At 38.5% G+C, this 72,089-nt stretch overlaps 1 protein-coding gene and 1 pseudogene across 2 annotated transcripts; both read right to left on the bottom strand.

Moving 5' to 3' along the window:
• Positions 1-23,039: 23,039 nt before the first annotated feature.
• LOC131538408 (zinc finger protein 436-like) lies at positions 23,040-25,435 on the bottom strand. 2 transcript variants are annotated; one of them, XM_058772280.1, is made up of 3 exons: positions 24,797-25,435; positions 24,114-24,415; positions 23,040-23,442 (listed from the first exon to the last, which is right to left on the bottom strand). In XM_058772280.1, the coding sequence occupies exons 1-3, from the start codon at positions 24,852-24,854 to the stop codon at positions 23,434-23,436; spliced, it is 369 nt and encodes a 122-aa protein (XP_058628263.1). In that variant the 5' UTR covers positions 24,855-25,435; the 3' UTR covers positions 23,040-23,433. The 2 variants fall into 2 exon arrangements, with proteins under 2 accessions (XP_058628263.1, XP_058628261.1); XM_058772278.1 differs by having other exon boundaries at positions 23,040-23,415.
• Positions 25,436-40,148: 14,713 nt separating this feature from the next.
• On the bottom strand, positions 40,149-66,243 carry LOC131539225 (NACHT, LRR and PYD domains-containing protein 3-like; annotated as a pseudogene).
• Between the last annotated feature and the right edge of the window lie 5,846 nt (positions 66,244-72,089).

The raw sequence follows: 72,089 nt of genomic DNA, 5'->3' as shown, positions 1-72,089 counted from the left end.
ATAAACACAACAACAAAAAAAGATATCCACACCATGTCTTTAAAGATCAGCCTCTGAATGAGATCAGTGAATCAGGCCACTAGATAATGATCATAGCATTATCAATAATCAATCAAAAGCATGTAACCACAATTTTCTCTGGGTTTTCTTGCTATAACAAATGTGGTTTACAAACACAGTTACAGCAGCCAGAAAAAGGCTAAGATTAAAATTTGATGGTCAAGAGCCCAACTAAAGTAAACCCTGACCGCCACAATGGTGAGGTCAAACTAAACGTTTTCAATAAAACAAATAAACTTCTGTTAATTCTCAAATAATTTTAATAGACATATGACAGAAATAAAGTCAAATTGTAATGTGTGAAGCTGGTAATGCTGTTTGTGGAGTTGTTTAATCAGATCTTGAGAGATTTAATGATGTCTTGTATTTCAGTTGAGTTCATTAAGGCTGTGGCTGAAGTCAGTTGTAGTTCTTGTTTCTCTTTCATTCAGTGATTCTGCTTGTTAACAGCAGGTGTTATCTATAAGGAGAGTAAATATTTAACTGAACTGTATTATTTTGCACTATCTATTAGTTTAATTTAGTTTTGTGGGTCACCATTGCAGTGGAGAGTAGAGCCTGTGCTTCAGTCAATGATGAGCCACAAACACTGATGTTCTGCTGCTTTATTTAAAGACAGTAACTGTAGAGTTGCTGATACAGTGATGATCTCTTTGTTAAGTGCTTTACCACATGCATGTGTGCTGTAGCTGATGATAAACTGCAACGATTTGAGTTAAAGTCATGTTTTTAGTAACTTTGCTATTACAAATTAAGTGTTTGCAGTTTTATATTAAAAAATGTTCCTTCTTAGTAGAATCAAATTAAATAAGTTTACCAAATGTTTACACCATCACAACAATTTTACAGCATGCAAGAGTTTGCTGTATTTTTTACAGTACAATTGTAATTATTGATTTACAGTACTCTTGTAAATTTACAGTCTTACTGGCAACCAAAATTGCCAGTAAGTTACTGTAAATTTTACAGCAATTTTTTACAGTGTAGTTTTGTACTGTGAGGTAAATTTGCAGACGGTCCCTAAAGCAGCCTATATGCAGTGAATATCAAACCTAAAACCTGTAATATCGCGCTTGGTTTTCTATGGGAGAAAAAAATGGTTTGGTGAAACTTGTTGGTTGTGGGCTCATCTGCTTAAATGTACATAATATACAGTAATATATTTTATTAATTAGATGCTGAATTTAATCATTTATTATCATGTTTAACGTGCAGTTTTGCGCGTTCCGTAACTTGTGTTCATATCCTCATCTGTTTGCATCATCAGTAAGATCTGAGTTTGGTCTTTTAATAGGCTTGTTTGAGATGAGCAAAATCTGCGCAGAACCGATCACCGGTGATCACCGCGAGATGCATGCCGTTTAGAAAAGTGTCTGAGTTTTTTTTATTTTAAATTTTTTATTAAACATATAACATTCACAGGGGATACAGTCAAAGCAATAAAATACATACACAACCAGAATACAAAACAGTAAATACCTCGATAATAGCAATAACAAAAAAGAAATAAAGAGAAAAACAAATAAATAATAGTTTCCATAAACATCTTTTAAAATAAATTAATTAATAAAACGTGTCCGAGTTACGTCCGCCTTGTTGTCACGTCATGCTGACGTGTGCCAAAAAACTCTCGCGACGGCGAGGCGGCTGTGTTGGATTGAGCAGTCGCGCGCAGTTGCTCTCCACCGACTGCGCTGATCAAAAGCACGATGGGAAACGACTGGACGACTCAGCTCAATGCTCATTGGTTCAGACAACTGTGATGCTGCGTTCTCTGCTAAAATGTTTTTTTTTTTTTTTTAATCTGATTTCATGTGATTGTGTATTTAAATTATGCTTGAATATTCCCAAACACTATGACAGTGCGATCTCTGTGTGAGATATGTGATTGTTGTCATATTTCTATAAAAATCTAAAATACATGTTTGTATTAAAGTAGAATGGATGATAAATACGCCTTTCGTATGGGATTAAATAGGAAGCACTTTGAGTGTCCTGTTCATCATATTTATATTCATATAAAAGCAACAGAACTGAAATTATATCACATTTATTAGCAGAACAGCACATGAGTGAGAATAACGCGATATCTGCCTTTGATCTCGTTGGTATCTGTTCCACTTGGAGAGGTCAGAACTGTCCATCTTGACTGCGCTTATTTCACTCCTCCCCTCACTGCAGCCGCCTACATTTAAGGCAAGGCACATCTCAAACAAGTCTAATAGCTGTTATTGTGTTAGTGCACTACTGAGCCGCGTAATGTGTTTTCTTTAACCGATTTCTGAGGGAAACAGCGTGAAACCTTGCGCGTTCGTTCATATTCTACATCTGCTTAACTGTCGATATAGTTCGCATAATCATCAGTAAAGTGTATTCTGAGATCTGAGGTCTTATATCACTGTATTAGTTCACTGAGGCTCGTTACGCGTCGTTGGGGAATCCTGGAGTGTGACGTATGAGGGGAACCCCAGTATTACAGCACAGCGTCACACAAGCCATGATACAAAGTTACAGAAACTAAACAACCGAAAGCAATATATGTCTTCCTCAAATGTAATGTTAGTTCTGTACTTCAGCGTTGGGTAAAAGAGCATTATAATCTCCTTTGTGGTAGAGAAAGCTGCTTATATGTAGGCTACGGGAAACAGCGAAGATGTTGAATTAAACATACACACAATCAGCGTTTCCACATGTTTATGCTGGCCCTGATAATCAAAACTTCTAGCGCTTGCTCCATTTCTGCAAATCAGTTTTTGTAAATGAATGACTTGATCCACATATGGCCTGCTTCATCAACAGCCGCTTGCGCCACCTGCTGGTGAGCGGCTGACATCAGCTGGAGATCATGAATCGGTGCTCTACTGCTATTCCTGCGGTTCCCGGATGTGCAACGCTGAATTTTCTGCCGAATTTTAACCACTAAATTTGTGGCAGCGAATTTGGAAAGTGAAATAAAATGACTGAAATTTGCCTGTCGAATATTATACGTCGTATTTTTAAACAGATTGAATATTTTGGAAGTGAATTCTGGAAGGTGAATATGAATTATTGAATTTTTAATTATGAAAATGTGTGTGAAATATTTTGGATTGAAATATTCACAGCTTAAATAAACAACTATGTTAAATTTCAGGACCTAAGAATGCAAGCCCTGGAAATACAAGGCATTAAAATGCAAGCACTGTTAATTGCAATGCATCTTTTTTTTCGATTTGTGGAATTCAGCATGCTTTATGTTTCAAAAACTATTGTCATTATTCTGCTTCCATAAATTTGCGTACGCACAAACGTTTTTTTTTATTTTTATAAAACCATGCATGCTCCAGAACCTGCGCAAAAATCCCTTCATAAATCCCAGTCAGGGGAAGATTGTGCGTATGTGCATCTCCACCCCGTCTCTTCCCCGAAATAACCATATATGGAACTTACAACGCCTAGTTTTACCATGCATAACCTCATCTGCATATTATTTCCATGCATATTCCCATCCACGCGACACCATGTTTAACACTGTCAGGGGTACAAGACATTAAGGAAACATGAGATACGGCTTATAAATGTCACTTGTGCCATACATTAATTTTTATAGCAAAAAAAAAAATCTAATATCTTTGTTGTTTCAAATTAAATATATCAAAATATCTATAAAATTAAAACTGTTAAACTAGTTATCAGATAAATATTTTAGAATAGAGCTGATCTCATTCTTTAACACTGGCCAAACAGTATTTCAATTGTTTAAACAATTCAACTTCTTTTAGCTATTTTTAGTGGAAACAGATATTTATTGCAGTGTAAATACAATTGTCTGACTCGGCGCTTCACTGACAAAGTATTTTAAAATGGAAATGTGACATCAACAATACCGTGCAGCTGCCTGCGGTTGTATTGATTCAACTGGACAATGGACCGTCCAACTACCGAATTTAGCAGTGTCCGCCATAATATCGAAGTGCGCATCATTGATCATTAGTCTCGCTACAAAAATATTTTGTCTAACATGAGATCTGCAGTTTAGTTTAAATATTCCTTATTGTGCACCTATAGCACTCTTCGCTGTCATTAAAACATAACATGCCACAGGAAAAGTGATCAAGCGCATACACTACAAATATGTGTAAATTCATCTAATTTTGCTTTAACTTCTGCTTATATGACTTTATGTAATTTCGGTGCTTATCTCCATTAATAAGAGTGGAATATTTAATGTAAATGTGTACATCAACATGAAAACAGAGTTTCAAATCGTTGTTTACTTTATTAATTTGATGAATCTATTAATTTTCCCGTCGTTTGTTTTCATATATCCCATTATTTTTATTATTTATATATATCTTTTGCGTAGGAAGTGGAGTACGCCTCTTTCAGGACAGGATTTTTGCGTATGCAACGGTTATAAATGAGGCCCCTGTTGAATAAACCGACTGGATATATGTTTTACATCTTCTAAAATATTTGCTTTTGATTTAGCATTTAAGTTTCAAAATGTCATAATCTATTTGCATTGCTTGATGTTTTCAAACTTGCAGAACTGTCCATGGTACTGAACCCATCAAATTATTAAAGAGACTTCAAACAGGGTATACATGACATTAAACCGGATGTCTATTGTGATTAATACATCAAGAGCTTTTTGTAGAGAGGTAGACTCATTCTGAAGTAACTTAAATTTGGGACCATTCATGACAATTTGTATCATATATATAACTGACATTTTATATATATTTTATATCTTTTGCTTTTTAAATTGTTAAAATTTCACGGAACATAAGCTTAAAAAAGGATTTTAACAAGACAAGGACCTTTAAATGGGCCTTCTCAAAAGACCTTCAAAACCTTTGCAACACACAATTATTTGTAAATGGATACTTGGGTAAAACAATACACATTCTTTCACATTTGTTTACTCATGTCAGAAGAGTATAACTTGCACAGTTTTAAGCAGGCCATGATAATGTGGGGACTATGTTGATTGATTTTGGCCACCAAATCATGGTAGCGCATGAACCCAAAGTTCTGAAACCAAACTGTATGCTTTGTTTAAACGTGAGCAAATGTGTTTGTACTAATGTGTCTTCCTTTAAAAAAATATGTACAAATTATGGTGTCATAATGGTGCTGACACTTTACACATTGGTTGATGTGGTTTTTTCTTTCAATTGTCAAAGTACATCCAACTGCAAATACACAAAATAAAAGATTCAAACTGAGCAATGTTGCAGAGAGTCCTTTTAGTGTTTAATAAGGAAAACATTACTCTTTACTTAAACATAGCATTGGAAATTTGCTGGCAAAGTTAAAAATTAGCTAAACATTTTACACATTGTCCCAGAAGAATTAGACTGTTTAATTCAGACTTTGTGAACCGTGTAATGTGTGAATGAAAAACACAATGTTGGGGAGATATAATTTCCCATATAAAGCAAATAATTGTCCGCTGAAGAATTGTAGTGTATTCTTCAGGTTTAAATAAACGTATTCCACCATGTTCTGTAACAGTCCACAGAGCATTTTAAAAACTGTTGAACTGAATAAATTGTCATTTAGGAAATTAATGCAACAGGTTGAGAGTAGTTGTTGACCATATGATGCAAATGATTGCAAAACAAAGAGTTGTAGTACGTTTATTAGGGTCAAATTAAGATTTTCCAACATATTCTGAAACAGTCCATTGAGCCTTTTGGAAGCTATTGAACTGGACGATAGAAGAATCAAATGCAACACACTGGCAGTGTCAATTGACCACAAAGAGCAAATAATAGTTCATCAAAAAGCTATAGTATGTTAATGTAAAATGAATATTATACAATGTGTACTGGGTAAGTCAGTGTCTTCCTTCAAAAGTTATTGATCTGGATTTGTAGTATGTTCTTCATGGTCAAATAAATATTTTGCAGTTTGTTTTGGTGCGGTGTGGCCCTCTTTTCAAAAGTTATTGAACTGGATGATGTGTCATTGAAGAATCCCATAGAATACAGTGATGATAGAAATTGAATATCTAGAGTAAATAATAGCACTTTAAAGACTTGTAGTATGTTCTTCATGGTCAAATAAATATTTTGCAATTTGCACTGTAGCACTGGGTTCTTCCTTTCAAAAGTTATTGAACTAAATGGTGTGTCATTGAAGAAACCAATACATCACATTATGAAGTAGTACAAACTGACCATATAAGGAAAATTGCTACACAATAAAGAGTTGTAGTATATTTAGGGTGAAGTTAAGATTTCCCAATGGGTCCAGGACCAGTCCATCAAGCCTTTTAAAAGCCATTGAACTTAATCATGTGTCATTGAAGAAACCGCAGTAATTAACACAGTAATGGACAAAAAATGTTTTAATTGAGGCAGAAATAGTTTATTAAATATATAAATCATAAATGTGTCATATATCAACATGCTCTGGAACGTTTTAATTAAAAGCAAGCCGCGCTTTTCAGCTCAAGAGAGTCTTTAGCAACTTGCAATAAAAGCATCATGTAATTTGTAGACGGTCCCTGTGGTGGTGGTGACGTCACATCATTCCATAGGCATAAACGTGTTTTTCAGCCTTTTAAAAACATCGACTTCTGCAGAAAAATGGATTGTAGGTACTGCTCATTATAGTCGGTAATGAAAATTAATTGTAAGTATACTTTTTAAATGCATATTAACAAAGCTATTGAACACGGAAGTCTGAATGTGCGAATATAAAACCAACTTTACCGCAGTTAAAATATTACTTCAAAATTTACCTGCTGAAGGTGAACAGATTATCCATCAGTGGCGGGCCAAGCATGAAGAAAACTGTATGGAGGATTTGCTCCAAGGTGTTCTCCACTGACGTCGCCCGGCAACTGAACTGGTGCGGGAGGGGAGACAAGAAAGGGATCCGAAAATCGAACATCGGAGCACTCCTGATAGGTAAGTTCAATAATGCTGTACAAATACAAGCAATAGAATTAATGGCGGAGCTGTAATTACAGCATTAGTCAAGTACAGCTAAAATCATTTATAACAGGTTTCAAATTGGTCAAACATAATCTGACGTGGCATCAGCCGTTATCAAAAATATTCAGAAATTATAATAACTTGTTCAAAACTTAAATGAGACTTAAAACATAAGTTAAACCCTTTAGAAACCCAGTTTCCCAACCAAAACGCACGCGAAACAACATATGGTAGGCCTAAGTTACTTGCTAGCTAACAAACAGGTGATAGTCATCATAATCAACCTACACAACTTAATTTGGATGGTATTATAAAACCGATCGCAGGCACAACACAATTAGTTTTAAAATATACACGTACCTTAAGCAAATCTTCCCTTGCAACTCACCTAGACGCGTCCTCTGCACATGGGTTAGGTTGAATCACACGGGAAGAGCTTTGACGCGCCTCAACTCACGTGCTTAGTTCATGTGCTCTTCTTCTAACCAGCTTTAGTTGTTGCTAATTAGATAACTTTGACTGATTTATTCAGAAGAACCAGATGACGAAAAAAATATCTGACGTTAATTTCAATGTAAGTGGAAGCAGTTTGGTTTATTCTAATTAAATTGTTGTATTTTTTTCTTTTAACATACAGCTTCAGCTATGAGGAATCCCGTCCTTCTGTCTCCAACCGAAGCAGACGCGGAAAAATTTATTAAAGATTTTCTACGCTTGGCCCCAGGGAGGATGTAACTTTTATGTATTTTGTATGTGTATATATGTTATGAATATATATTTAAAAAGTGTATTGTTATTTGCATATAATCAAATGTTTTCTTTGCCTGTTATTAAATGTATTTTTTTTAATAAAATGTGTACGTTCTATTATTAGTTGAGAGTGTGGTTTATTTATTGATTATCATATAACATGCATGAGAGAGGATTATAGATGTCCTGAGGGTATTTAATTAAAATAATGGGAGGGGAAGTTTTGATAAAAGACGTCTGTCCTACATCAATCAGACATCTTTCAGACGTAAGAACATCTGATTAACATCGTTTAAAGAGAGGATCACGGACGTTCTAAATTATTTACGTCTTAAATACATAGGCTAGGCGTCGTGCTAACAGCTGGCAGGGACGTCTCGGCGACGTATGCCAGATGAGCAAATGCCCTAAAATATACATCTGCCAGACACAAAAGACGACATCGCACAGACGTCTCCGCGACGTACGTGTGCTATCTGGGTTAACACCAAGGGGTCATTATGAAGTACATGGCGACAGTGATTTGAGTCTGTCACCAACTTCATCTGCCAGTAGCTCTAGTGGCAGTCAGCGCTTCTCATTTTTACGTACAGCATCCAGCATTGCAGGTTCCTCTGTTGCATCCCCTGTCCAGGCTACTGCTGCACCTCCAAGGGCTAGCATGTCCCGTTCGTTTCAGAGGTAACTATTTTCTCTCTAGCTATCTCTGTCTCTGTCTCTTATCTATCTGTCTATCTAGAACGATATACTTGCATACATACATACACACACACATATATATATATATATATATGAAGAGTTCAGATGCAAAAGCCTCTAAATGCCATCTGAAATTTTCTTCTAAAATGAGCATTTTTTATCAGGCTTCTATATTTATGTTCAGTTATTTCACTTTAATTGCGTAGAAAAGGACCTATACATTGCTATTAGAGAAAAATTACTGAACCTGCTATGTGCAGCCTAATAAAAATGCTAATTTTAGAAGAAAATTTCAGACTCTTCATATATACATATATATATATATATACACACACACACATGTGTGTGTGTGTGTATGTGTATGTGTATATATACAGCTGTAAAAGTTTAATAGCACCTTAACTTTCCAATTGAAAGGTCTATTTTCATTGCTGAATGTTTGACTGGAAAATTGAAGCCCAGCAGAACCGTAGTTGTCCGGTTTATGGAGTTTGAAGCAACAGTCCCTGGCATTACGGCTAAAGTTCAAAGTGCCCTAAACAGTGAAGAGCCGCTGATCCTTACAGATGCTCAGGGTAATCAGATAGTGGAGTCTGAAGGAACCAAAGGTATTTTATTACCATATTTTTATGCAGAATGCTTTAGTCATTAATACAGTTTTATGGGTTTAATTTATTTATTTTACACTTGGATGTTTATTCATGTTACCTACAGGGTCATTATACTGGAAGCAAAATGCTCGCAAAATACTTGCCGTTTCAGAGGAGGAATTTCAAAGATTTCAACAAGAGAGCAAACGAAAGAGGCCTAGGTACATGCAGCTTTTTTTTCCCTTCCTTCATACTACTTCTAATGATCAGAAATGGTTAAGCACTCAACACGCATCTCAATTTATGACGGAGACTGTAGTTGACAAGAGCATTCACCTCAATATCAGTTGTCATCTACTCACCCTCATGTTCCGTACTGTATGATCTTAGACAATCAAAGAATATTAACAACTGATAGCTTGTCAGTATTCACTTTCATTTTTTTGGAGTGAATGATTTCTGTCTGTCAGTCATTAACATTCTACCTAAAACAAGAATGAGATTTTTTATTTAACTTCAGTCAGAGAGATGATGGCAGCAGTGGCTTGCAGGATGTGTTTGAAAGAATTGAAGAAGTTGTGCTGGCTGCTCAAGGCCTGCAAGAAGTTACGTCAGTAATGAAAGAGCTCTCCGACGTTGCCTCCAGTAACAGGAGAACCACACTGGTGATGACAAACTCCCAAGCACAACAGCTACAGACAGCATTCAACTGTCATGTATGCAAAGGTTTGCACCCCAACTCAATATTTTTAACACAATCCGATGCTTTGCATAAAAGCGTTGAACTTTAACCATGTGTTAAACTTTTTAAAGGTGCACACAGTAGTTCTTTGTACTATTCAGTCTAATATAGCAGTTGTTTTAGACTTGCCAAAATGACTACCATATTATGTATTAAGCATCATGTAAAAACAATAGCTCAGCTACTGCAGAAAGCAGCTGTTTGCTATTTTTTTTTTCCCAAATTACTGTTATTTTTTTAGGAATTAACTTTATAATAAGAGTGGGGAAAAACTGGAACTTTTAACCAGACAAAATGAGTAAGACAAACTTTATTTATTGAATCTCTTATTTCACAGGACCCTTCCAGGAGCAGTCTGTTGCCGGAGCATTGTGGGATGCAAAGTATGTGTGCTGCAATGGCATGAAACTTCTAGCCAGTGTCTTAAATGTAGACAAGAGTGCACCAATGTTTATGAAGTCACAGGCCTTTCTGATGCATTATCTGTTCTGAAAGACATTATTTCTGTTGACTAAACTCTGAACAAATTTGTTAATGTTGTTTCTCTGCTTTTTCTGTTATTTATGGTTCATGTTGTGTATCTTTTTGTTGTTTCAATGAGATCCAGCAGAGCTAGTTTAAAGTACGAGAAGTCACCGTTCACAGTTTTGTTGTAACATATTTCTATATCTGGGTGTAGTTCAGCAAAGTGGTGTTCCACACATGCTCTTTGTCTCCCTGAAGAAAAGGGATCTCTTCCAAACACTGAATGTCTGGTCAGTGAAAAGCCTAGTTCTGCTTCGTAAAGTTCAGCTGCTTCATTGGCATGTGGCAACAGTTCCTCTGAGATTTTCTTTAGACATCCACCCTCTGCCAAAACATTGGGAATGCCTTTGCCTGGAGTAACAAAATTTCAAGTCAGATTGACAGTCCTTAATCATTGTTATTTTAATAAAAGTGTTCTTTCAGTATACCTGGAATCCGGTGTTCATTCCAAGCTTGTACAACTCTACTGATGCCAAGGTGGCATAGCTGGCATGTGAAGCTGGAGACACAGTATCTGACAAGATTGTCCTCCATGTCCAACAATTCCTGGTCCACTAGCTCTACAAGTGCTGTCTTGAGTGGATAATTAACCCTATTATTTATCTCTGGCCACATCCTTTCAACTGTGTGGTTCTGTGATTTGTGGAAACAGAAGAACATTGATTTAAGTAGTTATTTTAAACTGCTGATGTGAAAACATGTGAAAACATGTTTTTGAACCATATGATCAGCTTTTGTATTAGTTTAATATCTGTCACAATCACCAATATGTATAAGGTCTACGACATGGAGAACAGTTCTGAAGAACAGGGGTTATTTTAACAACTTGGGACAAACAAGGGACTACCACAAAACATTTATACAGCCTTTGTGCAGGCAATAATGCTTTGTATTAAGAATCAAGCCTATGTAAACATTTAAGCTGGTAAATTCAGTGAATTTGGTTTGTGGACTACATGTAAACATTGCTTTTTCAAAGTAGTACTATATATTATCCCTCTTATATTTTAAGAAATTATCATTCTGGTGTATGTAAACTTAGAATCACAACAGTGCCTCTTTGTTGTATGCACCAGCAGCTGTGATTTTCTTCAATATTGGTAAAAAAAAAAAGTATTTTCACAATTTGCCTATATTATGCAAATCGAGCTCATACTGTACCTTAGTTGATTGTGTTTGCATGTAGGGTTGTCTCTCTGGTCTGTTTCTTGAATGAATAAGGATAAGTAAAATTCCTTTCCATGGTCCACTCTAACTTGGTCCCACATCCCATGGTTAACAACTGCAGATCTGGGAATAATAATAATAATAATAATAATAATAATAACAAATACTACTAAAATGCAAATTCACGAAAATTTCTCACCTGTAAACGTCCTCATAAATTAAAAGGTTGTTCTTTATTGGCATAGATGAAAAAGAAACAATTTTGCTGCTAAATCCATCAATTGCCAGAACATGTGTTGCTCCAAACATTGCCAGTTTTTCATTCTGGTCAATGTGCAATTTATGGCCCATGCATTCCGCATTATAAGGAACTGGATTCAGGTTACGTGCACCCTGAACACACAATTAAGTATGGGTTATTGTTGGTGTATAACATCCTTTATAAAAATTCAGGAAATGTCGCCAAGACCTAACTTTAGTAAACTGAAATGTCTCAGCTTAAACGAGTTTATTGTGCGATAATGACTGTACGTTATCCCTACTTTATTGGCCAGCTGCCATATAAATAAATACAATACATATTTTAGAGAGCAGTAGTATATATTTTGAGAGTAAAGACCACAGAACAGTTGATAATAAACCGGCTTAGACACCCCACTGTAGCCTATTTATTAAACACACGCATACTTACAGGTGCTGGTCATATAATTAGAATATCATCAAAAAGTTGATTTATTTCACTAATTCCATTCAAAAAGTGAAACTTGTATATTATATTCATTCATTACACACAGACTGATATATTTCAAATGTTTATTTCTTTTAATTTTGATGATTAGAGCTTACAGCTCATGAAAGTCAAAAATCAGTATCTCAAAATATTAGAATATTTACATTTGAGTTTGAATAAATGACCATCCCTACAGTATAAATTCTGGGTATCTCTTGTTCTTTGAAACCACAATAATGGGGAAGACTGCTGACTTGGCAATGATCCAGAAGACGAACATTGACACCCTCCACAAAGAGGGTAAGTCACAGAAGGTCATTACTGAAAGGTGTGGCTGTTTACAGAGTGCTGTATCAAAGCATATTAAATGCAAAGTTGACTGGAAGGAAGAATTTGGGTAGGAAAAGGTGCACAAGCAACAGGGATGACCGCAAGCTTGAGAATACAGTCAAGCAAAGCCGATTCAAACACTTGTGAGAGCTTCACAAGGAGAGAACTGAAGCTGGAGTCAGTGCATCAAGAGTCACCACGCTCAGAAGTCTTCAGGAAAAAAGAGACAACGTCAGAAGCATCTTACCTGGGCTGTGGAGAAAAAGAACTGGACTGTTGCTCAGTGGTCCAAAGTCCTCTTTTCAGATTAAAGTAAATTTTACATTTCATTTGGAAATCAAGGTCCCAGAGTCTGAAGGAAGAGTGGAGAGGCACAGAATCCATGTTGCTTGAAGTCCAGTGTGAAGTTTCCACAGTCAGTGATGATTTGGGCTGCCATGTCATCTGCTGGTGTTGGTCCACTGTGTTCTCTATCGTATCGAGACTATCTCTCCACCAGAATACATACGTATGGGGACTATGACACCACCTGTGGCATGTGACGTGGATTTATCTGTAAGACATTAATTATGCCCATGCGCAGATCATACTCACCTGTGTATATAAGGGATGATCATAGCGCATTACTTCCTCTTTTGATTCCACGCGTTACGGTGCATGTGGCTAGGAATTGCTGGTAACTTTAACAGTTAAACTTATTGTATTTTCTCTATTCATTCGGTGTTTGCTTACCTGACTGATTTTGTTGTTGCAGGCATCAGTGTGAAAACTCCGATCCATCAAGGATAAGAAGAGCTTGGTTGTTGCAACTCTTCTGGAGGACTGTCGCTTGTATAGAAATCTTCATATATTCATTCATCTCGCAGCTATACCGTATCACACCATTAACGAGGCGTTAACGCGGTCATGAGCTGTAGTTCCGTATTGCGTCTAGTGTTCTAGATCGCTAACGCGGGAGACTTTAGGTGAGTCATCTTCTACGTGCAATAGTGTTCAGAACATCAAAGCACGATACTGTATTGCACGACTTGTGCTAACGCGGTTTTTCACAGTCATCCTGAAGTACAGCAAGAGATAATCCAGTGCTGTGTGTTTGTTTGGGTGCGCTTACTCGCTGCTCTCCCCAGAGCATGCACTACAGCGCCATCTATCTGCGTGGCGGTAGCAGCATTGAGTGAAGTGACAATAGTTAGTGGCCACTTATTTAGAAAATGTCTAAAATAAGTGAGCATACTTGTGTTCAATGCCATGCCTCCATACCACCACAAGATGGTCATGACTCCTGTATATCATGTCTTGGTATAGAGCATGCCTGGGACGGCTATAAGCAGCCAGAAGGTTGCATGAGTTGCTTTATTCTCCCAGCTCATGCAAGGGAGGCACGTTGGCAGTTTTTTAAGCGCAAACGCATGAGCTCTTCCACCAGCACTCCTCAGCCAAAGCGTGCTAGACAGGATGTGGCTGCTACAGTTGCTGCTTTAGCACAACAAGTTAAAAACCTTGCTTCCCGCTTAGAGGGTTCAAGCCCAGCACCTACAACAGTGCAACATGATAACCCCTATTCTAGCCCAGGGTTATCAGCGCCAGAGATGTCTGAGGCTGACTACGAGTCTCTTACCTCTCTAACTGATGTGCTAGAGGTTAATGCCCCCCTAGACTATTCTCTCTTTTCTGAGACTATGTCTGAACAAAGTTTTGATCAGCTAGGGGATGAAGAAGATGAGTCAGAGGATCTGGCCCCTCAGTCACGTGACTCCAATCCATTGAGAGCTCTGATGGAGAGGGCAATTGGAGCTTTAAAGCTTCCGCTCATCTCTGAAGCACCGACTGCTCCATCTCGATTTGATGTGGCCAGTGTTTCCTCACAATCCAGGCCGTTTTTCTCTCCCCTCCTACCTGATTTTGAGAGAGAGGTTGTGGCTCAGTGGGAGCATCCTTCCAAACCTCCACCATTTCCGAGAGAGTTTAAAATGTTTGCAACTGTCCAAAATGCAGAAAAGATTGGATGTGGTTCACTTCCTTCAGTTGACCAACCAATTGCAGCAGTGATATCACCACCTAAGTCACTTCTTGGGCGTTCAGAAGGATTAAGTAAGAACTGCAGAGCCATGGATAGAATTTTGCATCTGCTTCACGGAGAGGTTGCTAAAACAGCTTGCCTGGCTAACACGGGAGCTATTCTTCAGCTGTATCTTAATCAGCTGCTGCAAGGCCTCAATGAGTCTTTGAGCCCAGAGAAAATAGCTGAATTACAGCTTGTTTCTTCTACCTTGTTGAGGGTGTCGAAAGGACAAGCAACCTCAGTAGGGAGGTCAACGGCTTGGTTGTGGACTGCAAGGCGGCATCTTTGGCTCTCTCAGTCCAAATTGGCCCCAGCGGATTGCACGTCTTTGCTAGGGCTTCCTGTGGTACCTTCAGCAATGTTTGGGCCTGGTGCTGTCGAAATGCTGCAGCAAGCTCGTGATGCTCGGGCTTGTGCGCGGGAGATGAGGGGATTTCTCCACAATTTCGGGCAGACTCCAGCAGCTGCTGAGAGAAACTGGTCAAGATATCGTCATGCTCGTAATGAAGGCCAAAAATCATCTGGAAGGCGAGATGCTGTAGATGCAAGAGATCTGAGATTTCAGATGGGCATCAATAGAAGACACCAGGGTCGTAAGCAACCTAGACATAAGATGCAGTCAACAGCAGCCCCCCATAAACGGCCGGGGATGAGCCTCCTTCTCGTTCCTGAGGATTCCCAGAACCCACTGTGCTTCCTGCCTCCCTCAGCCAATTTAGCAGCCTGGAGAGGCATCACAAACAATCCTTGGATCATCACTACAATGACTCAGGGCTATCGGCTTCAGTTTATAACCAAACCACCTCTTTCAAGAGTTCTGACAATGTCCTCAACGTCCAGTCATTCGGAAGAACAAACCTTGTTAGAGGAAATCAAAACTCTTTTGGAAAAAGAAGCCATACAGGAATTAAGGTTGGACGAAGCACAGACCGGGTTCTGCTCCCGTTACTTTTTAGTGCCAAAGAAAAATGGCACTTTTCGACCCATCTTGGACCTCAGAGGTCTGAACAAGTTTTTAAAACCTCTAAGGTTCAAGATGTTAACTATTCCAAGAGTGAAACAGGCTGTACGTCAGGGGGACTGGTTTGCATGCATAGACCTGAAAGATGCCTACTTCCAGATTCCAATCTGGGAGGGACACAGGCGTTTTCTTCGATTCGCTTTCAACGGCAGGATGTTTCAGTTCCGCGTCCTACCCTTTGGACTGTCCCTTGCTCCCCGCACCTTCACACGGTGCATGGATGCAGTACTAGCTCCCCTCCGACTTCAAGGTGTAAGAATACTGAATTATTTGGACGACTGGCTGGTGTGTGCACAGTCAGAGAGGATATGTCGGCAGCATGTAGAGCTGGTCATCAATCACATTCAGTCCTTAGGACTCCAACTGAACAGGGAGAAAAGCCAACTCATTCCTTCTCAGACAGCCCAGTTTCTGGGGATGAACCTGGACTCTCTGAGCATGAAGGTTTCTTTGACGATAGAGCGCCATCAGGCTCTTGTGACCTGTCTCTCCCTTTTTCGGTCCGGCCAGGAAGTTCAGTGGAGGACCTGTCTCAGGCTACTAGGTCTCATGGCCGCAGCTGCTCAGATAATCCCTCTGGGACTCCTTTTTATGCGTCCAGTGCAGAGGTGTCTGCTAAGGTCTGGCCACTGTCAACAGACAGATCTGATGTGCGAGATACCTGTCACAAGAGGACTTCTGAGAGCCCTCCGCTGGTGGAACGAGCCAAGCAATACCATGAAGGGTTCTCGGATGGGTCCTGTTCTGCGGAGGCAACTGATCTCAACAGATGCCTCCATGAGAGGTTGGTGAGCGGTGCTCAATGGTACGTGGGCCAGAGGCCTTTGGGAACCACCCTGGACATCTCAGCACATCAATGTGTTGGAATTGAGGGCCATTCATTTAGCTCTGGACTACTTCCTACCTCACCTGGTAGATCGTCACGTCCTAGTGAGGACAGACAACGTGGTAGCAGCATCATACGTGAACAGACAGGGGGGACTGACATCCCCTCTACTCTGCAAGGTGGCTCACAACCTTCTCACTTGGGCACAACCTCATAGTGACGCCACTCTCCTGGCCAAGGACCCCCTCTTGACAGCATATCGGCTGCTTGATTCTGTAATCCTGGAAGATACACTGCCTTCAGTGAGAGGATATGAGGTTGTGCCCAAGTGAGAAGGTTGTGAGCCACCTTGCAGAGTAGAGGGGATGTCAGTCCCCCCTGTCTGTTCACGTATGATGCTGCTACCACGTTGTCTGTCCTCACTAGGACGTGACGATCTACCAGGTGAGGTAGGAAGTACCTCAGGGAGTCCCAGATGTGGTGAAGATCGTCTGGGATCATTTTGGGATGGCAGGCGTAGATCTTTTCGCCTCTTGGGAGTCAACTCATTGCCCTCTCTTTTTCTCACTGGAGAAGAGGCAAGCGCCTCTGGGGTACGACGCATTGGCACAAGAGTGGCCTCAGGGTCTCCTGTATGCTTTTCCCCCCTTCGGACTACTTCCTCCTTTACTGCAGAGGATACAGACAGAATCAGTGAAAGTGGTTCTTGTTGCTCCATTGTGGCCCCAAATGCCCTGGTTCTCAGACATTCAACCACTCTTGGTAGGCCCTCCCCTGGAGCTTCCACACAGACGAGATCTTCTGTCACAGGCTCAGGGAACACTGCTCCATCCATTTCCTCAGGGACTGAAACTGTGGGCTTGGCCCCTGAGAGGGCCCAGCTGTTAGCTATGGGACTCTCAGAGCCTGTAGTACACACTTTGCAAAGTGCCAGGGCACCATCAACAAGGACATTATATTCTTATAGATGGTGTGTATTTTCTTCCTGGTGTACTTCTCGTCATCATGACCCAATGACATGTTCAACGCCTGACATTCTGGAGTTTCTGCAGGAACATTTGGATTCAGGAAAATCACCTACTACCCTTAGAGGATTCGTTGCTGCTATTTCTGCAGCTCGAGGGAGTAGATTGAGTCTTTCCTTCATGACGGCAAGCTGATAAGTCAGTTTCTTAAGGGTGCTCGACGCCTTAAGGCACGGAGGTCTGAGACATTGCCTCCATGGGATTTAAATATTGTTCTCAGGGCTCTTGTTTCGCTCCCTTTGAGCCCTTGGATTCAGTGGACTTGAAATGGCTGTCAATGAAGACTGCATTCCTAATAGCTATTACTTCAGCTAAAAGGATTAGTGAGCTGCACGCCTTGTCAGTGCATGCAGACTGCTGTAGATTTCTACCAGATGATGGAGGGTTATGCTCTGCCCTAATCCAGCCTTTTGCCAAAAGTCCTGTCCCTCTCCATTTAAACCAAGTGACTGAACTACATTGTTTCCAGGGAGTGGGTCAAGATGAAGTTACTTCATCCTTGCTTTGCCCTGTGAGAACACTACAAACTTACATTAGGCGCACAAATCAAATCAGAAGTACGGACCAATTGTTTGTTTGCTTTAAGACAGAGAAGCTTGGTCACCCTCTGTCAAAGGCTAGGCTTTCTCATTGGATAGTTGATACAATACGGCAGGCGTATGATGGTGCTGGATTACCTGCTCCCTCCCGACTTCATGCACACTCTACACGCAGTGTGTCCACCTCATGGGCTCTGTTCAGGAGGGCATCCCTGGGTGAAATTTGTGCAGCAGCTTCATGGGCTGTTCCATCCACCTTTACACGGTACTACAGGGTAAATGTGGCAGCTAATACATCCTTTTCTGAGTCTGTGTTTGGACTATCTAAGGAATGATGCTTATGGCAGGAGAAGGCAGCTGCCATGATAGCATCTGGTAGATGATTACTTAAATTGGGTATGCACGTTCTCAGTGATCTGTTTAATACTCTTGATTGTTACACACAAATGTATGTTGGTGTAGAACTTGTTTAATAAAGTTATGCACCTCCTCTTCCCGACGTGTCTTACAGTTCCCCATACGTATGTATTCTGGTGGAGAGATAGTCTCGATACGATAGAGAACGTGGGGTTACATTGTAACCTTGGTTCTCTGAGTGAGAGACTATCTCTCCACCGCACTGTCGCTCAGAGACGCGTTCATTAGAGGAAGTAATGCGCTATGATCATCCCTTATATACACAGGTGAGTATGATCTGCGCATGGGCATAATTAATGTCTTACAGATAAATCCACGTCACATGCCACAGGTGGTGTCATAGTCCCCATACGTATGTATTCTGGTGGAGAGATAGTCTCTCACTCAGAGAACCAAGGTTACAATGTAACCCCACGTTTTCTGATGTCCACAGTCAACGCAGCCATCTACCAGGAAATTTTAGAGCACTTCATGCTTCCTTCTGTTGACAAGCTTTATGGAGATGCTGATTTCATTTTCCAGCAGGATTTGGCACCTGCCCACACTGCCAAAGGTACCAAAAGCTGGTTCAATGACCATAGTGTTACTGTGCTTGATTGGCCAGCAAACTCGCCTGACCTGAACCGCATAGAGAATCTATGGGGTATTGTCAAGAGGAAGATGAGAGACACCAGACCCAACAATGCAGAAGAGCTGAAGGCCACTATCAGAGCAACTTGGGCTCTCATAACACCTGAGCAGTGCCACAGACTGATCGACTCCATGCCACGCTGCATTGCTGTAGTAATTCAGGCAAAAGGAGCCCCAACTAAGTATTGAGTGCTGTACATGCTCATACTTTTCATTTTCATACTTTTCAGTTGGCCAAGATTTCTAAAAATCCTTTCTTTGTATTGGTCTTAAGTAATATTCTAATATTTTGAGATACTGATTTTTGACTTTCATGAGCTGTAAGCTCTAATCATCAAAATTAAAAGAAATAAACATTTGAAATATATCAGTCTGTGTGTAATGAATGAATATAATATACAAGTTTCACTTTTTGAATGGAATTAGTGAAATAAATCAACTTTTGATGATATTCTAATTATATGACCAGCACCTGTACATGACATCGCGCTTCATGGTATGGTTGTTGGATGGTCCTCAAAAGTTGGCCCACTCTGCCCTCACCCGCTCTTATCCCATTTGCCGACAGGTATCCTGTCATGAGTTTTCTGCCAAATGTTGGCCCTGTCTATTAGGACACGAAAAAGTATGTTTAATGAAAGGGTATGTCTGCTGCCACAGTCCGTGAAGTACCGTAATTAGCGACTAAAACAATGAAATATTGTCCTTACCTCACTTATGGCATTAGCTATTGCCAGTTCTAAATCGGAGTCCGATACATGTCCTCTTCTTACAATGTTGTGCTGTGCACAAAATCTTCGGATACTCATTGCAGAACAACCGCGACCAGCACCATGTTGAACTAACCTGTCTGAGATCTCTGAAAATGTTTCTCCAGTTTGTATCATATTAGAAATCATTTGCGCATATGGCTCAAGACTGGACATTTTTTCCCCAAGAAAAGACCTCCAATTATAGGCTTAGCTTCACTTCAGGTTAGGTTGTTATGATGAAAATACTGTGCAATTTAGGGCATTCATCATGTTTGGTATTATGAGATTTTGATTACCCCACTAATTGTGATTAAACGAACAGAGACAAATTAACAAACAAGCCATTTTCTCTTTATTGCGTGTGTTCTGAAACAATAAAACGGCGTTTTCCAATTTTTCTGCTTTCAACATTAAATAAAAAAACGAATAAAGCATCGTAATTCGATTTATGTTTTTCAATTCAGAATTAAAATTCGAATGAACGCAACGTACACGGACCCCGGACCAACACCTTTTGGACTTTAGTTTCAGTTTAGAGAACAGACACAACAGTTATAACTGAACCCGGCTGCTCAATGCACACCGAACGAACGACAGTCGCGCGTCACAGATCAGATTTAATTTATCACGTGAGGAGAGTGAGTCGAGCCGACTGTCGAGAAGAGTGAGGTGAGACAGACAAGACGATGGCAGAAGAGTTCAAAACGAAATGTAAAAGCGCCTGTTTTAAAAATATTTTGGATTTTGGGAAAGCCTGTTGACCTGCCATTTAGCCTAAGGTGATATTGGAAGGTTTTTTTTTTTTTTTTTTAACATTCGTTTCTCATTTATTTGGTTCCACAGTATTTGCTGATTTTTATTTTATTTAAACTGTGATTTTATTTATTTATTTATTTATTTTACATCAAGGTAGTCTGCACCTCCAAACTTTCTTAATAGGTCACAGGTCAAATTATACAGTTTTTCTTGCTTCGTCGCTTTGATGCATTTCTCAGATCAAAAAAGAAATTCTCAAATTCTCAAAACTACTTTGTTCAACCTCCACACCATCTAGTCACTTGTGCACATCATAAAAGCAGTTTCTCATTGTTTTGAACAAGTTGCGATTGCTTTGGTACATTCATGCAGCTGATTATGTACATTTGTCTGCGGTTTCCTACATTATCAGTTGCTAATGTCATGTTGCTCAAAATGTATTCTATAGTTCTCTGTGCAAGTCAGACCGCTAGTAAAAGTGTAACTGTGAATTCGATCCATTCTCTTTCAATCAATATCACACATACAGTAGTGTAAATTTGTACTTTTGAAATGGATATATGGCATACATAAGAAGCTCAGCCTTCTGCATTTCAATACAGTAACTGTCATCTAAACTGTTGCCATAGTTTACATCAGGTAATACTAACAGAGTGCAGTGTTATATTCACAACATCACTAAGTATTTTGACGATCTTATTTGTGAACAATGACACAAGGACTTTTTGTTCTGATGGCACTGATATATGTTCACCGACAAATACTTACTTTTGAGAGATGAGCTAAAGATTTTGAGTAAGTTACAGGCTTTTGCAGGTAATCCAGTGTGTGTGGTGCTGTTTGTACAAATTGTTTTGAGAAATGCACACTTCTCTGCCAGTATTACAGTAAGGATAATTTGAGAAATACACCAAAGTGACAATGGATGCAAGCAATTTATTTGCTTTCTTTCTTACTGTGTAATACTGTATTCAGAACCACAAATGCTTACAGTAAAAAAAATAAAAATAAAAATAAAGTTTGTTTTCAATCTTGCGTTCATGTTTACCATGAATTTTTCAAGGAATTTTTAATCTCTCTGCCAATTACTTTCAATCTTGTACAGAAATGTACATAGGAGATCATGAAAGAAGAACTTTATGTTTTAATAACTGTGTGTATATGATATATCCAAAAATATAATATTATGGTGAAAGTGTTTGCAACGTAAGACAAATGTTTGATTTTGAGATATGTTTGTGATATTTTGAATTCAGTGCTTCATTTTGCAAGAGATGTGAGGCATTTTGCATTTTGTGTGTGCAGTTCTTGGATTTGTGTGTAAAGTTTTGAAAAAGAGAGGCGTAGTTTTGAAAATGTGTGTAAGGAGTTGAAAAAAACTAAAAGTTATATGTTCTACGTTGTATTTTGTTGTTGCTTGAATTGAATTCAAGCAATTGATGCCGAATTTACTGCTAATTTAAAAGTGAAAGTAAAATGCACACAGTGCTTTTACAAGCTATTTAAGAAAAGGAAAGTGGGGAAACTCAAACGAACTAAAAATAAATAACTGCTTGATGCCAAATTGCCGCAAATTTGAAAGTGAAAGTAAAATGTGCACTAAAATGTGAATATCTGCGGGATTGCAGGTTTTCCGCATAGTTTTAATCATTTAGATAATGTTAGTGTCACGAATCTGGTCTGCACTTCCGTTCATTCACCACCAGAGGTCACTCGCTCACCACATGGACTTTCACACCACACATCACAATGGACTCCATTTCCCATCATTCATTGCACTGATTGCACACACAGCTGTAGGCACTAATCACACAGATCTCACTAATCACACACTCTATTTAAACCCTGGACTTTGTTTCCCTCACTGCCGAGTATTGTATGCGTTTACCGCTCCCCTAGCCGTAGCAACTCTACAGAGCCCTTGTTAGTATCCTAGTCTTGCATTGCCCGCTTTCCTGTGTTCGTTTTCTAGCCCGTGTTTTCTGAATTAACCCTTTCCGTGCCATTCCGTGTTTCTGTTCAGTTCCTGTAGTGTCCTGTGTTTTTCACTCCCCTAGTGTTAGCTGCTTTATGGAACTTTTGTTATTTTCTAGTCTGTGTTCCCTGTATTTACCCCTGTCTATCTGTTCAGACTCTGTTTGTTCCCTTGCCTGGATTATAGCCTGTGTTCCTGGATTATCTCTCTGCCTTGCCCTTTTGGATACTGTTCGCCCATCGTCGACCTTCGCTTGCCCTAGGATTACTCTTTGTCTTGTCCCTGCCATACCTGTTTGCTATTGCTCGACCCTGCCTGTATTATGACCATGCCTGTAAATAAAAGCTTGCACTTGGATCCGCACGTCTCACGTCTCGTCAGCCCCATTACAATTAGTTAATAAAAAAGATTACAAATATGAGAAACTTTTTTTTATTTATTTATTTATTTTTTTTTAAATGCATGTGCCACATTTGGAATGATTTAATAACTATTGATGGAGGTTTCCCCTGTCTTAGCCACCCAATCTCTCTTATCACTCCATATAGAGAGCCACTACAAAATGCAAGTCAATGGCGTTTCAACTTCCACCATGCAAAAGCTCGGTCCATCATTGAGAGATCTTTTGGCTGTTTGAAAACGCGATGGCGGTCACTTTTCTTCAAGGCCCTTGAAGTCAAGCCAGAATTTGCTCCAGAGGTCATCACTTGTTGTACTATACTGCACAACATCTGCATCACAAATGGTGACATCATGGAACCAGAAGAAGATCAACTGGAGGCGACGATCATGATGACCTGCAAGTGAGAGATCCGCAGAGTGGAGAGCACACCCAAGAACGTTTGGCTGCAGCCCTTTCTGCTCCAAAGGATGACAATCTTCCTCCAGCCCTAAGACACCATGATTATTTATAAAATCTGTTAAAAAAACACAACCACTTATATGATATAGTTTGCTATATTTTACCAATATATGGTTAGTATGCAGTTAAAATCAAATTAAAGTGTAATTATTTTAGGTTGTACTTGACATTTTGTCCTGTTACTCACCTTCATCTCATTCAAACCTGTATGACTATTTCCCATACATCAAAAGTAAATGGTGACTAAAGCTGTCAGTCCTTAAAACTCTAGCTTTTGTGTTCTGCAGAAAAGTCATACAGGTTTGAATGACATGAAGGTAAGAAAATGTTGACAAATCTAATTTAAGTTACAGTTAACATAAAACATGTATTGCAGTTCAGAACAATAAGTACCAGTTCCTTTTCCTGTAATACAAGTTGTTAGTATATTTGGATGTAAATGATATTGTCAGTTGTTAAAACGGTGTATATTCTCTTAGTATAAATAATCCTGCTAAAAAAACAGAGCAAACGTGTCAATTATAAGTCACAAATTTATAAGTTATTAAACAAATAACCAAATTTACATGCACAGGACGCTCATGTTGTAAGAATGTACAGAATTACTTAAGATATAAAAACGCAGACTTGTTTGTTGATATTGTATTGTTTGATGCATTATTGTGTCACATGTGGTGAAGACAGCATCAGACCTGAAAGCAGTGTATCTGAAGATGATCTACTTACTGTGAATGTTTTTGTGTGTCTGTGTAGAGCAGATGAACGACTGAAACGCTTCCCACACGCAGTGCAGTGATACGCTTTCTCTCCAGTGTGAATCCTCTCATGTGTTTTCAGATGTATTGACTGACTGAATCTCTTGTCACAGTCTGAACACTTGAACGCTTTCTCTCCAGTGTGAACTCTTCTTTTCTTTAAATCTTTCTCTTTGGTGTGAGGGCAGCTCAAAGCTTTTTCTCCAGTTTTGACATGATTTTTCTCCTCAACTTCACTCAGTTCTTCATTCTCATTGTATTTGTCAATAATCTCTGAAATAAAAGTAAAAATGGATCATTTTCATTAACTCTCAGTAACGCTGGTGAACGCTGATGTAACAGTGTAAAGTAGACAATTGGTCATTTTGATTTTTATCAATTAAACGCCCCTGAAACTTTCCATCAGTGAAGCACATTGATCTTCAAATTATGATTTTTAAAACATTACAGGCACAAATTCCATGTTTCTGTAGGGAGAACTATTAAATATGTTCAACTACACAATTATCTAACACATTTTGTCTCATATTTGCTGCTTCATCTAGATTATTAGATGAGGAGCTCAAAAGATATTTCCTATTACAACAAACACAATCAGCTTGAAGCTTTATAACCGTCAGCATTATTAATGAAGAATGAAGAATAAACACCAACCTGTTTGTTGTTCAGTATCTTCAGTGTGTTTGATTCTGCAGGGCTCTGGATCTCTCATCTTCTCTCTGTCCTCTTTAATGTAATGTAACGTAATGTAATGTACAACTTTATTGTACACCTGAGTGGAAAATTGTCTTTGGCTCACCAACACAACAAAATTAATAACAACATACAAATAAAATAAAATCACAAAAACTAGTCACATTACACACACAACACAAGGAAAAAATGGATACAATTAAAGCCTTACACACTGCTTAATTAAAAAGTTGCTGAGTTAATGATTCTAATTGCATTGGGGATAAAGGACCTCTTATACACATTTTTATTTGCTAGGGGAACTCTATAACGTCTACCTGACTTCAAGAGCTCAAACTGGCTGAAAAGAGGATGAGAGCCATCTGCAAGAATAACTCTCGCCTTCTTCTTTGTCCTTTCTACGTAAAGTTGTGTTAATAAACTCAGTCTCAGATCAGATTTCAGCTCTTCCTGATGCTCTGATGCTTGTCTTCACTTCTGAACTGATGGGAATCTTCCAGCATTTATTACTGAATATGTGATTGTTGTGGGAAGAGCTTCACTGAACATGAATGTCTGTGTTAGTGATGCGCGGCTCATCTCATAACCCGCGGGTCGGGTTGGGGTAAAGAAATTGTCACTTTATTTGCGGGGCGGGTTGGGGTGGGTCATTAAAAACAAAATACAAAAAATCCGTAGTGCAATTCCCTATAGCCTATATTAAATATTTGGGAATATCTATTTTCATATTTTATTAGGTTCTTTGATAAGGTTACAATACGAAGGCCTACGTAGCAACGTAACTTGCGTGATGTCCCCAAACCTTTGGCGTCACGTGACACGTCATGAAAGCAGCTCCCGCCTCCGGCCACGACAACAAAAACAGAGAAATAAAAGTGAAGATGGAAGACGAGGTGCGGGAGACGTTGAAGTCGGTAATTTACATCATTAAAAGAAAAAAGGTCAGGCTGCTAAATCTAATGTTTGGGACCGGTTCTCAGAAATAGTTGCAGCAGGAGACAACAGCAGTATCAGCTACGTGAAGTGCAACTCGTGTGAAAAAATATACAAGCACGAGAGCCACAAAACGGGCACTTCCAGCATGTCAAGACAAAGGGGTCTAAGAAAAAGAACGACAGTGACACGTCTCAAAATATTACCACTTTCCTCAAAAGTAAAGTACCAGCACATGTCAAGTCCGAGGTCACAGACACTTGTGTTGAATTGTGCTGTCGAGATCTGTGGCCCGAAGACATAGTATCTGGAGATGGATTTCATACCGTAGCCCAGTGTCTAATTAACATTGGTTCACGTTACGGACGTGTGGATGCCAGCAGTGTACTCCCTCACAGGCAAACTGTTTGCGACAGAGCCAAAGCAACCGCGAAAGAAAAAAAGAAATCCTCTCAAAGAAGATAAATAAAGCTCTGGATTGTGGCATAGCTATTACCACTGACATGTGAACTGATGAGTTCAACAAACGAGCATACACGGCGTTTACTGGTCAAGTCAAGTCAAGTCACCTATATTTATATAGCGCTTTTAACAATACAGATTGTGTCAAAGCACTTAACAGTATCAAATTGTAAGACAGAGTGTCAGTAATGTATAATGATAAGATTAAACACTCAATTTTCAGTTAAAGGCATTTCATTATTGAATTCAGAGATGTCATTGTCTAGTTCAGTTTAGTTTAAATAGTATCTGTGCAACCAAATTGACGATAATCGCTAGAAATTAAGTGTCCCTAACTGAGCAAGCCAGAGGCGACAGCGGCAAGGAACCAAAACTCCCTCCGAGACAGAATGGAGAAAAAAACCTTGGGAGAAACCAGGCTCAGTCGGGGGTCAGTTCTCCTCTGACCAGACAAAACCTGCAGTTCAAAAGTTTATATTTCTATTTTAATTTTTATTTTGTTGCAATTTCTAACAATAATAGTATTATGTAGTTAGGTATTTTATTATATTTTAGTTATTTTGTTATATTGTTTAGTTTTATTGTATTTAATCGAGGTTTTCGCTGGGGATATATCTCTGGGGCTCATCTGGGTGTCCTGGTCTCCGCTGACGATCAGGGCTGCAGACATCATCTCTTGGTGCTGATCCACCATCTGATCGGATACGGACTGAGAAACAGAATAGGAAAGAAACAGACAAATATTAGCGTAGATGCCATTCTACTTACGATGTAACAAGTACATTGTGTGTTATGGGGAGTGTTCCCGGTTCCGGTTGATCTAATTAATGCAGCCTAACAATCCTTTAACGGATTTGAATAATAGAAGCGTATTAGTGTGTTATGTGTAAGCCAGGCTAAAGAGATGGGTCTTTAATCTAGATTTAAACTGACAGAGTGTGTCTGCCTCCTGAACAGTGTTAGGTAGATTGTTCCAGAGTTTGGGTGCTAAATAGGAAAAGGATCTGCCGCCCGCAGTCGATTTTGATATTCTAGGTATTATCAAACGGCCAGAGTTTTGAGAACGCAGTGGACGTGGAGGACTATAATGCGATAAGAGCTCGCTCAAGTACTGAGGAGCTAAACCATTCGAACCACCCTTCGCTTTTTATTGAATCTCTACTTTACTTTCAATCCCTTTTGTCTAAAGTGATAATATATAACTTAATTCCCACCATATTTCTGGTGTTATCTTTCAAACTAATCTAACTAATTTGATCGTTCTCCTTTAAAAACCATGAGTGCAGCTTGTTAGCCCGTTAGCTTGTCACCGTGGTTCCATTTGCATTCTATTCGCGCCTATTATTATTTTATTTTTTCCTCGCTCCGTTTTTCGCGAGCTCATCAAACAACAGTGGTGAGTGGTGTTGTTGGTATCATTCATCAATCACGGTGAGTAATGGCTTCTTCTCCTGCTATTGTTGTTTGCACTGTTTGCCACATGTATAGTTTATCTGTCTCTGTCAGCAGCGAGGGATTCACATGTGATAAATGCAGGGAAATAGTTAGGCTGACAGAGAAGGTTTTAGAACTAGAGACACGCATCCAAACTTTAGTTGAGGATAGTAAGAATGTGAGGGCTGTAGATACTGCTTTGGATGCGACTAGCTCAAGGAGTCCTGTACATTGTTCGGTTTCGGTTGAGCCCGTGCAGCAGGGCAACTGGGTGACAGTGAGGCGGCATAGTCGCGGGTCAAAACACCACTCTTCCGTTCGATCAGAACATCAAACAGGTTCTCCCCACTCGGTGACGCACCCACCGAGAAACCTGATGAAAGTGCTCTAGTTATTGGCGATTCTATTGTACGGAACGTGAAAATAGAGACACCAGCCACCATAGTCCATTGTTTACCAGGAGCCAGAGCGCCTGACATCTTGGCAAATTTAAAAGTGCTGACTAATGCTAAACGTAAATTCAGTAAGATTGTTATCCACGTCGGCGCTAAAGATGTTCGACTTCGCCAGTCGGAGATCACCAAAAATAATGTTAAAGAGGTGTGTGAACTTGCAAGTACGATGTCAGACACTGTAATATGCTCTGGTCCGCCCCTGCTTACCGTGGTGATGAGATTCATAGCAGACTGTCGTCACTTAATGGCTGGATGTCTAAGTGGTGCCCGCAAAATAACATAGGCTTTATAGACAATTGGAAGAATTTTTGGGGCAGACCTGACCTGTTGAAAAGAGATGGTGTTCATCCCTCCTGGGTGGTGCCGCTCTTCTCTCTAGAAATATGGCACATAGTCTTAGAGTTTGTACTTGACTAACTGGAGCCCAGGTCAGGAAGCAGACAGACTGGCTAAACCGATCGTCTGCTAGCCGCCTCACGCCACCAAAGTCAGTTAACTCTCAGCACATAGAAACTTTTTCACCTAGATATCACACTATAGAGACTGTGTCTGTTCCCGAACTAGAAAATACAGAAAACATCCAAACCAAAGTAATAGTAACAATTTAATTGATGTTCAACAAATAAAAACGATATAATACAGATAAACACATGATAAAGCTTGGCTTATTAAATATTAGATCCCTTTCTTCAAAAGCACTTTTTGTAAATGATATGTTCACTGACCATAAACTAGATGTGCTTTGTCTGACAGAAACCTGGCTAAAACAAGATGATTACATTACTTTAAACGAGTCTACACCCCAAGATTACTGTTACAAACATGAACCGCGTCCAAAAGGTAAAGGGGGAGGTGTTGCTACAATTTATAGAAATATTTTCAGTATCTCTCAGAGGTTGGGTTTCAAGTATAATTCGTTCAAGTAATGGTGCTTCATATAACGTTATCCAAAGAAACAAGTGTTAATGATAAATCCCCTGTGATGTTTGTACTGGCTACTGTATACAGGCCACCAGGGCACCATACAGACTTTATTAAAGAATTTTCTGATCTTCTATCGGAGTTAGTGCTGACTGCAGATAAAGTCCTAATCGTTGGTGATTTTAATATCCATGTTGATAATGACAGAGATTCGTTGGGATCAGCATTTATAGACATTCTAAACTCAATTGGTGTTAAACAACACGTGTCAGGACCTACTCATTGTCGAAATCATACTCTAGATTTAATACTGTCACATGGAATTGATGTCAGTGGCGTTGAAATTTTGCAGCAGAGCGATGATATCTCAGATCATTATCTAGTCTCCTGTATATTCCATATAGCTAAAGCTGTAAAGCCAACTTTGTTACAAATATGGTAGAACCATCACTTCTACCACAAAAGACTGCTTTATAAATAATCTTCCTGACTTATCTCAGTTCCTCAGCATATCCAATAGCTCAGAACAACTTGATGATGTAACAGGAACTATGGACTCTCTCTTTTCTAGCACTTTAGATGCGGTTGCTCCTTTACGCTTAAGGAAGATTAAGGATAAGAGTCCAACACCGTGGTATAATGAGCACACTCGCCCTAAAGAGAGCAGCCCGGAAAATGGAGCGCAGCTGGAGGAAAACTAAATTAGAGGTATTTCGTTTAGCTTGGCGGGAAAGTACCCTATCCTACAGAAAAGCATTAAAACTGCTAGATCTGATTACTTTTCGTCTCTTCTAGAAGAAAACAAACATAACCCCGATATTTATTCAATACAGTAACTAAATTAACGAAAAATCAAGCATCAACAGGTGTTGGCATTTCCCAAGAGCATAGCAGTAATGACTTTATGAACTACTTCACTTCCAAGATCGATACTATCAGAGATAAAATTGTATCCCTGCAGCCGTCAGCTACAGTATCGCATCAGATAGCGCACTATAGACCCCTGAGGAACAATTCCACTCATTCTCTACTGTAGGAGGAAGAATTGTATAAACTTGTTAAATCATCTAAACCAACAACATGTATGTTAGACCCGATTCCATCTAAACTACTAAAAGAGCTGCTTCCAGAAGTCATAGATCCTCTTTTGGCTATTATTAATTCATCATTGTCATTAGGATATGTCCCCAAAACCTTCAAATTGGCTGTTATTAAGCCTCTCATTAAAAACCACAACTTGACCCCAAAGATCTAGTTAATTACAGACCGATCTCAAATCTCCTTTTCTGTCAAAGATACTAGAAAAGGTAGTATCCTCACAATTATATTCCTTCCTAGAGAAAAATGATATCTGTGAGGAATTCCAGTCAGGATTTAGATCGTATCATAGTACTGAGACTGCTCTCATTAGAGTTACAAATGACCTGCTTCTATCATCTGATCGTGGTTGTATCTCTTTATTAGTTCTACTGGATCTTAGCGCTGCGTTCGACACTATCGACCACAACATTCTTTTGAATAGACTACAAAACTTTGTTGGCATTAGTGGAAGTGCCTTAGCATGGTTCAAATCGTACTTATCTGACCGCCATCAGTTCGTAGCAGTGAATGAAGAGGTATCATATCGATCACAAGTGCAGTATGGAGTACCTCAAGGCTCAGTACTAGGGCCGTTACTTTTCACGCCTATATGTTACCCTTGGGAGATATTATCAGGAGACATGGTGTTAGCTTTCACTGTTATGCTGATGATACTCAGCTCTATATTTCTTCGCGGCCCGGTGAAACACACCAAATTGAGAAACTAACGGAATGCATAGTCGATATAAAAACTGGATGACGAGTAATTTTTACTGCTAAATTCTGAAAAACAGAGGTGTTAATTATCGGACCTAAAACCCCACATGTAACCTAGAACATTATCTAACACTTGACGGCTGCTCTGTCAATTCTTCTTCATCAGTCAGGAACCTAGGTGTGCTGTTTGATAGCAATCTGTCATTTGAAAGCCATGTTTCTAGCATCTGTAAAACTGCATTTTTCATCTCAAAAGCATATCTAAATTGCGACCAATGCTCTCAACGTCAAATGCAGAAATGTTAATTCATGCTTATGACCTCAAGGTTAGACTATTGTAATGCTTTATTGGGTGGTTGTTCTGCACGCTTGATCAACAAACTACAGTTGGTCCAAAATGCAGCAGCTAGAGTCCTTACTAGAACCAGGAAATATGACCATATTAGCCCGGTTCTGTCAACACTGCACTGGCTCCCTATCAAGCATCGGATAGATTTTAAAATCTTGTTAATTACTTATAAAGCCCTGAATGGTTTAGCTCCTCAGTACTTGAGCGAGCTCTTATCGCATTATAGTCCTCCACGTCCGCTGCGTTCTCAAAACTCTGGCCGTTTGATAATACCTAGAATATCAAAATCGACTGCGGGCGGCAGATCCTTTTCCTATTTAGCACCCAAACTCTGGAACAGTCTACCTAACACTGTTCGGGAGGCAGACACACTCTGTCAGTTTAAATCTAGATTAAAGACCCATCTCTTTAGCCTGGCTTACACATAACACATTAATACGCTTCCATTATTCAAATCCGTTAAAGGATTGTTAGGCTGCATTAATTAGATCAACCGAACCGGGAACACTCCCCATAACACACGATGTACTCGTTACATCGTAAGTTGAATGGCATCTGCGCTAATGTTTGTCTGTTTCTTTCCTAGTCTGTTTCTCGGTCCGTGTCCGATCAGATGGTGGGTCGGCGCCGAGGTGACGTCTGCGGCCCTGATCGTCGGCGGAGACCAGGACGCCCGGATGACCCCCAGAGATATATCCCCAGATATATCAACCAAAAATAACAAAATAACTAAAATATAATAAAATACCTAACTACATAATACTACTATTGTTAGAAATTGCAACAAAATTAAAATAGAAATATAAACTTTTGAACTGCGGGTTTCGTCTGGTCAGAGGAGAACTGGCCCCGACTGAGCCTGGTTTCTCCCAAGGTTTTTCTCCATTCTGTCTCGGAGGGAGTTTTGGTTCCTTGCCGCTGTCGCCTCTGGCTTGCTCAGTTGGGGACACTTAATTTCTAGCGATTATCGCCGATTTGATTGCACAGATACTATTTAAACTAAACTGAGCTAGACAATGACATCTCTGAATTCAAGAATGAAATGTCTTTAACTGAAAATTGAGTGTTTAATCTTATCATTATACATTACTGACACTCTATCCTCCAATTTGATACTGTTAAGTGCTTTGACACAATCTGTATTGTTAAAAGCGCTATATAAATAAAGGTGACTTGACTTGACTTGACCATTCAGGGCTTTATAAGTAATTAACAAGATTTTAAAATCTATCCAATGTTTGATAGGGAGCCAGTGCAGTGTTGACAGAACCGGGCTAATATGGTCATATTTCCTGGTTCTAGTAAGAACTCTAGCTGCTGCATTTTGGACCAACTGTAGTTTGTTGATCAAGCGTGCAGAACAACCACCCAATAAAGCATTACAATAGTCTAACCTTGAGGTCATAAACGCATGAATTAGTATTTCTGCATTTGACGTTGAGAGCATAGATCGCAATTTAGATATGTTTTTGAGATGAAAAAACGCAGTTTTACAGATGCTAGAAACATGGCTTTCAAATGAAAGATTGCTATTGTAACCCCAGTAACTATACTTGCTATGTTAAAGCTGGGGCCTGGGTAAGTATTTATTTCCTGGTTACGATTAACTTTACAATTCAAATAAAATATTTCTCTTCCTTTCAGCAGCAATAACGACAATAGAATCCAAGACTGTTCGTATGGTTCTTTTTTGTATATTTATATAGAAAATTTAGTGAAGCAATGAAAAAAAATAATAAACGGGTGTGAACAGACTTTTAAAATGTCAACTCAAATCCGGTTAAAGAAGTGACAATATGAAACAAACCAAACGTCTATTTCCACACGTGTTAATCACACGGTAGCGAATTAAAGTGGAAAATGTACAAATTTACAATTCCATAGCAAAATCTTACATTTTTGGATTAAACCAAATGAAATACTCACTCCCGTCAGTATCAAAACTCACTTAAAGGGGCCCACATTCACGCTCTCACTCACACACCCACCCTACGTTGCAGGCCTGATGTTTTCCCGAACGCAACGGGTCTCGCGGTATGATGGAACGTCGTGGCTTTGGCTCGCGCGAGTGGCTACCGGGTCTTTTCCCCCCCCAGCAACAGAGGAACTCTGGGCTTTTCCGGTCACCCAGAGCGCTATCTGTTTTGACGATATGTCCCTCGTTGACAGAGGAACTCCGGGCTTTTCCGGTCACCCGGAGTGCTATCTGATTCACCTTCTCTGGGTTGAATGTCGATCAGCTCGTGCTAGTTAACACACGAGCACATGGGATGAGCATGAAGAGGGTAATCGGTGCTGAATATCATTAATACTTGTTGGCAAAATATCAATCACTGATGACGGATTCACTTTATACAGGATTATCGGGTAGAATATCCTTTGTTATTCAGACCAACGTAATATGCAATCTTCCTCCTCTCGTCTTTCCACTCTCCCCTGCCCCCTCTACGCCACGCCCCCCGCTCTTTTCACTGCGTGATACGTGCGCACGTAAACAAGACATTAAACATTAAATAAACTTATATATAAACAAACACATGAAAAACACTGTATTGAACCAGAATAAAGATAATATAAAAATAAAATACACACATTATAAGGTAAATAAACAGCTATCAAACAATTTAGCTCTTTTTTTCTCTCACCGGGCTACACTATCAAACAGCACACCTAGGTTCCTGACTGATGAAGAAGAAGAAACTGGTCACTTCATTAATGACGACTGAAAACTGGAGAGCCGTGTCATAAGCACAGCTGATTTTGACTCTACTCTCAAAAAGACAGCGCACAACATCCACGAGCAGATTATTAAGGAGCTGCATGACTTTGGTATTGAACCTGCTCGCATATCAATAGCAATGTTTGTAAGTGACCAGGGCGCAAACATAAAAGCTGCCCTTCGCAGCTACAAGTGGATGCCGTGCACAGCCCATGTCATTAACATCGTTCTCAAACACACATTTGATGTAAAAGACAACACGCCAACATACATGCGTGACGTGAGTGATATCATTGGAAAGTGCAAAAGCCTTGTGACATACCTGAAAAAATCCGGCATTATAGTAGGCTACAGCTCCCACACACCGTGACGCAGGATTGCGAAACCCGATGGAATGGTAAAGTTGCGATGATGCAGTCAGTCAGTAAACAGTACCGTGAAATCACACAGGCCTTGCAGGAGAAAGATCAGCTCCACAGAATGGATGGCATTCAGCTGGATGTGTTGAACACAGTTACTGAGTTTTTGTTGCCTTTTAAATCTGAGTGAAGAGATGGAGGGTGATACGTATCCAACTATTCAGCTGGTCGTGCTTTGGTTTTTTACATGGTTTATATTCGAGCACAGGCAACGCAGCGTCTAAATGAGAAAATGTCCATCAGCGTCACCCACAAGCTTAGAACGTTTCTTTGTCCCCGTTTTAAGTCCCTGAAGATGTTTCAAGCGGAGGAGAGTAGCCTCGAGGTGAGTAGCACCAGCAGATAGATAGGCCTATAGGCCCGGGTCTTACATTTTAGCCACAGTGGTCTAATGTATGTGTAAAAGGTTAAATATTGTTATATTTTATTTTTAGTTGACGAAACCGAGTGAGTCAAAAGAAAAAGAGATGAGTTTAGTGAGTGGGAGGATGATAGTGAAGAAGTTGCCAAGAGAGACGAGGTTCAGCGCTACATTCTGGGACGGAGAGGACATTCCAAGCTTCTGGCAGTCGCAGTCAGTCGCCTTCCCTGTGCTTGCCAAGGTGTCAGAAATGATTCTCTGTATCCCAGCCACAAGCGCATCAAGCGAGCGCACATTCAGCTCTGCTGGCCGGGTGCTGGAGTCTAAGCGAAATAGATTAAACCCCGGTACTGTGGATGCCATTCTTTTTTTTGCACAGCGAACATAAAAACGCTAAATGAACATTTCTGTGTGTTAAATAAAACAAAAGTTCAGTGGTTATGTAGCGTAGGCTGTAAACTGTAGGCCTATACAAATCTGAAATAAAAAAAATTGTTTAGCCTATTAGATGAATACAAACGCTGCTTTGTAAATGTTGAAAATGTTTATCATTATCTTTGTTATTAATATGACCTGATTTATGGTTCATATTCATAATCGTATGTTGTTTCCAGTTTACAGGGCGAGGTTTCCAAGCACTTTCAGGCTGAAATAAAGGCTGTTTTCATTTACATTACAATGCCTAGTATATCTATTTAATGGTTGCGGGTGCGGGGCAGGGCGGGTTGTAAAAATAGATACAGTGGTGCAGGGTAGGCTGGGGCAGGCCAAATAATTTCATAAAAGCGGGACCCGTGGGTTGGGTCTTTTTCACTAGTCTGTGTGAAAGAAGATTTGACAAAATCGACAATGAATCAGTTTAAGGTAAACGTACCTATTAAGCTCACCAAAATCTACATTGAGACATTTTTAGTGCACAAGATATTGGTTTCAGTACAAAAAGTTATGTTAAAATAAAATATTAATCTCACACAACAAAAGCATTTCAATTAAGGTATACATCATTAAATTCAGAAAGTCTGGCTATGCTTAATGGGTACATTTCGGTGTTCTTTAAGCATACCCCTGTTCCCATTAAGCTCATTTCATGTTTTATTAAAAAACTCTTGTTTATTATAAGGAAAAATTTTAAAAAATAATTGTAAAAATATATTTTTTGGAAGGTACAAAGTCAATCACACACACAAAAAAAACAGAACACTAAAATGAAGCAACAAGGCATCAATTTGATCAGTTATATATTCATAATGAAGTGTTATTAAAGCACATTGCAACATCTAGACTAGTCCATGTTCAGCTAAATAACACGTTCAAAAATCAGATGAAACAAACCAATTTTTTATAATTTTGTTATAATTTTTATGGATGTTTAAAATAATAAAATAAAATTAATCTTTGGAAATATTATTATTTATTTTATTATTATTATTATTGTTATTGTTGTTAAATACTGTTTTTTTTATTACTATTATTTTGTGCCGTGCAGAAGCATTATGGAAATCATAATTTTTTTATAGATTTTAAAATAATAAAAAGTAACAATATTTTTGGAAATATCATCATCATCATCATCCTTATTATTATTATTATTATTATTATTAAACACTGACTGTTTATTTTTTTTACAGTGCAGAAGCATTATTATATGTATATGTATTGCAATCATACAATTTTTATTGATGTTTAATTGATATGATTTTAAAAATCAAAATAAAATCAATATGTTAGAAATTATTATTATTACTATTATTATTATTAAATACTGACCTTTTTGCAGTGCAGAAGCACTATTGCAACAATGAAATTTTAAAACAATAAAATAAAAATTTGAAGTGTTATTACAATTATAACATTTTGTGGATGTGTTCAATTGATATAATTTTAAAATATAATAAAAAATAAAACCTTTTTTTTTGGAAATTTGCAAATCAAATAAATAAAAAAATAATAGTTTGGAAATATCATCATCATTTGTATTATTATTATTAGTATTATTATGATTAATAAATACTGATGTTTTTACAGCACAGAAGCATTTTTGCTATCTTTTTTGTAATCATTTTTATGGATGTTTAAATAAAATGAAATTTATATTTTAGAAATATTATTATTAATGTTACTTAATTTATTATTATTGTTCTTGTTGCTGTTGTTGCTAAATACAGTTTTTATTTTATTTTTACAGTGCAGCAGCATTATTGCAATCATAATTTTTATGGATGTTTAAAATAATAAAATAAAATTAATCTTTGGAAATATTATTATTCATTGTATTATTATTATTGTTGTTGTTGTTTTGTTGTTGTTGTTGTTAAATACTGTTTTTTTTATTTTTACAGTGCAGAAGCATTATGGAAATATTTTTTTATGGATTTTTAAAATAATAAAAATAATAATATTTTGGAAATATCATTATCATCATTATTATTATTATTATTATTATTATTAAACACTGACTGTTTATTTACAGTGCAGTAGCATTATTGTATTGCAATCATACAATTTGTGTTGATGTGTTTGAAAAAATAACAAAATTAATATTTTGGAATTATTATTATTAATAATTATTTTTATTTTTACCAGGGCAGTAGCATTATTGCAATCATACCATTTTTATGGATCTTTAAAATAATAAAATAAAATTCATATTTAATCATACAATTTTATTGATGTGTTTAATTGATATAAAAAATATTTTGTTAACATTAGTTAATGTTTTAGCTAATATGAACAATGAACAATTCATTTATTACACTATTTATTAAGCTTTGTTAATGTTAGTTAATAAAAATGCAATAAATGCATTAACTAATGTTAACAAACACAACTCGTGATTTTAATAATGCATTAGTAAATGCTGAAATTAACATTAACGAAGATTGACAAATGCTGTAGAAGTCATAACATTTTTATGGATGTTTAAAACAAAATACAATAAATATTTTGGAATTATTATTTGCTTGTTGTTATTATTGTTGTTGTTAAATACTGACTTTTTTTTACAGTGCAGAAGCATTATTGCAATCATATAATAAAATAATATTTTTGAAATGATTTATTAAATTGTATTATTAGTATTATTAAATACTGACTTTATTACAGTACAGTAGCATTGTTTCAATCACACAGTTTTATGGATGAGTTTAATTGATATTATATGATATTTTGTATATAATGTTTTAATGTTTTGATTGCTTCTATTGTCATCATTTGTAAGTCTCTTTGGATAAAATCATCTGCTAAATAACTAAATGTAAATGTTCATTATTATTGCAGTCGCAACATTTCTTTATTGATTTGTTATCATTTAAATAATAATGAAATACTATTCATATTTTGGTCATTGTTATGTATTTGTATTAGTTTATATTATTGAATAGTCTCTTTTTATCTGACAGAAGAATTATTGTATTTATAACACATTTCTGTAAGTATTTGTTATAATTGAATTAATAATTAAATGAATAAAAATGATTATATTTCATCTAAAGTAATATTTGCTTTATTTCTATGGTAATATTTGTTTAAATGAATTGAGCGAAGCCTGCACATGTTTGAACACATCTGGACATGTTTTAATAAATAAAAGAACTGATTTTTGTTCAGTGAATATACTGTCATTAAAACATTTGACTACTCAGAAGAAAAGAGATATTTCAGAAAGTAAATATTCTGTCATGATCTTTCACTGAAGGAGATCTCATAATAATTAAATATGTCTTTACTGTAGTTACAATAAATATATTTGATTAAATGCTGTGATTAATGTCATATTTGATAACATCAGAAACTCTCCTGAAGCTGATTTCAGTCGATTAATTAATTTTATTCATAATTCATACAGCATTCAGACATTTCACACATTCATCATCAAATAAAATATGATCTGAAGATGATTTGACATTGTGTTTGTGAAATGACTGATGAGAGTTTGAGAAAAGCCCAGAAACACAGATCACACACACACACGCACACACACACAGACACACACGTTCGTTTTTGTGAAAAGTGGGGACATCCCATAGGCGTAATGGTTTTTATAGCGTACTTACTGTATGTGCTATTGCCCTACACCAACCCTACACCTACACAGATGAACAGGGTTCTTATTTCTGTTAGACATCTACAAAAGCGCTTATTGAGAATTAACAGAGATTTAGATGATGATGTTTTATTGTTTTGTTTGACGTTATCATTGTGGTGAGTAGTGTTTGCTTTAGTTGTGCTCTTGACCCTTGACTTCATAACATTATATTTTTTGGGGCTGCTGTAACTGTGTTTGTAAAGCACATTTGTTATGACACGGAAAACCAAAAAGAGACTGCAACCAAGTGGTATTGGTTTGTTACTGATGATAACAGTGCAACCGTCACCTAGATTCAGTATGCAGTCTTTGTGAGGAGTTATTAATCTAAAGCTTTTAATAATAGCTCTGTAATTATACAGTATAGGACCCAGCAGTTTCATAATCGTTTATGAAGGATTTTAAAAGCATGACAAAACACAAACATTTTGAACTACGGTGTCATTTAAGCCCAAAGACAGACATCAAGAATCGGTGTATGAATCTCAACAATGGTGACAGTCAAAAGCTTCATGCTGCAGTGCATGCTGGGTACCTAGTCTCTGTGCAGTGAGTGCACTTTGACCTCACATTAGTATGAGCACACAGTGAGGGCGCTGTGAGGTTACACTTTTAGCTCGCTGTTACCTCACATTGTGACCTCATCACGAGTATCCTGTGAGCTCATGGTGACATCACTGTGAGATCAAATTGTTGACTGGGAAGTCCGGGGGTCGGAGGGTGGAGGTCCTGCCGTGTGTTTGTTCCTCCCATGGGCTCGGCGGCTGGTTTCGCCGGGGGGGGGGCCGGGTCGTTCCTTTCGTCACGGGCGAGTCTCGGGTCGGGTCTCGGGTCCTCAAAGAGTTGAAGTTGGTGAGATAATTAAAAGTTACTGGTTGGATGATGATTGTGCATTGGTGATGAATACATGCTGATATTTAGAATTACAGAGGATCAGGGGCCTCATTTATAAAGCGTGCGTACGCTCAGATTTGATCTGAGTGTGCGTGCGCTTAAATCCACGCCAGCGCTCATATTTATAAAGACTGTCTTTGGCGTGGAAAAGTGCTTAGCATCACATCAGGGTCCGAGCAGACGACGCACTTTTATTGTTGGAGTATTGCAGGTTTTTGAAAATGTAAGCTGTTCTTGCAGCTCGCTGTTCTAAATTATGATGATTGGTGATATTTTATATGTTAATGACATTAATTAGGAGTCGTTTACAAGGCAGAGAGTTGAAACCATTCAATTGTGCGCAAGTTTAAGATCATTTGCGATTCATAGATTTCACATCTGAAAGAGAGGCGTCGCGCGATTTCTGTTCGTCGTTTATTCTATGAATCGCTCATCCAAATCTAAGAAATGATCGTAAGATCAAATTTAGGATGGTTTATGCGCAACATTTTATAAATGGGGCCCCAGATGTTGATGTTTTATTGGTTAAAATGATGCCACCATCATGGAGATCAGTGTTTGCTTTAGTTGGGCTCTTGACCCTTGACTCTTGCATTAGCTCTCTCTCTTTAGCAATGCATGTGCTGTTGTGAAACAGCTGTTAGCTGTTTTTATATGATGATATAATTGTTGTAAGCTGGTCTGATTGCATCCAAAATAACTTTTTTATGTTTTGTGTAATCAGCCCTGTAAAACTACAGCATGCAATCAAGGTCATGCGCTAATACTTATAGTGAGTGAATTTTAAATATATGCACTGCATGTAAAAATTTGATCACCTGTTCTATTTAGACACACACAGACATCAAGAACCAGCATATAAATCTCGACAATGGTGACAATCAACAAAATGCTTCATTCTGCAATGCATGCTGGGTAACACCATAGTATAAACTTCTATCATGCACTGCAGTATGTCACTGTGACACTGGTGGTGGTTGAGGAGATTCCCCCCTTCTATGTAAAGCGCTTTGAGTACCCAGAAAAGCGCTATATAAATGTAACAAATTATTAATAATTATTATTACACCTAAACCTACCCCTTACAGGAGACTGTGCATTTCAACTTTTTCAAAAAAAACTTAATTCTGAGTGATTTATAAGCGTTTTGAAAAGTGGGGACATGGGTCAATGTCCTGAGATGTCACCTTCACCTTGTAATACCTATGTCATACCTTTGTCATTATACAAATCTATGTCCTGACCTTTCACAAAAACGCGCACACACACTCACACACACAGATTTACTGTCTAGATGAGGATTTCTGATTCATGTTCATATTAATGTGATGAAAAGACTCTATAACATCTGTCACTGATTGATCATGCAGCTCAAAGCATTATGGGTAGAATCTCTCTGATTCATCAACACAGTTTCACTGATGATTCATAACCATAAACTGTAATCCCAGGATAGAGCGGCCGAGTGAATGTGGTCCGTTCTGTGTGGATGAGTCTCATTGCGTCAGAGACGCTGTAGAAGGACAGAGTTCCTGCTCTCTCATCCACATACACTCCTGTTCTATAGATATAATCATTAACTCCTATTCTCCTGATATCATCATCATCATCATCATCATCATTAACTCCTATTCTCCTGCTGATGGGCTTCACAGAGAGATTAGTCTGTATGTTACTGTGTCTGAATGAGTATCTGGAGCGAGAGCAGATCAAACTCCAGGACTGATCATTATATCCAAACACACACTCATCACCTCCCTTCCTGCTGATGCTCTTATATGACACTGCTATAAACACATATCCTCTCCCTCTACACTTGATCTCCCAGTAACAGCGTCCACACACACTCTCTCTACACAACTCCTGCTGACACACATCAAATCTGTCTGGATGATCAGGATACGACTGGAGTGTGCGAGTGAATGTAATCACTCTGTTGTTCTCAGACAGAAGGAGGTAATTATTCACTGTGTTCGGATCCAGAGTGAACTGATGGGAATCTGATGGAGATAAAACACATCACAATCAGGAATCATGAATCAATTCATAAATCAGACACACAAACACGTGATCTTTAATATAAGACTATAAAATCATTCTGTGGGGACATTGTGGGGAGTGGCCTGTGGTCCCCACGAGGGGAAAAGATTATTAAAAATAGTAAATGTCTATCTGAGTGTAAGAATGCAAACAGGTTTTCTGTAAGGGGTAGGTTTAGGGTTAGGTGATAGAAAATATCGTTTGGTCGGTATAAAAGTAATAGAAGTCTATGGAAAGTCCCCACAATTCACAAAAACAAACGTGTGTGTGTGTGTAGTCCTGCTGTAATTCTGGATTCTTCTCCATGATCCACTCTATAAAACACACACAGAGTCATATTATTATATTTTCGATTATGATCGTGGCTTCCAATGATTTTGAAAACAATATAATCAAGATAAAACAACATGTTAAACCATGCTTTAAACATACTAGTAATATTCTAGATGTTAGCAACATGCTAAACATGTTAGAATAGCACTAGCATCAGGGTTGCAGCTCTCACACACTTTCAGACTCTGTCTCTCACTGACTGACTAAATCTCACATCAAATAACAAGAATCTGCTAGATCTGCTCAGGATTTTCCCACTGGTCTTGTTTGGTTTCACAGAGACTGGACTGGTCTAAAGCACATTAAACCAAATAAAACCAGACCATGAAATGAACAGCTAAAGCGATGACGGGTCAGTAGTATGGTTCTGTGTCTAAATAAACTCAGTTCTTGTCAAGAAAAAAGAGAAAGGAATAGGAGTTGTGAGTAGGGTGGCCAAAGGGATGAAGCTTAAGTGAATGGTGCACTGTTGAAAATGTGAGTGTGAGTTGACAGTATATTCCAGGTTAATAATTGCATTACTTTCACAGTGGGAGTTCTTTTGTCTCTTAGAAATAAGAGGGGGCAGTCATGGCCTAATGGTTAGAGAGTCGGACTTGTAACCTGAAGGTTGCGGGTTCGAGCCTCGGGTCCTGCGGGGATTGAATGGGGGGAGTGAATGTCCAGCGCTCTCTTCCACCTTCAATACCACGACTGAGGTGAGACCCTTGAGCAAGAACCGAACCCCCAACTGCTCCCCGGGCACCGCAGCATTGGCTGCCCACTGCTCCGGGTGTGTGTTCACAGTGTGTGTGCACTTTTAAATACATGTGCACATATTTTATTCCTTAATTTAATGTACAGATAGTACAGTACAAAAATAATTACACTGCCCCAGCATCCTGTCGTTGGTCTGGGACAGGCCAAAGAACCTCTTCAACATCACAGGCTATACTGGCCCTGGCTAGGCAGCAGGGATGAAGTCCTCTTGCATGCCTGATCCAACCCTGACACTTTGATTTGAGCGAAAACAACGTATCCGTGTGGCGCAGCTGACACAGAAGAGCTTACACTGTTTGTGTTCAGTGGATATTCTCCAAAATGGCTCTAGGGTGACACAGAGGAGACAAATTTGAATAAAGTCTTTTTTTTTTTCTTTTGCGCACAAAAAGTATTCTCGTAGCTTCGTAAAATAAAGTTGAACCCCTGATGTCACAAGGATTATTTTACCGATCTCCTTGCTACGTTGTTGTCTATGGAGGGTCTGAGAGCTCTCAGATTCCATAAAAAATATCTTAATTTGTGTTCCGAAGATGAACGAAGGTCTTATGTGTTTGGAACAACATGAGGGTGAGTATTAATGACAGAATTTTCATTTTTGGGTGAACTATCCCTTTAACGATGACTCACTCATAAAGACATCTCTTGCCTTCATCTACTGGCATAACAATTATAGTAGATAATGAAATATTAGCATTATACCGTCAGTGGCAAAAAATAATCTTTAAATGTAAACAATACTGTTTATTGCAATTATTTCTCACCCAACAAAACAGTAGTTATTGTGACCTACACACATTTTATGCTATTTTACAGTTAATGCAGCATGTAAGTTAAACCAGAGCAAAGGCATTTAAATTACATCGAAGCAGATTAATGCTATCTGATGGAAATAAATAAATAAAATCAAATGTAATAAACTTTTCAGGAAAGTGGATCCCAAGGGCCAGAGATGAGAACTGCTGGTGTAACCACTGGATGCCATCATTACTTTTTAAATATTATAGAAAACTTTTGCTCGAGGTTTAGATTTTTTTGTTTGTTTGTTTGTCTTCTGGCTGAACTAACTGGTAAACAGCTGGTCAAAGATATTTGTTATTTATGCCAGAAAGCATATAGAAAGAGGAGAGTATTCTGTCTGTTTATAGAAAAGAACATGCATTGATAGTAAATTGTGATTGAGGCTGTTAGTCTCTTAATGTTCTGCCTTAAATCTCCTTTTGTGTTCCACTGAAGATAAAACTCACATTCTGGTAAAAAAATAAAACTGTATATTATGAAAAGTGTCATTCTTGAGAAAACTATTGCTTTTAAATTGTAACATGGAGTTATATTGGTTTAAAATTTATTTTTGGACATATATTTGTGAATGCATGGGTGTGAATGTAGTATTTAAAAAAACAAGTAGGAAGTAGTTGTTGATTGTGTGTTGTCATTTAACCAAATTAAATCAACATCATTTCAATGTAAGGTACATTGCACTTCACTGTAGTCTTGCATTAAAGGCATAAATATAACTTTTAAAAAAAGAGTTTATATGGTTGCTTCTTATTTAATTTGTTTCAGTTAATACTGCTCTTGGTGGTTGTGGTGGTGTGGCAGGGCTCAGACTAATGCTCTTTAAATCTGTTATATTGTTGTGTCCTCTAGAAACCCCTAGACTTCTATCTACATAGAGACACTGAGTAGTTCAAAATCAAATAATAAAACCCAAAAACTTGCTGTTCAACATACTTGAGTTTGTCCAGATTCTTGAGTTTTTCAGAGAGTAGCTTCACTCCTGAATCTCCTGGGTGATTGTAGCTCAGATCCAGCTCTCTCAGGTGTGAGGGGTTTGAACTCAGAGCTGAAGACAAATAACCACAGCCTTCCTCTGTAACCATACAGCCAGACAACCTACAGACACACACAGCAACAGTCCACATTACATTAGCTTGATTGTCAGACATCACTAACACACAGTCATCTGTGCTGTTATTTTCTGTAGTTTCAGTCATAAAAGTAAAGTAATCAGAAACAGTTATACTCCATTAAAGTACAAATGTACTTAAAAACAGGCACAAAGTATTTCTACATTGTCACTGGACACACAGGGTTAACCTCCTGGGGTCGACAATGGTGCCGTCACTTGTTCACGCTGTCATGCATTTTTTCCTGATGACAGTGAAAATAACTTAAAATGCTCCGTTACATAAGTGCAATACATCGTTTGAATCTGTAAAGGGTTTACTTTTATTTGTGTACAATCACAAAATCAACAAAACAGTGTGCTTTTGTGAAACAAAGAAAATATACATGGTGTGCTTTCAGCCATCTCAGTCTCTGCGAATATCATTCTGAAATGAGTCAATAAAATGAACTGAAACTCAGCGAATACTTGACACACAGACATGAGGAATATATCTATGGAATGCTTGAAGTGTCTACTTTGAAATGAAGTAAGTCTTATCGAAAACAAATATTCTGTTAAAGTAATCCGTATGAAACTAACGCGAGGTACAGTTTTTCCTGTCTGAGCTCATTATCTTAATGTGATAATGCACACAAACTGTTCATATGATAATTATCCACGTCAGACACGTGGGCATGTAAACACCCACATCGCTTCCATAAACAAAGTGTGAAGATTCATCAAGCTCATCTTGGCTACTTTTTAAAAAAAAGACACGCTGAGAAGAATAAGCCAGAATTTACCTCAGAAGAAGAACGCAATGTGACCCACCATTTGATCCAGCTAAACTATAACAATAGATTATATGAACTAAGATAGGCATGAGTGTTTTTTACTGTATTTTTATTAAAATTTTTATAAATATAACAATATACACATAGCATTTACTTGAAATGTTAATACTGGGGAAAAAAAATAAATAAATAAATACAAATGGATAAATAAACAACCAAACAAAACAGAAAATGTCTGATTTCAGTTGTAAATCTGCAGTCACATATCTGATTGGAACTCTGAAAAATCTTATTTTCATCTTCCAGTCAATGTCCCAATATCATCATTGCCTCAGATTTATTAGCATTAACTTTGTATCCAGAAACTAATCCAGTCTCTAAGGTATTCTAAGAGGGCCGAGAGAGATGTAAGAGGGTTTTCAATGAATAATAATACGTCATCTGCATATAATGATATCTTATGACACTTTCCTCCTTTGTCCTTTATCCCCTGTATTCTGGTGTCACTCCTTATTAATTCCGCTAGTGGCTCGATACTAAGTTAAAGTAAGACTGGAGACATTGCATCTGATGAGTTCCCCTACCTAAACTCAGAACAGTGACCATTAACTCGAACTCTTGATGTACAGTTTTTTTATTAAAAAACCTTTACTCATTTAACAAAAGTGTCATGAAATCCCATATAATTAAGAGTCTGTTCCAGAAACACCCAGTCCACCCTATCAAAGGATTTCTCAGCATCTAAGATGAGAAGCATTGAGGATGTTTTACTGTCTTTTCCAATCTGCTGTAAATTTAAAACTCTTCTTATATTATTTATTGCATATCTTCCATAAATAAATCCAGTCTGATCTGGTTTAATATGTTTTTGAATTCTGAGGCATCAGTATTTACACTGTAACATGATGCATGTTAGTCTATGAATGTTTAGACCAGTGTTTACTGTGAAATACTCTGTTTGCAAATATCTGCTCAAACGTAGATGTTTATAATGTGCTTAACTATAATAATTTAGTTTCTCTGACATAAAATGTCATTTTTGTACTGTATGATAATATATACAAAGCCTATGATTACAAAATCATGTTTTTTGTTCTGAATGGGCAATATTAGTGATTGCTAATTTAGTCATAGAGTTACTCCTGATATCAACATGCTCACTGGCAGGGACGGACTGGGAGTAAAAAACAGCCCTGGATTTTCTCCCAAATAGGCCCACCACAACTACAAACAGCTGCTATCTCACAATATTACAGCAATCAATGTATAGCATTTATGGCAATAACATCACAAAACCCACGGTGACCCTGCTGAAAAACACAATAGAAACCATCACAGAAATTCTAATGGTTTCCACTACAAATACCATTACAAACACTGCAAACCATCAACTTTTAATCATTAAAACCATTAAATAATGGTTTCCTGTAGTGTGTTTTGGGACATGTTCCATTAGGATTTAGTAGTTTTAACAATAATAATATTTAAAAACAATAATAGGCAACCAATTATTAGCAGAGACCAATAGGGTCCATTATAATTTCCATTAAAACCAGTAAAACCATTACAGATTCTATTGATGGTTTCTATTGTTGTTGTTTTTTTCAGCAGGGGATTGAAATAAATGTATTATTATATGAACTTAAATACTTGAAATCTACATAAAAAGAGCAGAAAGCAAAAATGTATATGACATAATAATAAACATAAAATCTAGAAACCTGAAACTACAGAATTCTTCAACTTGAGTATTCATATATATATATATATATATATATTAGTGGTGGGCATAGATTAATTTTTTTAATCTAGATTAATCTAGATTAATCTTGGAATTAATCTAGATTAATCTAGATTAAAATGGCTCATTTGAATTCTGCCAAGTAGATCAGAATAAATTCACTACTAGTAGTAAACAACTAGCAGTCATCAAGAATTTAATATTGATAATAACATTGAAGACATTGTATGATTATTCCTTAAAGATAAGGTTTTAATAGTTTTAATAGTAGTAGCCTATTATGTTCTGCCCAATGTCTTCAAGTGAAACCGAACTTTTTTTTTTGACGGGTTGCCGTGAATACCTTTACGTTTCTGTGTATATGATATGAGGATAGTTTTTCTCAAATGAAACGCTCGAGTGCTCGTGAAGTGACTCTCAGAGCAGTTCTGGAGATGTTGTTCATGTATTTATGTCCTCATTTAGTGAGACGACAGACGTTAATATCACCGCAAGCGTCACGCGGGCTTCTGTATGAGTAGTGAACAAACCCGTGCGTCTGCGCCATACATTAACACACAGACACGCAGAAGTCATATTTAAATAGACGTTTTGCGGCTTAATATTTACAAATAGGAGTGGGAGTGTGCTCACTTGTGTGTGCGCCACGTGTGTGTGTGTGCGAACGGGCGGAACTCCGCTGTGCGCGATACAGAGAGCGCGACCATGTAACGAGAGACAGAAATGACTTGCCGATCTTCATTGGGAAGCTTCTTAAAATACATTTTCCTGAAGCAAACCCGGCGGCTTCATAGCTGCATCCATTTTAGCACGCATACACACAGGTTCGAAGACTCGTTCTCGCCCCCTACAGTGCAATTCTGCTAGGTATACATCCGCGCTAAAATATCAGGTGAAAGTCATCATAGCTTGCGTAGTATAGACCCAGCTCCCAACCCAACTTTGAGAATAGATTAACGGCGATATTTTTTTTATCGCCCGATAAGAGTCTCGCGTTAACGCAGCACGTTAACGCCGATAACGGCCCACCACTAATATATATATATATATATATATATGTGTGTGTGTGTGTGTGTGTGTCTTGTTAATCGGAGCAGTCACCTTATAGGCTACTTTATTTACTCTATTTTCTAACTCAATATCTCTCAAGTGTAACCCGTTGTAGAATCGCTGCTGTCTCTTTATGAATGAATAGTATATGTGACCCAGGACCACAAAACCAGTCATAAGGGTCTTCTTTTTTTTTTTAAATTAAGATTTATGCATCATCTGAAAATATATATACAAATACAACCCAGCGACTTAAGACTGGTTTTGTGGTCCAGGGTCACATATTTATGCCAGACAATGCGGAGTGATAAATAGCAGTGAACGCTTGGACTAGGGTTGTCCTGGGATTTTACTATAGTGCTAAAGTTATAGGCTACATGCTGTGTATAGTGAGAGAGACGGGCAAAAATAACCTGACATAACTGTTCACTTTTTTCCTTTTAGCTTCTCCCAACCGCCTTTATCTTCATGTTTTTTGCTTGCCATCACAAGCCCTCTCTCTTTCGCATCAGTTTCAGTTTATTGTAAGCAAAAATAGATTGCATTAGCGCCCCATTTTGTCGGCCATCAACTTCACTAAATTTGACACTTTTTCTTTGATGATGACCCAGCCAGGCCAACAGCCGTCTGACTTCTCCAGAACATCCTGATGGACAGTCCGTCCCTGCTCACTGGTTTATTTATTTATTAGTGATCAGATACCTGCAGCACACGTGAGTCCTGCTGATTTTCTCATGACTCTTTTCTCTGAGAGCGCTGTACCAACATCAGATGTTCAACTACACTGGGCTGATGTTCTACATTAATATGGTAAAATAAGCTCCATGACTACTGATGATGGGGCTGTTTTTTTATTTTCTTGAATGCATGAAAAAAAGCAGCAAACACTTTGGAAAAATCAGGTAGGGTTTACATGTTTCTACAGTTGAAACGGTTTTTTTATGAATGGCACTGAAAGTCTCTGTGTTTAGATCATTGTGCTCAATAATGTGTCTTTAACCCCTGTAATCAACATATTCATAAAGCAAAAAAAAAATCCTGAGCCTGAACTTTTTTCCGGGGGCGGGGCGGGGTGTTAGCACATGCAAAGCATGTAATGATTGTGGCAACTTTAACATTTGAAAGGATACTATGTGTCACGGATCCTGTCCGTGGTCTTCCGTCCACTTGCCATCAGAGGTTGCCCTCCAATTACATGGACTCTTGCACCACACTACTGTTGCACTTCACCATCTAACTACATTTCCCATCATCCATCGCACAGATCACAGCTGTCACAGATTACACATTGCACTGATTACACAGCTGAAACCCATTAGACACTCTTTATAAGCCTTCAACTCTCTCTCCCTCACTGCCGAGTATTGTATAGCGTGTTTCCTAGCGATAGCTACTCTACCAAGCCCTCTTAGTTATCATAGCCTTGCCTTGCTTTGCCTTGCCTGATTTCTCGTGTTTTGATTCCTGCCTGTGTTTCCTGGATTAACCCTTTGCCTTGCCGTTCTGACTCTGTTTGCACCTCTCTTGGATTATAGCTCGTGTACCTGGATTATCTCTCTGCTTTTCCCCGTTGAATATTGTTCGCCGATTGTAGACCCACGCTTGCCCCAGGATTACTCTTTGTCTTGCCTATGTTGTACCTGTTTGCCATTGTTCGACCCTGCCTGTATTTATGACCATGTCTTTAAATAAAAGCCTGCAAATGGATCCGCACGTCTCACGTCTCGTCAGCCCCGTAACACTATGGCAAAGTTCTTGCTTTCCTTATTCAAACTTAGTTTTTTTCATGAATATATGGTTGACCTGAAGAATGAAAGCTATATCATACACTTGGAAAATTATGGAGCTATATCACCGCTTATCAACACTAGGGTGTGTGACGATACACTTAGCTCACGAGATGAACTTGGTTCACTAGAACGAGACAATATTTGAATACTATTTTTAAGAAAATTTAAATGACAAAATATTGGTCTTTTAGTTTCAAAATGTAAATGCAGTTGTATCTTGAAATATTTTAACTAATCTAGGGCTGTAACTAATGATTAATTTGGTAATCAAGTAATCTACTAATTACTTTGACAATTGAGTAATCTGATATTTTTTAGTAACAAATAGACCTAAGTGAAAACCAGGCTTTAGTATGACTATTTATATATAAACTATATAAACGATGAGGCAATAATAATATAAAAACCAAGTAATTACTGTTAAAATTCATAACGTAATATGCCTATACATAATATGAACATAACCATCTTAAGTACATGTTTACATGTTTAAAGAGGCGGCCACTTACAACAACGACACAGACCTACAGGAGTACACTGAAACTGTGACTGTCACCAAGACCATCACCACATGCGCCAACCAGAAGCCATGGATGACAGCAGAGGTTCGTGGGCTGCTAAAGACCAGAGATGAAGCTTTCAGATCAGGAGATAAAGCAGCCCTCAAAACAGCAAGAGCCAATCTGTCCTGCAGCATCAAAAATGCAAAATGGTCATATGCTCAAAAAAATCAACAATCACTTCACAGGCAGCAGAGACACACGGAGTCTGTGGCAAGCCATTCAGACCATCACAGACTACAAGCCCCCGCCACAGGCCTGTGATGATGACACATCCCTCCCAGATACACTCAACCACTTTTATTCAGGTTTTGAAATGCAGAATGACACACCTGCACAAAAACTGCCCACACCTTCCAACGACCAGGCGCTCTGTCTGTCTCCAGCCGACGTAAGGAAGACCCTATCTAGGATCAACCCACGCAAGGCTGCAGGTCCTGACAACATACCTGGCTATTAGAGATGCGCGGATGAGCTCAAACGTCACCCGAATCCGCTGCTTCAAATAAATTATCTGCCCGCCACCCACCCGCACCTATATTTTTCTCTGATTTAAATAACCGACCCGACCCGCACCCGATCGTCACATTACAATGATTCTAATTAGACTAATTCTTATTTTTGCACGATGATATGATGAATGGATGGTTCATTTTTAAGAGCAGATTCAGTGATGTGAGAGCTGATCTGCGCATCACGTCTGCTGCGCGCTCAGACGCGGCCACCGGAGCTGATCACGGTCGCACTAGTCAAGTCAATGCTTGTGTTTATACCCATATATATGTATATATATTATACCAGCCACACCGCGGCACATTTCAGAAGCATCCCAGAATCTCGTGGTCTCGCGAATCCAGTTGCTTCACTCCTGGTGTGATTTGGCACCGCTTGAAGGACAGAACAAAACATCGTCGGAGCCGTAAGGGGTAACGATAACAGGCTAATACAATGATAATAGGCTGCTTTTAAATGAACATTTAATTAAAAAACAAAAGTTGTTCTTTGGCCAAATTATAGTCTACACTTTCTTAATAGCATAAACAAACACGTTACTCCATTCAAACTTTATCTGGAATGCCACTGTATCTGTCACTACAACTTCTGGAACAGGTGAACACACACAAAAATGAAATCTGCGTGTCTGTTTGTCTGATGAAAAAATGAATTTAAAACACGTTCTTATATTAGAGAATATTTGCATCACTAATGATTTATCTCATCCACCCGCGACCCATCCGCAATTAATTAGAATGTATTTTTTTATTACATGATCCACCCGACTCGCGGGCCCCGCGGATACAACCGCCATTCGCGCATCACTACTGGCCGTGTACTGAAAGACTGTGCTGTACAGCTGACAGATGTCCTAACAGATATCTCCAACACATCGCTGAGCCAGGCAGTCGTCCCCACATGTCTCAAATCCACAACAATCATACCGGTACCAAAGAAATCACCTGTGTCCTGTCTAAATGACTACCGTCCCATAGCACTGACTCCAATCATAATGAAGTGCTTTGAGAGGTTAGTCATGCACAACATCAAAACCAGCCTCCCCAACACACTCGATCCGCTCCAGTTTGCATACCGTCCAAACCGCTCTACAGACGATGCAATTTCCTCCACCCTCCACCTGGCTCTTACCCAACTAGAAAACAAAGACTCTTATGTTAGAATCCTGTTCATTGACTTCAGCTCAGCATTCAACACAATAATCCCACAACAGCTCATCAATAAACTAAACCTGCTGGGCCTTAACAACTCCCTCTGTAATTGGATTCTGGACTTTCTAACCGGAAGACCTCAGTCAGTCCGTGTCGGCCACAATACCTCGAGCACTACCACACTGAGCACAGGTGCCCCACAAGGCTGTGTGCTCAGCCCGCTGCTCTTCACGCTGCTGACCAACGACTGCACTGCCAAGTCCAGCTCCAACCACATCATCAAGTTTGCTGATGACACAACAGTGGTAGGTCTCATCAGCAACAATGATGAAACGCACTACAGAGAGGAAGTGGCACAGCTGGCGAAATGGTGTGGCACTAACAACCTGTCCCTCAATGTGAGTAAGACAAAGGAGGTTGTGATGGACTTCAGGAAAAACTCCGGTGATCACCCCCCACTGACCATCGACAGCTCGACTGTGGAGAGAGTCAGCAGCACTAAATTCCTGGGGGTGCACATCACAGAGGATCTCACCTGGACCACCAACACCATGTCACTCTCCAAGAAGGCACAACAGCGCCTACACTTCCTCCGCCGGCTGAAAAGAGCAAGTCTCCCTCCACCCATCCTCACCACTTTCTACAGGGGCACCATTGAGAGTGTGCTGACCAGCTGCATCACTGTCTGGTATGGGAACTGTACAGCAGCAGACCGCAAGACCCTCCAGCGGACAGTGAACACAGCTGCAAAGATCATCGGTGCCCCTCTCCCCTCCATCCTGGACATTTTCCTTACACGATGCTCCAGCAAAGCCAACAGTATCGTGAAGGACTCCACCCATCCCTCCCACAGTCTCTTCCAGCTTCTACCATCAGGAAGACGGTACCGGAGCATCAGAGCTCGCTCTGCCAGACTGCTCAACAGCTTTTTCCCCCAGGCTGTGAGAGCCCTGAACTCAAATCCCCCCGCCCCTCTCTGAAACCCCACACAAACCCCCTACCTCCTGAATCATGGACCATCTGAAACTTATGGAACTTTTTTTTGTGCAATCGAAGTGTGCTACACACAGGTGAGTGGGCCTGTACAAACCACCTGTAGTAGCACACTCTCCTCCTCTATGCGCACTAGTCACTTTTCACACACACTGCTGTGTGTATACAAATCCCACAAAAAGACTCAGTAATACATGTATGTTTACATGCTCATGCACTACAAATCATCCTGCACTGTTCCCCAGCCAGCTGCTTGACTCACAATGTCTCTCTTTGCACATGTACAGTATTTATCTGAAGCATTCAAATAGTTTGTATAGTTTGTATTTTTTAGTTTATGTATAGGTAAATTTTTTATATAGATAGTATATTTATAGTCCAAATTTATCAGTAGGATAGTTGTGTATAGGTTTATATTGTTTTACTTCATTGTTGTATGCCTGTATTTATGTAGCACCGTGGTCCTGTGAGGCACGACATTTCGTTCCACTGTATGCCCCCGCATGTAGCGGAATGACAATAAAGCTCAACTTGACTTGACATTATGTGTTATAACAAATACCTGCAGAGGGTGCCAACATTTCACTTGACATTTCACTTTACAACGTGATTAAACGACGTTTAAATCCATTTAATTTTAATATTTGGCCACATGCAAACTCAGAAACTTTTATTTTGAAATCACGATGTACAATACATGGCATATTTAGAAATATGTTGATGTATTCTCCTGTGTTGGCAAAGGTTTATAAATGATTTACGTTACAAATCTAGTGAGATAATACACGCTGTGTTCCCAGATGAACTTTAAGCTATTTAAATTCACAGCATATGCAGAGGAAGAGTTTAGCCCCTTTCACACATACAGTCTTTACTGGTAAATTACCGGCAAGTTACCATTAAGAGATCATGTGTGAACAGGACCTTTTCAAAAATCCCGGTAAATTTGTTCTGGCAATCATATAATTCTTATGGAGATGGCATGATTACTCTGAGCTGTTTACAAAGCTCCGCTGCTTTTTAATTAGTTTTTCTATGTAAATATGCGCTAGATGGACATCTTTGACCATTCCGCCTCGCAGCTTTTTCAATGTTTTTCAACGATTTTTTTTTTCCGCAGCCAAAGGCTACACGCCTGAGATCCGGCACGGTACCCAAGAACTTTAAGCCCTGTGATTATACTGTGTTGTAAATAAAATACAAATAATCAAAATCCCCATTCTTTTACTCTCCTCACATTCTCTGTTACCAGCTTCACACACACATTACTGACTGATGGCTCATTATGGCTGCAGCATCTGTACTACCAGTAAAACTTTACATTCATTTTCTTCAAGAATAGCGCCGTTGTTACTTCACTGGTGAGAAATGTCATCTAGCTTTTAAATTGCTAAGCTATTTTACTGATAAAATCATCAGAATAGCGCTAACAATGTTAGCGTGTGTGCGTTTCTGTACTATAGGTGTGTGCGTCTGTAAGGGAGAGAGAGTGAGAGAAATATCAGAATAGCGCTAACAATGTTAGCGTGTGTGCGTTTCTGTACTATAGGTGTGTGCGTCTGTAAGGAGAGAGAGTGAGAGAAATATAGAGTATGTGCTTTCTGTACATAATAAAACATAATTTTGTGGCAAAAACATGGAAATAATCTGAAGTTTTTAGCCTATTGTTTACTGTATTTAATTGTTTGGCCAATGTCATTGTGAGTTTTGGTTATTTTGTCACAGCAACAGTGTTGCCAAGTCCATGGTTTTCCTGGAATTGGGCCACTTTAACTCTGTCCCCGGAAATGTCCCTGTTTTACAGCACATCCAAAAAAACAGTGAATACACATAAAAGCCCAATCGACATAGCCTGCAGAGTATCAGCGCAATCATGTAGAGATTATTTTCACCAGCAGAGGGTGCTGCAAGCTACACTGATTACTTGGTCATGCGCCGCTGCGTTAGTGACGAAGAATTTACGACGTGACATGAGAAAGCATCATCAAATATCAAAAGAGCAGGGGCGGTTCTAGAGGGGGCCAGTGCCCCCCTGTCAACAAGCTTGCCCCCCTAAATTTGGAATCATATCACACCAAACAATTTTGGGTGAAATGCGTAGTTTGTCCTGTAAACTATATAAAAAGAAAAACAGCTGTTAAATTCAAATCTGCATTCGCTGGCTGGCACAGAGCCAGAGAAACACGTTTTAAAGCACTGCACATTATAACCAATCACATACGATTCTGCTGAGTTTATGAATGCAAGGACCAATCAGAAGTGTTCAGATGAGTCATCGCCGAAGCGCCGCTATCTCGTCACTGCGCGCTGACTCAATTCTCTGGTGAATTCTCTCATCAGAAACAACAAAGTGAAGATGTATGAATGTCAGTAAGATATTAATTTCACAGTGTAAACAGCTTTAGAGATTATTATGACAGTGTTTGAGAGTGCTTGAACTCGCTGGACTGAAGTGAAAATGTTCTTTGATAATGTAAACGTTCTTTGTTCTCTTTTTGTACAATGAAAGTGTTACAGGCTAATTAGTAACTTACAATGTTTTTATTAAATCCACATAAAATACAAACTCAGTCATATTATATGTTTATGGTATGACACTCATATCTGGTACTTAAGTAAAAGGACAGATTTTTATGCAAAGTTAATAGATTACACTATTAGGCTACTTTGCCTATCGCCCATTATAGATCAACTAACATAATCTATAAAGGTGCAAAATGCATTTACTTACACGTATTTGAGAATCCAGATATTTCGTGATATATTTTGGAAATATTTCGAATAAAAAAAAAAAATTAATACATAAGCCTATATCAGTTATACAGTGGTATTGTGGCTGCTGTGTGTCATATGACAAGCATGAGAGACCCCCCCCCCTTCACTCGTGCCCCCTCAAAAATGATGCCCCTGACATACAAAATTATTTGTTAAATAAATGAAACATGATGAAATATTCATTTTAGTTGAAACTGTTATAGATTAACAATTGTTATAGATTGCAATGACACATGACATGGTGAAAAATGACTGAACGAATAATACTTAAAGTAGGTTAGGATGAATTTTAAATTTGTGCTCCCTAAACGCACAAGTGGCCCCTGTCTGGCAAAAGAGTCAAAGTTATCGGGGTCAAGGTTAAACTGCTCGTGTTAAATTAAAGTAACCTAATACTATGTGTATGTACTATATAACAGGAAGCAGGATTGTTTTGCATGAAATTTTAAACATTCCTATTAAGTTCCGTCGTCACAACAGAATTCCCACACATTTCTACCACGTGGGTGAAAGTATGCAGAAATATGGACAAATAAAAATAATATTGAAACAATTACACTTTCAACTATTACATTTGTAGAAAGGACAGCTGTACTCAAAATGAGCCTAAAATGCAAAATAAGAAGGTTAATTAGGGATGGTGAAGGTCCATTTCAAAAGCACAAACATAAAAAGATATTTTAAGTTTAAATTACTGGTTGTAATGGTAATATATACAATTTGTGAAAATTAAAATATTTAATACAATTAGAAAATGTTAAAAATGTTGAATACAGTATATTTAGACACTGTCTAACACTTGATGGCTGCTCTGCCAATTCTTCATCATCAGTTAGGAACCTAGGTGTGTTATTTGATAGCAATCTTTCCCTCGAAAAACATGTTTCTAGCATTTGTAAAACTGCATTTTTTCATCTTAAAAATATATCTAAATTGAGACCTATGTTCTCAATGTTAAATGCAGAAATGTTAATTCATGCGTTTATGACTTCAGGGTTAGATTATTGTAATGCTTTATTGGGTGGTTGTTCTGCACACTTAATAAACAAACTCCAGCTGGTCCAAAATGTAGCAGCTAGAGTTCTTACTAGAACCAGGAAGTACGACCACATTAGCCCGGTTCTGTCAACACTGCACTGGCTCCTTATTAAACATCGGATAGATTTTAAAATCTTATTAATTACTTATAAAGCCCTGAATGGTTTAGGTCCTCAGTACTTGAGCGAACTCTTATTGCATTATAATCCTCCACGTTCGCTGCATTCTCAAAACTCTGGCCATTTGATAATACCTCGAATATCAAAATCAACTGCGGGTGACAGATTCTTTTCCTATTTAGCACCCAAACTCTGGAACAGTCTACCTAACACTGTTCGGGAGGCAGACACACTCTGTCGGCTTAAATCTAGATTAAAGACACATCTCTTTAACCTGGCTTACATAATACAGTAATACGCTTCTAATATTCAAATCTGTTAAAGAATTGTTAGGCTGCATTAATTAGGTCAACCGGAACAGGGAACACTTCCCATAACACCCAATGTACTTGTTACATCATAAGTAGTATGGCATCTACGCTAATATTAGTCTGTTTCTGTCTTATTCCGAGGTCACCGTAGCCACCTGATCCAGTCCGTATCCAGATCAGATGGTGGACTAGCACCTAACGATGACCTCCACAGCCCTGAACATCAGCAGAGACCAGGACAAATAGATGTGCCCCTGAGACTGAATTGTATATAAATAATTACAATTAATTATGATTAATTACAATTATTTATATCGGCTGACAGTGATAACTGTAGCAGAATTAAATTGCCATCAACTGATCTGGTCGTCCAGCGACCATTCAGTGTAAGTTCATATCAACTCTAAGAAAGGATATTTTCGTGGCCACAGAAAATACTTTCTTAAATATTAATGCATTAGAGCATGTAGCAAGGGTCAAAATCGTAAAGGGACATTACTTTGCAAGGCAGAACCAGAAACTCATGTAATTTGTGCACACAACTTTTATTAACTAAACGCTAACACACATAACTAATCTAAACAAACAACAAACATACATACACTCACGCGTATATACAAAAGGGGAGCTAAAGTGGATGAATGAAGCCATTAGAGAAAACAGAATGCAGTTATGGAAAGAGTCAGTTAACCACCCGAGTAAAACCATCAGCGCCGTTCATAACGGGGTCTATAACTTATACTAAATCTCTGTTTAGTTTAGTTAGATGTACCATACTTGCACTTCCATGATTGTTGAAGTGTGTCTGGAATGTAGTCTCGGATGGAAAGTCTTGATGGTTTCAGGTCTTGGACTCGCGATCATGTTCTTCCGGGTTGAAGAGTGATGAATTCCAAAGAGGTTATTCTTGTTCTGAAGTCCTCGTAGCTTTGGTTGAATGGAAAGTCAAGGCTGCAAAGCCTGGCGCAAAACTTAAGTGTCCCGAAGAGTTCTAGCTCACATCCTTTTAGAATCTAACAGAACCGCAAGACTGAGATATGTTGGAGCCCACCGGGCACACCGGCACCGGCTCAGGCTCTCCACACGGGCAGCAGTCCGGGATTTTTAGCAGAAGAGAGTGCGGAAGAGAGTGTGCAAAAAGAAGCACGAGAAGAAGCATGCGTGGAGCTGTGTGTGAGCTCTTTAAAGTCTGCAAAGAGTCACACCTCTCAGGATGGGCTTGACCAATGAGAAAGGCTGAATTTCCAAGCGGGAGTTTGGAAATACTGGGGGCTTTATGGCCCTTTGTCTGAGAGCATGGTAATTTGCAAAAGGGGTTGGATTGAAAGTTATTATACAAACTATTAAAGATTCTTAGGACACTGAAATGTTGCATAGGTATCAACATGTAATATTCACTCTCAATTAGATCATCCGAAGACGAATTGATAGAGACCAAACATGTTACAGTTAGAGTGATATTAACTAGTGATCTATTATAAGCATGCATAAAACAGTATACAATACACAAAAACACAAGAGCAGTAATAATATACACAATGACCTAATGATATGTGTGTTCATTCAAAGAAAGGTTTTTCTATGAATTAATTAGAGAAGAGTCCATTTTATGGCATAATGTCTTTTTCCTATATGAAGTGAGTGTTGCTCGGCCATTTGCATTCCTTTGAGCAATAAAACTAGTGTTATCTGATGGGTTGCCATGGCCCCGGGGGGCCTGGATGCGTCCACAGACATAGGGGCACCTAAGGATGTGTATTGGGTGAGGGGTCTGTGATTGTTTGTTAATCTAATAACTAATTTCATTTGTTAAATCAAATGAAAATTGTGTGTCTGATTGGTCCAAATGCTACAGCAGCTTACAGTTTCTCTTCAGTCCATCAGAAAGCAGCTTCACTCCTGAATCCTGCAGGTCATTATTACACAGGTCCAGCTCTCTCAGAACAGAGTTTGAGGATTGTAGAGCTGATGACAAACTCTCACAAGACTGAGCAGTGAGATTACATATGGAAAATCTGAACGAGAAAAACAGTAATTGCGCACAGAATAAATCTTAGCAATGTGATTTTTAATGACTAATGAAGAAAAAAAAAATCTATGAAAGTGTTTGAAATCAGACCTCAGTATCTCCAGCTGACAGTTTGGACTCTTCAGTCCATCAGAAAGCAGCTTCACTCCTGAATCCTGCAGGTCATTGTTACTCAGGTCCAGCTCTCTCAGACGGGAGTTTGAGGATTGTAGAGCTGATGACAAACTCTCACAAGACTGAGCAGTGAGTTTACAGCCATATAGCCTGTGAAGAGAACAAAACAACCAGCCATATTAATGTGTTTATCAGGTTTATAATCTGGACTGCATGTTTGTCCTAAATACAACATAAGCATTAAAATGGTAGACATTAAAAAGACATTAAAATGTTATTAGTAACAGAGATTAGCACAAATGTCAGGGCATATAAAAGAAATCTCCAAGGTTCAAAAAATCCCTCAGGATCAACTCCTGAGTGTTAAGTTTTCAGCAAATCAAACTGAATCATGAATAATTTGATCCAGTTCAACTCACTGACTCAGTGATCTGGTCACAGCAGTTCACGTTATCAACACACTGAATCTGTCCTACTGAAATGAGGCAAATAATATAATATAAAAAGTAATATAACAGTGTGCAGAAGATTTGATTGACAAAGCGAAAACAGAGCTACTATAATAAATGCATAAAGAAAGGGAACATGTTTTAAATTGACATGAAATTGTAAACTGAAACAAACTGTTCAAAAGAATCACTTAAGGAAATTTAGGTATTATTTCATTTCTCATAATTGGAAAAACACATTACAAAATTCCAGGTTTTCCAGGATGCTTGGAAACCCTGATTGTTTTCTCATCAGGTTTTGGAGTAGTCATCGCCTGCCTTGTGTCCTGAATACATTGAATCACTGATACATTCATTCTACAATGTAAATGGGATAATCTGCTAGCTGTAGTTATGAAATGCCAATTCATCCTCATATTGTTACTAGGGGTGACCCCGAATAGTCGACGATTCGATGCTTCGATTCGAGGAGCCTGATTCGACTACCAATCTCACAGTCGAATATTCACAGGGTGTTATGATCATGCCATTTTGGCTATATGGGGGTGCCCAATGTCTGATTTCACATAGAACGACCGGTTTTCTCCCAATAAGTTAATATACAGCCTATTATGATATAATGCTGTAAATAAGAATCTGAAAAGAAAAAAAGCTTTAAATAAAAATTTTAATGTGCATGAATAAATCCAACCACCCCTATAGATTTAAGTTTCACTTTCCACAATCCATGACCGACAGAGGAGTATCTTGGCGGCAAGGATTTAAAAACTTTAACAAGACTCAAACTGACACAGGCAGAGTGAAAGATTGGATTTTTTTCAATCAGGTAGGATGCAAGTGATTTCAAAACATTTCAGCCGGTTTATATTGTGTCTATATTATTTATCTCAAAAAAGATGCATTTGGTTGAGTCGCTGCAGTAAAATGCTTCACTGTACGGTGATTATCTCTTCAGCGCACAGGACAAACAACTATGCAGAATATTAATGACTATGACTGGGACTGTCATATAACATTATAATGAGATCACTATTATAATAAAACGCTGTGAATTTTTAGAATTTAGTTCCCGTGTTTCTGCTTGTTGTTGCGTGAAGAACATGTCCACAAAAGGAGTTCATTCAGAACCGCGCAGACACGTTCATGCATCGGGGCATTTTGTGCAGATAGCCTACAAGTTGTTATATTAACGTTATGTTGTATAAATAATGAAGAATATTCTATATGAGCTAAATCAGTTAAATCCCATTGATTAAAAACCTGCTATCAAATGCTTCATTCTACTGGTCATTCAGCGCATGCAGCTCAAAACAGAAATGCAGAACATCAATGACTGTCATATACATAAGGTTATAATGAGAGCACTATTGTAAAAAATGTTGTGAATTCTTAGAGTTTCGCTGACGTTTAATGTTAACTATCTTTTAATCAAAACATAAAACATTATTCACTCCGTTTGTATCTGCGAGGCGTCCGTTACACATGTTCCCTGTGTGTTAATGTCAGTAATTATGACTGTCGAATGTCTGACTTGACTCTTGGTAATGTATTTTGCCCCTCGCCCCCAAACATATGATTCAACTGTCAGTCGACTATCAGCAAGATTCGAAAATTCCGATTCGACTATGAAAATCCTTAGTCGGGGACACCCCTAATTGTAACATAGTGATTCAGTGAATGTTAAACCTCAGTATGTTCAGCTGACAGTGTGAACTCTTCAGTCCATCATAAAGCAGCTTCACTCCTGAATCACACAGGTGATTTCTACTCAGGTCCAGCTCTCTCAGATGACAATTTGATGATTGGAGAGCTGAAGATACAGTTTCACAGCATGTTTCATCAAAAGCACAGCCGTCAAATCTGCCAAAACAGAAGGTTATGCTAATTATTTTCTGATGTTCAGTGTTTCTGCAATAACTTATTTTACCCTTCATAATCAGAACAACAAGAACTTTTACATAATATTTAGACATTTAATTGTTTAGTGATGTTAGAATAAAACATTTGATCAAACAGCAATCAGTGAAATTACTCACAAGGCTTTTCTGCAGCATCTCACACCTGGAACCAGTCTTGTAAAGCCTGATTGTGATGACGTGAACCTCTTTGGGTTGAACTCATCCAGCACCTTCTCTGACATCAGCAGTACCGTGGCCAGCACTGAACACATTGAAGATGAGAGCTTTCTTCCTGGATGTGCATCTGAACTGAGGTATCTCTGGATTTCCTCGTATAATGAATGATCCTTGAGCTCAAGTAAGCACTAAAACAGGTTGACTGCAGCTTCATCTGAGATGTTCTCTTTTTGTTTTTGTTTTAAGTGTGCACTTATTTTTGTGATGCTCTTTTTGGTTTCTTCAGTATGTGTGATCAGACCTTGGAGCAGGTTTTGACTGGATTGCAGTGAGATTCCCATCAGAAACCGCAGGAACAGGTCCAGATGCCCTCTCTGACTCTGCATTGCTTTATCAGTGGCCCACTTTATTAAGTCATGAAATTTGACTTTTCTAAAGAAGAACTGAAGCTTTTGCTGGGCTGTTTTTGTGAATCTTTAAAGAAAGACTGAAGTTCCTGCTTGTTCTTGTTCAGGTAACAGAGGAACACATGCACTGCAGTGAGAAACTCTTGAACACTCAGATGCACAAAGGAGAAGACCTTCGTCTCATGAAGTCCATCTTCCATCTTAAACATCTCAGTGATCATTCCTGTGAACTCTTCACCCTTCAATCCTGTGAAGTTTTCACTCACATCAATACCACATGCTTCCAGATCTTCCTCATAGAACACAATGTTTTCCTGCTTCAGCTGTTCAAACGCTAGCTTGGCTAACTTCAAAATCATCTCTCTATTTGAACGTAAGAGCTTTGTACGTTGTCTTTCTGTCTTTTCATCATACTTCTGGTTCTTCATGTTCATCTGTATCAGCAGGAAGTGGATGTACATTTCAGTGAGTGTTGTCCTGATGCTCTCTTCACTGTTGTTGATGAGAATATTCTGAAGTACTGTGGCTGTGATCCAGCAGAACACAGGAATGTGGCACATGATGTAGAGACTACGAGACGTCTTAATGTGTGAGATGATTCTGGAGGCCAGAGTCTTATCTGTGATTCTCTTTCTGAAGTACTCCTCCTTCTGTTGGTCAGTGAATCCTCGCACCTCTGTGAACAAACCCACATGTTCAGGCGGGATCTGATTGGCTGCTGCTGGTCGTGATGTCACCCAGACCAGAGCTGATGGAAGCAGATTCCCTTTGACCAGACTTGTGAAGAGCACATCTACAGAAGATCTTTCCTCAAAACTCTGCAGAATTTCACTTTCAAAATTTAAAGGCAGTCGACTCTCATCAAGTCCATCAAATATAAACAGATTACAGCCGGCATGTAGCCTTGATTTTACCAAATTCTTCATTTCAGGATAAAATACCTGTAAAAACTCGTGGAGACTGAACTGTCTGTCTTTTATTCTGTTAATCTCTCTGAATGGAATCAGGAACACACAGGCTATATCCTGATTGGCTTCTCCTTCTGCCCAGTCCAGGATGAACTTGTGAACAGAGACAGTTTTTCCAATGCCAGCGACTCCCTTGGTCAGCACAATATTCTTCTCACTGTTTTCCCTCAATATACTGAACATATCATTGCATTTGATTGGTTTGTTCTGTGTTTGTCTTGAAAGCATCATCAATCTTCAGAATCTCATGTTCCTGATTCACATCCTTCATATCTCCCTCTGTGATGAAGAGCTCTGTGTAAACAACCTGGAGTTGTGATTTATTTTCTTTCTTGCACTCAAAAATACGTCCTGCTTTCTTCTTCATGTTGGATTTGTGAGTTTCCAAGAATTTTTTCAAATCTGTTGTTATAAAATACGATTAAGTTAATAAAACAGGGAAAAAGCAAAAAAACAGATTTCATTTTTTTTAAAACAAACACAAAGAAACTCCGGTTGCTATAGAAACACTCAGCATCCTGAGATGTGCTCTTAGGACTGTGTATGCGCAATGACTGGTCTAACCTGAAAAATAAGCTTTTTTTTAATGCTATTTGAGCATAAGAAACAAATCTGGTTAGATCTGGTGACACAGTACATCACTCCACACATTTTACCTCTGTTATAATATTAATAATGCTCCCTCCCAACAACATGGGTCAAAAAAAGTGTTTGGGTCACTGCCACTGATATTCTTACACTAACTGTGATTTATACAGTGAAAACTGTGAAAAAAAAGTTTTGAATACGACTGATAAGACCTTGTTTTTCGGTGTGTTTCTCTGCTGTCTCTGAGAGTTTTTGTGGCTCTGTGAGAAGAGAGAAAGATAAGAGTGAGTAGAAAAGTTAAAAAGAACTAAAAAAAAAAACGTGACAAAATATACAGATACATGAAAGAAAATACTGTAAAGCATATCTGCCTATGAACAATATTATCATAAATGAACTGAGATATTTAGAGGTGTCTCACAGTCCTCCCTGTTATTCTCCTCCTGAGTGTATCATGAGTCACCATTCACTTCCCTTATGTTCAGTCACCATAGAGAACGTGTGAGTGAAGAAATGTCACACAGCCTCCTTTGTATTTTTATAAGGAGTTATTTTTCAAGTGATGTATGTTTCTTATCCTTTTTCCCCTACCTGCTGCATTATCGTTTTTCTTTGTTCAGTGTTATGTTAAAGAGCTATTTGCCTTCATCTTCTTTGTGTGTGAGTTTATCTTAGACACCTGTTTCAAGACACTGACAAGTAAGAGAAATCTAATTCTTACATGAATTTTAACAGGAATAGGGTTCACAAACACTCAGCATTATTTCACTGACTGCTAATAAGCCGTGTGTCTCAGTCAGCAGTTATAGTGACAGTACCGTGTCTGCAGTGCTGTAGTTGAAGGTCACTGATGTGATGGTGTTTCCAGTGAGTACAGGAGCATTTACAGTCGCACCTGTCTGAGCGTTCAGATCAACACTGACTCCAGTCTGAACACCACTGCTCATCTGGACTGGAATACAGACAGAGACATTCACTACATCTCCTGAATGACAATTACCAGGTGAAAAAAAATATACTTGAATGCACTAAAAATACTTAAATACCAGCAAGTACATTTGTAGTACACTCTTATTTTTTGTGCTAAATAAAATGGTAAAAGTTATACACTATAAATACACTAATTAAAAGTATATTTCTACTTCAGTAGTACTTCAGTTCAATTGCAAAAGTATACTAAATATCACTGAGATTTAAATTGATTTTTAGTGCATTGAAATAAAGTATACTACTGCAAAAATATACCGAGGACTTTTATTAGTGTATTTCTTAAAAGTGTACTTTGAATGATTTAAAAATTAGTTCAATCTTAGTACACTTTTATATAGTTATAAATTAAATTGATTTTATTTAAAATATACTGATAATTTAAGTTATAAGTACATTTTCCCAACTGTGCTACTTAAGTACACTTAATATATAAATAAACTGATTATCATTAACACTTAAACTGATTTTAAGTGTAGTCAGATAAAGTGTTTTATAATTGCATTGCTTAAAAGTGTGCTACAATCACTTTACATACAATTTTAGTGGATTTTTATATCACTAAGTTCTATTTGGATTTTCATGAAAAATACAGTAGAAATGCATTACTTAAAACTCTGTAGGCTACTGTGCTTAGGCTACTATAACTGCACTAATTGTCACGGTTCACAGGTTCGCTGTCTCTCCCTCCCTCTCTGTGAGAGTGTGTGTGTGTGTGTTCATCTGCTGATGAGTTGATCAGTGGCAGCTGTGGCTCATCAGCTCTGCTATTTAATGGCTTTGTTTCTTACTCTGTGTTGTCAGATCGTTGGTGTTTTTGTGGTGTCTTGTCCTGGAAGCGCTCTAGCTCTTTTTGGCCTTGTTCCTCGCTCCTGCTTTGGGCTCCGTTTCCCAAAACCATCGTAAGCCTAAGTTGATCATAGATGCATTGGTGGCAGTGGGTCTACGATGTACTTAGGCTAACGATGCTTTTGGGAAACGCAGCCCTGGACTGTTGGCTGTCGTTAAGGTTGTATTTCTGCTTGGTTCTGGTCCTGGATTGGTCGTGCTCATTGCAGTCACTGCACTTCCAGTGGACTCTTTCTCTTGCACCCAAGATCTTCATCTCTGTCTGCTGCTGATCTCTGCTTCCTCTAATAAACTCTTATTTGCTGAACTCACATCTGAATCCTCTGTTATTTCCCACACTAATAGCACGTGATTGGATGATTCATTTATATGTGTTTAGATGTGTACCCAAATTCACAATTTAACACTAGGTATACTTTTAGCATAAAGTACTTGAAGTGATATATTTTTAATGTAAAAAAAAGTGCTATTAATGACATAGTAATAGTGTACTTGATTGTGCTAATTAAAAACACCATAAACATGTAGTTATGTATCATATAAAGGGAATGTTAACATCATTACAATACATTTGAAATTAATTACTTAATTATTAAAATATGTGGGCAATACATATATACATTTTGTATATATTCATTATATATTAATCTTTTAAATTATTAAGTGCATTTTCTATGTATGATAAATATATTTAAAAGTGTATGAAAGATGGTTTCAAATGTACTCAAGTGGTAACTAAATACTTTTTTTTACAGAGAAAATATGTTAAAAGCACATTGTAATTTCATATTCATGGTGTCCCAAAATGCACAGTTGAGTACACTTAGATGTTCTTAAGATTATCTTAAGAAGTACTAAAGAATAATTTTTAGTATGGTAAGTACAAAATTAGTGCGCAGAAATAGAGCACTTGAAGTACATTACGGAAGTGTACTAAGTGCATTTAAATAAAATGTATTTTACTGCACTTTTTTCACCTGGGAATTTTAACGTTACTGGTATTCTGTTCTTCATTACCTTGCTTGTGTTTCAGCTTTTCTTCTTCTGGCTAAAGTGTGTCACGATGCTCATCAACAGATGCCATCGTCCTTCACTGACGCACTGCTGTTGGACAGAAGAAAAAGTGTTTTAAAGCTCCTCTGTCATTAGACACTTTCCAGAAATAAATACTATTTGAAAATAAACAAGTAAATAAAATGTAGCAGCATTTATAAAATATGAGTTATTAAATGTCTCTCTGTGGCTGTATTATTCACTATATTTAAAGAAACAAATAATATTGGGTTTTGTACACTAATAATCATATAAAATAAATTGTTAACAGCAGTTGTTCATAACTAATGCTCAATCATTACTTAATTAATCGTTTAATTATCTCATTAACTTTAAAGGTCCTTGCACACTGAGTCTGAAATTTTCGTATGCGTTTTTTTCATATTTTTCTTATCCATCATCCTTTCCTATCAAAATGCTTGCTACGGAGGCGAAAATGCAGAAAATCAAACCTGGTCTCAATTTTTTTATTACGGACAAAAGTTTCAGAGGCAGTGTGCAAACGTGATTGACACAACATGAGGTATTTATTTTTTAACATGTTATCAGTTAACTCTGGGGATTTTGCTGTGTAGGATCTTTAGGGCAAATCAGACAGTAATAATGTGATGTGTGATTTGACATTATCAAGTATAGCAAAAACCAAACAAAACACATCTACAGAGCGCACACATACATTACGTGATGAAGTCTAGTAGGTTAAACAGTGTGCGTGCGCAATTACAGTGTGTTCTTTCACTGCATGATTCAGTCTGTTAAAATGCATTTTGGAATAATCACAAAATTCAAGATATGGAGGCAGAAAATGTATATATTTATATATTTGAAATGATTTAAAACATGAAATTAAAACTGCCAGCAGGTGGCAGCAAGTCACTGTTAATAAGTGAGTCACAGCGATTGAACCGAATCATTTAAATGGCTGATTCATTCAGGAACGAAACACCATCACGTTGCTCAGAGATGCAAAACAGTGCTGTGGCTCTTTGGGATTATTTTTGTTGGTGAAATAGTGCAAAAACAGGAGATACGGTGTCTAAAACGTAAGTCTCTTAATTAACTTATTGTTTATTGAACTGTTGTAAAAAAATAAAATAAAATCAACATCACATTTGTAATCATGCTGATTTTTGAAGAAAAACAGCACTCTTCGTGTGATATTGATTAAATATAAAAAAATATATACAGGTGCTGGTCATATAATTAGAATATCATCAAAAAGTTGATTTATTTCACTAATTCCATTCAAAAAGTGAAACTTGTATATTATATTCATTCATTACACACAGACTGATATATTTCAAATGTTTATTTCTTTTAATTTTGATGATTAGAGCTTACAGCTCATGAAAGTCAAAAATCAGTATCTCAAAATATTAGAATATTACTTAAGACCAATACAAAGAAAGGATTTTTAGAAATCTTGGCCAACTGAAAAGTATGAAAATGAAAAGTATGAGCATGTACAGCACTCAATACTTAGTTGGGGCTCCTTTTGCCTGAATTACTGCAGCAATGCGGCGTGGCATGGAGTCGATCAGTCTGTGGCACTGTTCAGGTGTTATGAGAGCCCAGGTTGCTCTGATCGTGGCCTTCAGCTCATCTGCATTGTTGGGTCTGGTGTCTCTCATCTTCCTCTTGACAATACCCCATAGATTCTCTATGGGGTTCAGGTCAGGCGAATTTGCTGGCCAATCAAGCACAGTAACACTATGGTCATTGAACCAGCTTTTGGTACCTTTGGCAGTGTGGGCAGGTGCCAAGTCCTGCTGGAAAATGAAATCAGCATCTCCATAAAGCTTGTCAACAGAAGGAAGCATGAAGTGCTCTAAAATTTCCTGGTAGATGGCTGCGTTGACTGTGGACATCAGAAAACACAGTGGACCAACACCAGCAGATGACATGGCAGCCCAAATCATCACTGACTGTGGAAACTTCACACTGGACTTCAAGCAACATGGATTCTGTGCCTCTCCACTTTTCCTGCAGTCTCTGGGACCTTGATTTCCAAATGAAATGCAAAATTTACTTTCATCTGAAAAGAGGACTTTGGACCACTGAGCAACAGTCCAGTTCTTTTTCTCCACAGCCCAGTTAAGATGCTTCTGACATTGTCTCAGAAGTGGCTTGGTAGCCCTTTTCCTGAAGACGTCTGAGCGTGGTGACTCTTGATGCACTGACTCCAGCTTCAGTTCTCTCCTTGCGAAGCTCTCCCAAGTGTTTGAATCGGCTTTGCTTGACTGTATTCTCAAGCTTGCGGTCATCCCTGTTGCTTGTGCACCTTTTCCTACCCAAATTCTTCCTTCCAGTCAACTTTGCATTTAATATGCTTTGATACAGCACTCTGTAAACAGCCACACCTTTCAGTAATGACCCTCTGTGACTTACCCTCTTTGTGGAGGGTGTCAATGTTCGTCTTCTGGATCATTGCCAAGTCAGCAGTCTTCCCCATTATTGTGGTTTCAAAGAACAAGAGATACCCAGAATTTATACTGTAGGGATGGTAATTTATTCAAACTCAAATGTAAATATTCAAATATTTTGAGATACTGATTTTTGACTTTCATGAGCTGTAAGCTCTAATCATCAAAATTAAAAGAAATAAACATTTGAAATATATCATTCTGTGTGTAATGAATGAATATAATATACAAGTTTCACTTTTTGAATGGAATTAGTGAAATAAATCAACTTTTTGATGATATTCTAATTATATGACCAGCACCTGTAAATATATACATTTTCTGCCACCATATCTTGAATTTTATGATTATTCCAAAATGCATTTTAATAGACTGAATCATGCAGTGAAAGAACACACTGTAAATGCGCATGCACACTGTTTAACCTACTAGCCTTCATTAGATTAGATTAGATTAGATTCAACTTTATTGTCATTACACAAGTACAGGTACAGGGCAACGAAATGCAGTTTAGGTCTAACCAGAAGTGCAATAGTAGCAAGTGCAGTATATACAATGGTTGAATAAGTGCAGGACAAGGATATGTACTGAGTATATGTATAAATATATATAGAAAGATGGTTATTAATATAAACAGAATTTACAGGTGAATATGTGTAGTGAATAAATATACAGAAATTACAGGTGAATATGTATAGTGAATAAATATACAGAATTTACAGGTGAATATGTATAGTGAATAAATATACAGAATTTACAGGTGAATATGTATAGTGAATAAATATACAGATGGCTATTACTATAAGCAGAATTTACAGGTGATATGTACTATCAATATAATATATATACAGATGACTATTACTATAAACAAGGTGTAAAAGTGCAGTGGAAGTGATTGCGTATTACAATTAGACATACGGTGCAAAATGTTAATGTAAGCATTGATAATGTAACAACAGTCGGCAGTGCAAATGAGCATAATCCAATTTAGGTATGGTAGTGCAAGATACAAAAGTAAACAGTTGTTACTGTAATAAAATTTACATTCAGTAGTGCAAATAAGGCAGATGTGAGGTAGGAGAGAAGAGTTAATAATATATGAGGAAGTGGATCAACGGGGTAGAGTTCAGTAAAGAGACAGCTCTGGGGAAGAAACTGTTCTTTAGTCTGCTGGTCCTGGTCCGGAGGCACCTGAAACGCCACCGGAGGGCAGGAGAGAAAACAGTCTGTGGGCTGGGTGAGAGGAGTCCTTAAGGATGCTGCGAGCTCGATGCAGACAGCGTTTCCTCTGGATGTGTTCGATGGCAGGTAGTGGAGTCCCTGTGATGCGCTGGGCAGTTTTCACCACCCGCTGTAGTGCCTTGCGCCCGCAACAGAGCAGCTCCCATACCATACTGTGACACAGTTGGTCAGGATGCTTTCTATTGCGCAGCGATAGAAGTTCACCAGGATAGCAGAGGAGAGCTGATTCTTCCTCAGTGTCCTCAGAAAGAAGAGGCGCTGGTGAGCCTTCTTGACCAGGCTGGAGGTGTTGGTTTTCCACAACATGTCCGCCGAGATGTGGATCCCCAGGAACTTGAAACTGGAGACACGCTCAACAGCCATTCCATTGATGTGGATGGTGTCGTGTGTGCCTCTTGACTCCTTCCTGAAGTCCACGATGAGCTCCTTCGTTTTGGTGGTGTTGAGGAGCAGGTTATTTTCAGTGCACCATGTGGCCAGGTGCTGGATCTCCTCCCTATAGGCAGTCTCATCGTTGTTACTGATGAGGCCAATCACCGTGGTGTCGTCTGCAAACTTGACGATGGAATTAGATCCATACACAGGCTTGCAGTCGGAGGTGAAGAGGGAGTAGAGAAACGGGCTTAGCACACAGCCCTGTGGTACACCAGTGTTAAGTGTGATGGATGTGGAGCAGGTGAATCCTGATCGAACATTCTGGGGTCTGTTGGTCAGGAAGTCCAAAATCCAGTTACACATTGAGGTATTGATGCCCAGGTCTCCAAGTTTGGCTATTAACTTGGTTGGGATGACAGTGTTGAATGCTGAGCTGAAGTCAACAAACAGCATACGTGCATAAGTGTTCTTATTGTCCAGGTGAGTGAGCACAGAGTGCAGTGCCATGGAAACTGCGTCCTCTGTGCTCCTATTGCTATGGTAGGCAAACTGGTGTGAGTCCAATGTGGATGGTAGAGAGTCTTTTAGGTGTTCCAGGACCAGCCGCTCAAAGCACTTCATGACGATGGGTGTGAGTGCTACAGGGCGGTAGTCATTAGGGCACCTCGGACTAGAGTGTTTTGGCACTGGCACAATGGAAGTGCATTTAAAGCATGTTGGTACGGCTGCTTGGGCAAGAGACAGGTTGAAAATGTCTGTGAAAACCCCAGCGAGCTGCTCCGCACATGCCCTGAGAACACGACCAGGGATGTTGTCTGGTCCAGCAGCCTTGTGCGCTGATCCGGCTCAGTTCCTTGCAGACATCTGTGGAGGAGAGTATGATTGGTGGGTGGTCATCTGAGGGATTGAGCTTGGTGGCAGTTTCTCTGTTGTCTCTTTCAAAGCGAGCATAAAAGTAATTTAGCTCGTTCAGGAAGTTGACATCAGTGGCTGCGGGGGTGGAGTGGGT

The sequence above is a fragment of the Onychostoma macrolepis genome, chromosome 04 (assembly GCF_012432095.1).
Source record: "Onychostoma macrolepis isolate SWU-2019 chromosome 04, ASM1243209v1, whole genome shotgun sequence".
NCBI lineage: Eukaryota > Metazoa > Chordata > Actinopteri > Cypriniformes > Cyprinidae > Onychostoma > Onychostoma macrolepis.
The sequence above is the reverse complement of the archived record's forward strand: the minus strand, read 5'-3'. Positions and strand labels throughout refer to the sequence as shown.

What these genes read in the sequence shown, in the direction of transcription:
- LOC131538408 (XM_058772278.1), bottom strand. Translation starts at nt 24,854, where the DNA reads ATGAGAGATCCAGAGCCCTGCAGAATCAAACACACTGAAGATACTGAA. An exon ending in AGATACTGAACAACAAACAG is followed by an intron (nt 24,416 to 24,796) that starts GTTGGTGTTTAT and finishes CTTTTATTTCAG; the next exon opens with AGATTATTGACAAATACAAT. An exon ending in GACACACAAAAACATTCACA is followed by an intron (nt 23,416 to 24,113) that starts GTAAGTAGATCA and finishes ATGGTGTCTTAG; the next exon opens with GGCTGGAGGAAGATTGTCAT.